Genomic DNA, 72,089 nt, shown 5'->3' with positions numbered 1-72,089 from the left:
TGTGAATTGCCGGGGCGTGCTCGTGCCTAGTTATGGGGCACGGGGCGTCACAGTGTGATTATACATTAGGTGAGACTTTGAGTAAAGGGAAATGCTAAAATCACAAAGGATTTTGACAAAATAAGTTACCAAGTTGATGTGACGGTTGTGGTTTGAAAGTTTGACTAAATCTATGCCGTTGAGAGATGAATATCACAACCTCCACATCAGCTGGGTAACTTCTTTTGTCAAAATTCTTTGTGATTCTAGCACTTCCAGTGAGTAAAACCCTGAACAGTTGTCCCATTTCTCTTTTAAGAATTGTTTGGATGGTATTCAACTATCAATGCAAATTTGTAGTTAGTTGACTCATAAGTTTTAACCACTAGAATAATTGCTAAATAGGCTAGTAAATTTTTTTTCTTCACTACTTTTAAGACAATATAAGAAAAAAGAATCGTTTGATGTTAGTGACGTTACTACTTTAGAGAGATTATGAACACCTCTCATTTTTACTTGGCACTTTACATCTATCTTTATGCAACAATGAAAAGTACTATGAATAATACAAGCTCAATGAATTAAAATTCGAAAAAAATAGACTTAGTATAAATTAGTTGGTAAATTTGAAAAACAAATATTACAACTTAGTTAAATAAATATACTCAATGAGTTAGAGTTACTCGTAAGTCGTATTGATAAAACCATTTAGCACTAATCTTAATTTCAAAGTACCAATTCTTCAAAGAAAATGTGGAGAGTGAATGTGGAAGAACCGGTCCAAATGTAAAAGAGAAAAATCAAGACCAGACAGAGTTAAAGCGAACTCAAACCATGTCTAGAGGAACAACAAACTCAACACCCTAGTGAAATTTGAGACTAATTAATTAAGATGTTAGTGTTGGGCAGACAAGTGTTCCACTAGGTTTTGGTAAGACCCCACTCTTAAAGTAACCCAAGAAGCTAGAACACCTAACTTTTCATTCTTCACTTCTTTCATCTTCTAACTCCTACAATGATTTCTCATCCTCTCATCATAAAATAGTCCAATACTTGCATAAAATAACCCAAGAAGCTAGCATACCTAACTTTTCATTCTTCACTTCTTTCATCTTTAACTCCTTCAATGATTTCTCACCCTCCTATCACACAATGGTCCAAACAATATATATATATATCACGAACACCACTCATTTTTTACTTTGCAGTTTACTTGTATCTTGATTTAATACTGAAAAGTTGTACAGAGAATACAATCTCAATGAAATAAAATCTGAAAAAATGGGCTTAACCAAATTTAGTTGATAAATTTGGAAAACAAATATTACAACTTAATTAAATAAAAATACTCAACAAGAACTTAGTGTTACTCATGTAGATACAAACACCATTAACCAATAATCTTAATTACAAAGTTCCAATTTTTCAACAAAAAATGTGAAGAGTGAGTGTGGAAGACAGAAATCTAGAGAGAAGGTCCAAAGCAAACTCTAAATAAACCCTAGTAAATTGAGACTAGTCAAGAATCAAGATGTTGGAGAATGGTCTACCCGATTACAACAAAATCGCCAGGCCCGCCCATTCCCTTTTCCAAACTCATGAAATATTGCTTAACCGTGGATCCGGGCTTGGCCCTGTATCAGAATCTCCTGTGCTCTGCAAAGCCCGCTAGAGGCCTAATACAAATAGTGTGCATGTATGTGCACTTTAACTGTGCCTTCTCGCAAGAAGGATTATGCAGCTTTGGAACCATGGGAGAGTTGTTTATTTTCTTTCTCCAATTCTAAATCTAAACATTAATGAACATACATAATATTATTTCCTACAAATTTTCCCCGCTAATATAAATTTTGTCTTTTGGTGTGATTAATTATATGGTTCAATTTTATCGCAATTTTTATCATCACAAATTTGCCAATTTGGTATAATTTTTGACGTGGAGAAAAATTTATAATTTATACATATATATATATTTATATTATATAAATATCTTTCCTTTATATTATTTATTGTTGATTACTTTACAAAGTTTAGAAACAAACACCTAAGGAAGAACAAGTCAAATTTCTAAATAGAGTACAATCCCCGAAGGGATCATGAATTACGACATTTAGAGTGGGGCTCTCTTTTACAAATCACTTGTCTAGAAAATTGTTGATTAGATGGGTATGTGTTTTGGGAGGGGTCTACTTAATTTTTTTTTTTTGTTAAGAGAGGGGTCTACTTAATAAGTAATTAAAGAATGGGGATATATTTGTATCTTTCTAGTTTCTAGTGAGTGTCTTCTTGTATGTTACTAATATTCCTAATATTCTACCTACTTTTTGCTACTTCTGTTTTCTCTCACTCTTTTTTTTTTCTTTCTCACATTTTTAGTCTTATTCAAAGAAAATGACATCCACGCTATAATAAGAATTTTTCAGTGAAGTGGCATTATGCAAATTATAGATTTTTAATATTGACATTTTTGTTAGAAAAATAAACATCGAAAATCTGATTTAGAAGAACTATTGAGATTTGTTTGATTTAGAATAGATGTAACATTTTTCTACATGGTCAAAATACTCTCATCATATATTTTTCAAAATTTTAATAACTTAAAATCATATATATTCAGAGTATGCAATTATACATTAAGTAAGACTTCGAATAAAATATAAAACACTAAATAGTCGTCACGTTTTTCTTTTAAGAGTTACGTTGATGGCATTTAACTATTTATGCAAATTTGGAATCAGTTGAATCATGAGTTTTAACCACTAGAATGATTTCAAAATATATTCGGACTTTGTTCCTCTTATTGTTCACTATTTTTTCCATACAAAAAAAAATAAATAAGAAATAAGTGATGTTACTGCTTCAGTGATATCATGGACAACTCTCATTTTTTTACTTAGCACTTTACTCTATCTTCATGCAATAACGAAAAATATTACAAATAATACAATCTCAATGAATTAAAAATATTACAAATATTGAGATTTGTTAGAAAAATAAACATTGAAAATCTGGTTTAGACAAACTATTTCAACATTCGTGATTTAGTCAATAACCATTCGTGGGTTTAGAAGAAATATTTGCAACCTCTCGTTAGAAGAACTATGTCAACATTCGTAATTTGGTTGTTGTGGCATTTTTCTGCCTGGCGAAATAATCTCATCAAATATTTTTTTTCCAAATTTCAATAATTTAAAATCATAAACATTCAAAGAGGGTGGTTATACATTAAGTATGTAAGACTTTGAATAAAGTCCTAAATAGTCATCACATTTTCCTTCAATTCAGACTTGATCAAAAATAAATCTGGCGACAGTGGAATAAATATAACTTCAAATAGATTTGTTGGCATTGCTTCACATGCAACAAGTCTTAAATACATTTCAACAAAAAAAAAAAGAGTTAATTCTTATTTGGCCCCCTACTTTGTGACCAGCTTCCTTTATAACCCCCTCTTTTTCGTAAATTCAAATATGACCCCCCTTTGTTTAACACCGTCAGTCAACTTTTATGGTTAATCTTTTTGTTTCCATTATTACCCTTGTTTATAAAAGAGATTTTGTAAATTCAAATTTGACCCCCTTAAAAAATGAGTTGATTCCCAAAAAGATTATGTCTCATAATCAAGGGTAACAATGGAAATAAAAAGTTGACTGACAGTGTTAAGAAAAAGGGATCATATTTGAATTTACGAAAAAAGGGGTCATAAAAGAAGCTGATCACAAAGTAGGGGTCCAAATAGAAATTAACTCAAAAAAAAAATTTCTTAAATACCAAAAAAACATTTTGAGGTCTGACTTTCCTCGAGCCGACCTCGATAGAATGTTCAGAGATAAATACAAAAATGAGTAAAGAAATGATGGGGTTAATTATGTTTTGGATCCCAATTTGGGATCAACTGGTTATTTTTCGATTGTGTTTGATAATTAATGATAGTTTTTGCTTTTAATTATGTCTCATAGTTTACTTTGACCTCTAACTGTTGTCAAACATATTGATTTTGTTCATATGACATTTTTGTGAGTATCTTTTTTTTTTTATTATATTTTGTCCCATATACTGAACATGTTTCATAGAGAACTAGTTTTGCAAGTTCACGAGAAACGGAATTACAACTTTGATAACAATAAAATAAATTAATCAACTCGATGAGGTCTTCAAAGTGATATGTCCGATAAGTGGGCATAATTACTAAGGAATTAGAGTTCTCGAGTTCCCTCTCTCTCTCTAGGTTAGCCTTCGTCTACAGGAACTCCGACGAAAGGAAACATTCGACGATAAATTATTCGCGGAAAGTTTGGTCAAAATTTTCGCGTCGTAAGAGAATCAACGGCAAAACTAATCCTCGTTGTCAGAAGTATACTTTTAGTGACATCTCGAGAATCCGTCAGAATAACTTATTCTCCTTAAAGAAATAGCCCACCCGTAGGAATTTATCGATGGTTTAGTCATCGAGAATGTGTACTAATTCCAACGGTTTTTACTAAACCGTTGGTAAACCAAACCAATTCCAATACCTATATCCAGTCCTTGCTCAAAGTATCCCGATGACTGTTCGACACTACATGTGGCAAGTACATATTCTTTTTTTTTTTGAAACCATTGAAACCTTTTTCATTCATGAGTGATTAAATCACAAGTTACATGGATATAATTGTTTATTTCTCTCGGTTCAGCAGCATGAGAGTTACATAAGTAAATTCTCAGAATTTTGAATGTAAAGTGCCTCATGAAGTGAGAGAAATTGGACTAGACACTGACGAAAATAAGAAAGAAGAAAGATGAAAGGATCCTAAAGATCACGGATGAAAAGACCCTAAAGGTCAACAAAATAACTGATAATACAAAATAAATAAAATAGTAATTGACATCCCCGTCGCTTTTGCTGGAAAACCTTCATTGTCGTCGGAAAACCGTTGCCGGAAAACCAACATTTTCGCCGCCATTTTCGCCGGAAAGCCGCCATCACCAGATTCTAGTATAAATCTCCTTTTCTGGAACCAAAAGAAATCTTGATAATGTTGTTAAAACCCATCCAAAATCCTCCAATGATGAAACTCAAATAAACCAATTTCTTCAATCCAAACCCTACATACCCAAACTGTTTAAAAAGAATAAAATTCCAAATCCCAATTTCAATTGATAACTCCTCAACTATTGAATTTCTTCTTGATAAAGAGAAGTAGAAATGAGACAAGAAGATGATGAAGAAGAAGGGAATAGGGATGTGATCTCTCCATTGATGATTGGGTGGTGAAAGAAAATAGATTTTCAGTGAAAGGGGACACGAAGATGTGGAAGTAGAAGAGGAAGAAGATGAGAATAAAGGGTGATAATGAACAATTCTCAACATAGAAGTCCCTAGAAACTATTAATGGATAAAAACAAACTACAATGGAAAGAGAAACGGTTCCGGCGAAGGGATGACCCTTCGCCGCCGGAGGAAAAAATCTAAGAACTGAACCTGGTAAAGAAGGGAGAGAGAGAGAGAGACCGTTATCCAGAAGGGAGAGAACCTGGAAAACCCCATTTGGCAAGTACATATTCATAATCCATCTTTTGTCACTTTCTAGCTTTCACATTTTTGACCATGTAACTGAAAAGTTATTTTACCTGTGCCTATCAAAATTTAGGTAAAAAATCAAATAACTTATTAAATGCCCTACCCCACTTCAATTATTACAGGAAGTGGAACTCGACTAAAACCTTCAATCTCACCATGAAAAATTGTGGCCTTCAGGTAGTAGTTAATGAAATCATACATCCTTTCTTAAGTTAGAAAGATTAGGTGGGTATTAAATTGTTGAGTTTGTGGGAATCGGGCGGGTTCAGTCGGGCTCGAAAATGGAATGTCTGATCGGGCTATCAGGCAATTCAGGTCGGACAAATATGAGTATATTTGTTCCCGCAGCCGGTTCTGTCTTAGAGTCCGCTCGACTCTAACTCACTCGGGCTAACAAATATGGGTATGTGTATGACTATACATTAAATAAGACTTCTACTAAAACCCTAAGAAGAAGAAGGAGGAGGAGAATGATAAAAAAAAATTAAGTAGTTTAACTCGCTAGAGATTTTGGCGGATCGCCGACCTTGTTCGGAGAAGATGGTGAGATGGCGAGAAAGAAGAAGAAGAGGAGGAGAGAGGGGAAGATGGGGTGGCTTTACAGTTTTCAGATTTATTTTGAATGAATTCTGTTTTGGATCCTAAGGGTACTTCCGGAAAGAGGAAAAAGTTGAAATCTTTTTAGCCTTTATGGGCCAAATCGAATTGTCAGACCCTTCTGAGAGCTAAAACGGTATGTTGGTCACATGTTAGGGACCAAAACGGAATGAACTCTATTATCAAACCACTATATATATGAAGCATTAGAGATATCATTTTTCATCTCCAGAACTTTCATTCATCTTTTACTCCAACTTCCAATATTTTCCATACCCTCTTCCGAAATGGCAAGTCGACGTACTTCCTTCACCATCCTGTTCAACATAGTGATTCTCATTTTTTTGGTTTTCATGGTCATGGCAGCAATGGGACATGAAAAAACCACAAACCGTCGAGGCCTTAAAGACATGCCGAAATGTTGCGCTTACAATCGCAAGTGTTGCTCTCTTGTGAAACCTTAGAGCTGAAGAGCGTAATTCTCGAAGAATATCCACCCTGCCCATTGAGTATTTCGACTAGCAGTTTATGTGTTTGTTTTCGTTGTTTTTTTTAAGTGTTTTTTTCGTCTAGCAGTTTATGTGTGCTTAGTTTGTGAGTTTGCTTTATGTTTTAACTTCTAAGAAGAGTGCAGGGTGGGGAGAATTAATGTAACAATATCACGGATCAAGCATGGATCACGACATGACCCGAGTCTCATACCCACGGATGACCCACAACCGAGAGCAACACATCATGGTAGACTCGGTCAAGTGATAGTTTGGATTCTCCTAGATATGATTTCATGTAATCTTTGTTGTTATTTATCTTGTTAGCAAACCTATATATACTCATGTACCTAACACTTATGAAATATACAGAGAATACTAATTCTCATTTATCTCTACCTCTCTCTATCTCGACTTCTCTCTTTCTCTATCCCTCTCTGTTAACTCAACTTCATATGGTATTAGAGCATATTTGAATTTTTTTTTCAATGGCTTCTTCAACTGACCTCTCGGGTTCTAACCCTGCTATTGGTTCTCAATCATCTCCATTGTTTGACGTCCACCACTCCGACTCTCCAACCACGATCCTCATCACACCTCTCTTATCAGGTGACAACTATCCCGCATGGTCTCGTGCAATGAAAATGGCTCTTAGAGCCAAAGATAAGTTTGCTTTCGTCGATGGTTCCATTCCTCGACCAACCGACCCATTTGAGTCACACTCTTGGGATCGTTGTAATGATCTTGTAACGAGTTGGTTACTTAACTCGGTTGATCCGGATATTCGTCAATCCATATTATATGACGAAAATGCTGCAGCTATTTGGAAAAATCTTCATGAGCGTTTTTATCAAACTAACGCTCCCAAGATTTTTCAATTGAAGCGAGCCATATCATTGTTGAAACAAGAAGGCTTGGATGTTTCCGCCTACTTTACTCGTCTCAAGTCTATTCAGGATGAGCTTCAATCCCTCACTTCGATTGAACCATGTATTTGTGGCCATGGTAAGTCCGTTTTAGATCGTTATAACCAAGATCGTGCGATGGAGTTCCTTCAAGGCCTCCACGATCGGTTCTCGGCTATTCGTAGCCAGATTTTGCTAATGGACCCGCTTCCGTCTATTCTTCGGATTCATAGCTTGGTGAAGCAAGAAGAGGTTCAACAGAACCTCATGGCTGACTCACCAATAGGTCCCGAAGCTGCTGCCCTAGCCGTTCCTCGTTCGGGTTTCAATCATTCTTCAAGATCCGACAAATATGATCGAACAGAGAACCCACGACCCAAACGGCCTAGGCCCTTTTGTGACTACTGTCGGTCCCATGGTCATCTTCAATCGACCTGTTTTAAGCTTCATGGTTACCCGGCTCGACGTCAAAGTGCCCCATTGACTGCCTCGGTTCAACCATCATCTTCTGTGGCGCCCTTAGCAACATCGATGACACCTGAACAGTACACAAACATTTGTAACTTCCTGGCCCATCAACGCCCAGCAACTTCTTCGGTTTCTGGAGGCACCTCCATGCAATCTCCCACTCCTTCCTCGGCTGAACCAACAGTGAACCTAACAGGTACGTTTTCTACAGGCACCCCCTGGATCATTGATTCGGGGGCTTCTAAAAATATTTGTTCTTCACTTTCGTTGTTCGCTAATTATTTTCCAGCACCTCCCAATTATTTTGTACGTCTACCGGACGATTCAAGAGTTCAAGTTTTACATATTGGATCGATTATTTTTTCTGACTCTCTTTATTTACATGAAGTTCTCCATATCCCATCTTTCAAATTCCATTTATTATCCGTCTCTCAAACTTCTAAATCCCTTAATTGTGATATCTCATTCAATTCTTCTTCGTGTGTCTTTCAGGACCGAGCGACGGGAAAGAAGATTGGACATGGTGACCTTAACGAAGACTTATATTTCCTTCGCACGGATCCTAGAATTTTTTTAATTTCTTCTAGATGTAATTTAAATTCCGATTTGTGGCATTTTCGGTTAGGTCATCCAAGTATTTCCCGTTTGAAGTTTTTAGCTAGTCAATTTCCATGTATTTCTTTTAATTCTATTAATAAAACATCGTGCGAAGTTTGTCCGTTATCTAAACAAACACGTTTAAAATTTCCTATTAGTACGTCATCTACTTCTCGCCCTTTCGAATTACTTCACGCGGATATATGGGGTCCCTTCTCTACCCTATCTACTTCCGGTTGTAGATATTTCCTGACCCTAGTCGATGACTTCTCTCGATGTACATGGGTCTTTCTACTTAGTTGCAAATCGGACACTAAAACATTCTTATCAAATTTTTATAATTATGTTAGAACACAATTTCATACTAACTTAGTTACATTACAATCCGGAAAAGGTGATATTCTTTTTCCACAATTACAAACCTTTCGTTCGGACAACGGTTCCGAATTTATGAACCATGATGTTCAAGCTTGGTTGAAAGACAATGGTATTGTCCACCAACGATCTTGTCCATACACTCCACAACAGAATGGGGTGGCAGAGAGAAAACACCGCCATATTTTGGAAGTTGCGCGTTCTCTCCGACTTCAAGCGAATCTACCACTTTCTTTTTGGGGTGAGTGCGTTCTCACCGCCGTTTATATCATCAATAAATTACCAACTCCATTATTAGATGGAAAATCACCTCATGAAAAGCTTCTTGGTTCGCCTCCTTCTTTTTCACATTTCCGAGTTTTTGGTTGTTTGTGTTTTGCTCGCAATCCACACCCAAAAACTAAACTTGACCCTAGAGCCATTCCGGGTGTATTCATAGGATATCCTCACGGTCAAAAAGGATATAAAATCTTTTGTCTTCACACAAAGAAAATCATTATCTCACGTGACGTTGTGTTTCATGAATCCACGTTTCCAATGCATACAAACACTAACAATTCCATGACTTCTCCAACTCATTCACCATTTATCACTATTACTGATAATGGCTCATTCACTATGCCTCGGTCAGATTTTTTTGACACTCCTGTCCGTTCCGCTACAGGCACCCCCCATCTGGCTTCTCCTTCCGCTCCTCTAGAAATGGCTCGAGGCACTCCCGACGTTGTAAACACACCGGACCCGTCTCAAACAGATTCTGTTCAGCCCACTTCCGAATCTTCTCTATCGGCACCCACAGAGGACTTATTAAGTTCTCCCATTGACGCCAATCCTTCACCTCCTCCTGTTCGTCGTTCTCAACGATCACATCGACCACCCACACATTTGGGTGATTATATATGTTCGGCTTTAAAATAGTCCACTCCTTCCCTTGATAAAAATATTTCTTACCCTCTCACTAATTACATCTCTTTAGACTCATTTTCGCCTTCCCATCGCATATTTTTGGCCTCGGTTTTATCCAATGTCGAACCTCGAAACTATAATGAGGCTATCACTTCTACTCATTGGCAAGATGCCATGACTAAAGAAATTTCCGCGCTAGAATCAAATCATACTTGGTCACTTGTTGACTTACCTCCGGGCAAACACCCAATTGGTTGTAAATGGGTCTACAAGATTAAACATCGATCTGACGGTTCAATTGAGCGATATAAAGCCCGCCTGGTAGCCAAAGGCTACACTCAAATTCAAGGTTTGGATTATACGGACACTTTTGCTCCGGTTGCCAAACTTGTTACAGTTCGCATGCTTCTTTCTATTGCTGCTATTAAAGGATGGTCCCTCCATCAACTCGATGTGAACAATGCTTTCCTTCAAGGAGACCTTGATGAAGAGGTATATATGAAACCACCACCTGGAATTTTCACTAAGGGGGAGACAAGAGTTTGTAAACTTCACAAATCCATCTACGGTCTCAAACAAGCCTCTCGTCAATGGTTCTCCAAATTCTCTTCTGTCTTAATATCTCGAGGTTTTGTTCAGTCACTTTCAGACTATTCTCTATTTTCTTACAATAAAGATTCCCTCTCCATCTATGTCCTAGTCTATGTCGACGACATAATCATCACGGGAACAAACGATATTGCCATCTCCAAGTTAAAACAATTCCTTGATACAACGTTTTCTCTCAAAGACCTTGGCCGACTCCAATATTTCCTTGGAATCGAAGTGTCTCGCTCTTCTAATGGAATCTTTCTATGTCAACGCCGCTACACATTAAATATCCTTGAAGATTCTGGCCTCACAGCTTCTCGTCCTTCTTCATTTCCGATGGACCAAAAACTGCGCCTTAATAATGAGGATGGAACTCTTCTTCCTGATCCGTCCATTTTTCGTCGCCTAATCGGCCGCCTCATCTACCTTACGGTCACTAGACCTGATATTACATACGCTGTTAACAATCTCAATCAGTTCATGCAATCTCCTCGATCGACCCATCTCGATGCTGCTCACCGAGTACTTCGATATCTCAAAGGCTCCATTGGCAATGGAATTTTTTTATCTTCCTCTAGTCCGCTACATATCTCTGGCTACAGTGACTCTGACTGGGCTGGATGCCCCTCCTCACGTCGATCCACAACTGGTTACATAACAATGTTGGGATCCAGTCCTCTATCCTGGAAGTCTAAGAAACAATCTACGATTGCCAGATCTTCAGCTGAAGCTGAATATCGAGCCTTGGCTTCACTCACTTGTGAGCTTCAATGGCTCAAATATCTTCTCCAAGATCTTGGAATTAACCACTCAACTCCCATGTCCGTATATTGTGACAATCGAGCTGCATTACATATTGCTGAAAATCCTGTTTTCCATGAGCGAACAAAACACATCGAAATCGATTGTCATTTGGTTCGTGAAAAGATAAAGTCCAAACTAATTGCTCCTCGCTTTACACCGACCACACAACAGCTTGCCGACATATTTACAAAGCCATTAGGAGCTGACGCTTTTCAACGAATTCTTAGCAAGTTGGGCATTTTTTCTCCTCCTGCTCCAACTTGAGGGGGAGTATCACGGATCAAGCATGGATCACGACATGACCCGAGTCTCATACCCACGGATGACCCACAACCGAGAGCAACACATCATGGTAGACTCGGTCAAGTGATAGTTTGGATTCTCCTAGATATGATTTCATGTAATCTTTGTTGTTATTTATCTTGTTAGCAAACCTATATATACTCATGTACCTAACACTTATGAAATATACAGAGAATACTAATTCTCATTTATCTCTACCTCTCTCTATCTCGATTTCTCTCTTCTCTATCCCTCTCTGTTAACTCAACTTCATAAACAAGAAGGTCCTAATGTGAGTGTCTTTGTGTTAATTTTTTGTTTAGATGAATTAATTTAGCTTTCTTCATTAATGTTCTTCCTTAGGCTATGATGCGATAGAGTAGACCATTTCATCATCTAGATCATGATATAATCATTTGTCGATATCTCCACACAAGCTCTAAGATTTGTAACTAAACAAAATTTGATCGAAAAAGCAATTTTGAACATGCAAAACAACATTTCCTAGACATTTTTCCCACTAAAATAAATTCTTGTGCTCTACTTAATTCTTACCTTATGGTGTGATTTATATGGATTGATTTTATTGCAGATTTTTCTCATCACACATTTAATATAATTTTTCACATGAGGAGAAATTTATAATTTATTCATTTATATATTTTTAATATTGTTTAATATTGTGGGTCTTTCTCTGTTTGTTTATTTTTCGTTTTGGTGGTTTATAGTTTGAATCCAGGTCAGTTAGTAGCATTTTGGTGTCGATTAATATAAGATAATCGACTTATTTTGGTTTCTCTTTCTGTTATGATGAAGGTGGTGTCCTGTTAATGTTGGTTGTCTAGTTTCGTCAAGATTGTACTGCATTGTACGTGGGATACCATGTGGTTTTTTGTTTAGATAAAAGTGATATCATGTTGTTGGATGATAGTAGTAAGATATGGTAATGTGATATGTATTTAGCTTGGTTTTTATTACAGGTTTGTCTTTAGCTTGTTAGTTCTGTTTTTAGGAGATGATAATGGTTATGTTAGTCTACCCTGTTGTTATTAATTCCTTAGCCTAGTTGTGTTTTTTCGTCCTTTTGTTTTTTCCTGCTCTCTTGCTCCCTCTGTTCTTCTCTCTTAGGCCTCTAGGTGGCTTCCGCTGCCTCTTTCCCTCTCCTTCGAGTGGGTTGATTAGACTCAGGACCGGTTATAACTTTGAGGTGGGTGTCATTAGACTTTGGGCCTCATGGAGCATCCGACTATCTTAAGTTGGAATATTAGGGGCACAGCTGCTTTTAAGACTAAAAAGCATTTCCTTAACTTAATTAGACAGCACCATCCCGACCTTATCTTCCTGTCGGAGACCAAAAACAAGTCGACCTCTATACATAAACACATTCCGATATCAAAAGATTATTCGAGCTACATGGTCGAACCAAAGAACAAAGCTGGAGGCCTAGCCATGTATTGGAAGCATCACTTAAAAGTTCAAATAGACTACTCGGACAGCAATATGATCCAGGCCACTATTAGGGACCATAACGATAAAAATCATATCAATATTACCGGTTTTTATGGTTCCCCTTATAGTAAAAATAAAATTAAGCCCTGGAAGATCCTTCGAGACATTAATGCTAACAGAGGCTCCCCTTGGATCGTGATAGGTGACTTGAATTGCATTCTAGACAAGTCGGACAAGGAAGGAGGTAATAATGGGACGACTTCCAATATTGAGAAAGTGAAGGAGATCATTAACGAACTTCACCTTCTAGATATAGGCTTTCAGGGCAATCCTTTCACCTGGAGCAACAAGCAATTTGGGGATGATCTGATCCAAGAGAGACTAGATAGGGCCTTAGCTAACCACTCGTGGCTTCAGAACTACAGCACTTACGGAATTTTACACCTGGACACAGTGGGGTCAGATCATCTTCCTATCCTCTTGGAGAGTAAAACCTCTAAGATCCAAAAACCCAAACCTTTTAAATTTATCCGTACCTGGATGTCGCATCCTGAATGTTTTGACTACATAGAGGATAACTGGAAGAAGATAAAGCACAACAATTGTCATAATAATATCCAGATTAATCTGAGGAAGCTAAGCTCTAAATTGACCACTTGGAATAAAAGAGTGTTCGGCAATATAGAGAATAACATTACCCGTATAGTCAAAGAGCTCCAAAACACTAGAACTAAAGAAGAATTCAACACTCTTAACCAGGAACTCGAGGAATGGTACAGCTATCAAGAAAGTCTGTGGAAGGAAAAATCTAGGGACAAGTTTATTAACCTGGGAGATAAAAATACCAAATTCTTCCATTCTCAGGCTATTCAACGCAATAGAACTAATAGAATCAAGGCGATTAAGAATAGCGAAGGAGAATGGACAGAAGAATTTGTAGAGATACAAGATACATTTACTGCTCATCTTCGCAACATCAACACGTCCATTAATCCTAGAAAAGATACTAGTTTGCATGATATGTTTCAACATTCCATTTCCCAGGAGCAGAATCGGAACCTCATCTCCATCCCTAACCCTGAAGAGATTGAGTGGGCTATCAAGAGCTTGAAGAAGGAGGCGGCTCCTGGCCCAGATGGGTACCCACCTTTCTTCTTTCAATCTAATTGGGAGACAGTTAAGGCAGATATTTATGAGATGGTCAAAAATTTCTTTTCCTCGGGTCAGTTTCCGGCCGGAATCAATCACACCAATATCTGTCTGATCCCGAAAACTGCTACTCCTCAGACCCCGTCTGACTATCGTCCTATCAGCCTTCTTAACACCACTTACAAAGTCATTACTAAAATCCTGGCAGAGAGATTTAAAGCCACTCTGAGTCCTATCATCTCCCCTTTTCAAGCGGCTTTCGTGCCGGGTAGACAAATTGCTGACAACATCATCATAGGCCAAGAGCTGATACACTCGTTTAAAAAGCTGAAAGGTGCTCATAGCTATTTTGGTCTTAAGCTCGATATGTCGAAAGCTTTTGATAGGGTGGAATGGAAGTTTCTGGCAGATGTTATGAGAAGTCTGGGTTATGATGAACAGTGGATTAAGTTAATCACCGCTTGTATCTCTACTTCGTCCATGTCGGTTCTCATCAATGGTAGACCGGGAGTCACCTTCTACCCGACTAGAGGTATCAGACAAGGAGATCCGTTATCTCCCTTTCTGTTTACAATAGTCATGGAAGGGCTTAGTAGAAGACTGAAAGCTCAAGGAGGCCAGAACAGTTTTAAGGGGTTTCCCACGCCTCATTTGGATCAGGAGATTACTCACCTACTCTTCGCTGATGACTGTATTATCTTTGGTCAAAACTCGATAGAGAACATTCACAACCTCAAGGACATTCTCAAAGATTTCAGTGAAACCTCGGGCCAAACTATCAACTTTGACAAATCGAATATCTTCTTCTCAAAAAACTCCCACCCCAAGTTTAAGCGTATCATTATGAAAACCTTGAAAGTTAAACACGTAGCCACTTCGGAGAAATATCTGGGAGCTCAACTTTTCATAGGTGCACAGAAGACTAAAGTGTTCAAAGACATCCTTGATCAAATTAACAACAAGCTGAACAAGTGGAGTCATTCCTTCCTCTCTCAGGCAGGTCGCACTGTGGTCATATCGGCCATAGCTGCTGTCGTACCCCGATATCAGATGCAGTGCTTTGCTATTCCGAAAGGAATTACGAAAGGCATCAAGTCCGTCCAACGGAACTTCTGGTGGGGTAAAGCTAAAGGTATATGCACCATAGCGTGGTCATATATATGTCTCCCAAAAAGTCAAGGAGGCTTAGGTATCCATCTCCCGGAGATAGATAATAGTGCGCTGATAGCTAAAATGGCCTGGCGCCTCAGGACTGAGCCGGATGCGATTTGGGCAAAGCTTATCAAAGCGAAATACTTCCACGACAGGAGTACTCCTGGACCAGCCAAGAGCCATCATTCGTGGAACTGGAAAACCATTAGGAAGTATTACGATATGGTTAAGGAGCTATCTACTTGGGAAGTTAATTCAGGTAAAGATGTTAACATCTGGTATGACAGATGGATCCCAGATCTTAATAATCCCATCACTAATGTCAACAACTCCCCCCTCAATACGGTTGCACAGCTGATAAACAATAATGAATGGAATGATGATATCCTCCGACACACTTTTGACACACATACGCTCAACCTGATCAAAACGTTGCCCATCAATCAGGAAGGAAAGGATCAATTAAAATGGAACCTTACTAAGAATGGAAGATTTACAGTAGCCTCGATGTACAAGTATCTTACCAGCAACAATACTATGAACTTCCCGATTACACGCAACTGGAAATTCATTTGGAACCTCCCAACAATCCCTCGTATAAAAATGTTTATTTGGAAAGTTTGCAATGCGGCTCTCCCAGTGAGAGGCAGAATCGGTAAGTATATAGGTAACATTTATAACTGCCCCAACTGCAATATTACTGAAACTCTTGAGCATGCGCTCTTACATTGTGCCCTAGCTAAAAACATCTGGTTCTATTTCGATATAATCTCGGAGAATATCTCATCCGTTTCGGACTGGATATTCTCTTGGGAGAAGAATAGTAATCTTTGCTACACCAAAGGGAACATACACCTATCTACGGTTCTATGGGTGATTTGGAAAGTAAGGTGTGACCACTGCTTTCAACATGAGATAACTGACACGAATAAAATTATTAAAATGATTGAAAACTACCCGAACTTAAACAAAAAATATAGTAAAACAGATACAAAATTTATTTCTTCAAATGATGAAAAATGGCGCCCGCCGCCGGGAAATATGATAAAAATTAACGTCGACGCCTCTTTCACTGATATTTCTTCTATCATGGGCATTAGCATGGTTGCACATAATGATAAATCTAGATTCATCGGCGCTCAAGTTAAAGCTAGTCGAGCGAGGAACAGTGAAGAAAGTGAAGCCAAGGCTATCCTGCTTGGAATTGAATGGGCCAAGGAGATGAATCTCCAGTCTATAATCATAGAAAGCGATAACATCAATCTCATAAATCATTTGTGTAATAATAAAAATGCAATCCAATGGCAATCTACCCTTCATATACAGAAAATCAAGTCTTACATGCACCAGTTCCACAATATCAAATTTCAGTATACAGGGAGGAAGCTGAATCGCAACGCTGACATTCTCGCAAAATGGGCAAGGAAGAACTGTAGAGATAAAGTGTGGAGGAATGTACCGTGTATTTTAGTTCATAACTATTGTAATAACTGTTTGATTTAATATATGGTTACCTTTAACAAAAAAAAAACACCCAAGGAAGAGATCATGTTACTATAGGACTCTCTCTTAGTAATTTTCAAATAATCCTTGGGAAGAAAATGGAACTCAACTAAGACCTAGGATCCCACCATAAAAAATCATAACACTAATAAGTTTCTTTTTCTAGTATGTGACCTTAAGGTAGTAGTTAATGAATTAATTCATCCTTTCTTACTTTAGAAAGATTATAGGGGATATTAAATTGTTGAGTATATGGGTATGTGTAGATTGGTTTGGAGAACCAAACCTAAGTTTTGGAGGGAGCTTTTTCATTTATAATTAAGGGATGGATATTTGTAGCTTTCATGTGTGATAGTGTCGTTTTGTGTGTTAATGTTTTACCTACTCTTATTTTCTCCCACATTTATAGTCTTACTTAAAGAAAATGACATCCACACTAAAAGAATTTTACACTCAAATGACATTTTGCAAATTTTTGATTTTTAATATTGAGATTTGTTTGAAAAATAAGCATTGAACATCAAGTTTTAAGAAGAACTAATGCAACATTAGTGATTTAATTAGTAGCCATCGAGATATTAGGAGCCACAAAGTTGCATTTCCTAGAGTTTGATTTAGAATCAATGTGACATTTTTCTACATGTCAATGAACTCGAATCAGGGCTGGTCCTGACTTTTTGGTGGCCCGAAGCGAGAACCGAAAAATGTGGCCCCTATACTATACGCAAATCATAATTATATGAGAAAAAATTACATGTACATACATATTTTCATTATAATTATATTCAAAATAAGATATTGATAATTACATTCATTGAAATTTCGGTATTCTTACATTTTTAGATGCAAAATCACTAATAATTATCAAGTAATCGAGATTTTCAGTCATTTGTCTCTCAATTGACAAGATAGCTAACCCACTTAATCTTTCTTGTAACATAGTAGATCGAATATAAGATTTGATCAACTTCAACTTTGTGAAACTTCTTTCGGCGGATGCAACGGTGACGGGTGCCATCTTCCGCACTTTCATCGTTTATGTCTCTATTGTGTCTAATAAATCTATCTAGAGCACCGACTCGGGATTGAACTAGTTCTTCATCTCTTATCTTCTTCTTTTTTTTCTTTTCAGACCCCAGCATGCCTGCTTTCGAACTTTGTTAGGAGGCATAACGGAATCTCCAACTATCTCTAAAAATCAATAAAAAAAAAATTTAATCACATGATAATTGCAAGCATAATAAGAACAATAGTCAATATGTGAATCAAATCTAAGAGACTAAAACTAAGAGATACCACAAAATCTAGAAATTTAATAATCCTATTGATGAAGAAATCTATAATAATAATAAAATCAATAATAGACTAATAGTTTTATAGATTAATTAGATGATTAGAGAAAGAGAAATAGTCGAACAATCTTATTATATAATATCATAATGATAAAAATCATTAATAGGTTAGTTACTTAGTTATTTAGTTAGCGACAGAGAGAGTAAAGATTACCTTGATATCTTGGTGATTTTGTCCAAAACCCCAAATTAGTTGGTGGAAAGGTGTTATGGTGGTTGCCTTAATGCCTTGTTGTCTTGTTGAAATTAAAAATTTGAACAATGAAGTGCCAACGTGGGAATTTGGGATTCGTGAAAACTCGTGGTTGAGTGGAGTTACTGTTGATTGTTGAGACTTGAAGTGGACGGTGGTGGGTTGTGGTAATTTAGGGGTTGCGATTAATTTGGGAAGTAATGAAAAGGGAGGGAAAAAGATTTTGGGGATGGGCAGCCTAGGTAAGATTTATGTTTTAAAAAACGTGGTCTTGAGTTGTGTTTTAAAATGTGGCCCATTAGTTGTTTTAAGAATTTTGGGGGCCCTCAAATTCTACCTAACATGTTATAAGATCTGGGGATGCTTTTAAAATTTTTTATTGAAATGTGGCCCCTATTGTATGGTGGCCCAAAGCGAGGCTTTGCCTGCTTTGGGCCCAGGGCCTGCCCTGACTCGAATCAAATATGTCCGACAAGTATGGGCATAATTGCTAAGGAATTAGAGCTCTCAAGCTCCCTCTCTCTCTCTTTAGGTTAGCCTTAGCCTACATGAACTCCGACGAAAGGAAACATTCTTATTCGCAGAAAATTTGGTTGAAATTTTCGTGTCGTAGGATAATCAACGGCAAAATTAATCATCGTTTTCAGAAGTATACTTTCAGTGACATCTCGGGAATCTTTTAGAATAACTTATTCTCCTTAAAAGAAATATCCCATCCTTAGGGATTTATCGATGGTTTACAAGAAAAGTCATCGAGAAAGTGTACTAATTCCGACGGTTTTTACTAAAACCGTTGGTAAAACAAACCAATTCCAATACACGTCCAGTCCTTGCTCAAAGCAACCTGGGATCCCACCATGAAAAATTGTGGCCGTAAGGTAGTACTTAATGAGATCATTCATCATTTCTTAAGTTAGAAAGATTAGGTGGATATTAAATTTTTGAGTAAGTGGGTACGTATAGATTGGGTTGGAGAACCAAAACTAGTTTGGGAAGTTTTATAAGGCCTCTCCAATTTTGTTAAAAGGCCTCCCCATCAACCATTTTACTTGCTACATTATCACTGAGGGGAGGCCTTTTAACAAAAATGAGGAGGCCCTATAAAATCTCCCAACTAGTTTTGGGAAGGGGGTTTTTCATCAGATAATTATAGGGTATTTGTAGCTCTTCTTTTTTTTTTTGTTGAAGAAGATATTTGTAGCTTGTGACAGTGTCTTTCAGACTATTATTTTCTCCCACATTTACAGATTCCTTCTAAAAATAAACATACTATAAGAATTTTGCACTAAAATGACATTTTTGCAAATTTTTTGATTTTTAATATTGAGATTTGTTTGAAAAATAAACATTGAATATCAAGCTTTAAGAAGAAGAAATTGAACATTAGTGATTTAATTAGTAGCCATTGAGTCATTTAGATATTAGGAGCTATAAAGTTGCATTTCCTAGTGTTTGATTTAAAAATAGTGATGTGACATTTTTTTTACATGTCGAGATGGTCGAATCAAATATTATTTTGTTTGAAATTTCAATAATTTAAAGTCATAGATATTTTAGTGCTTGTCATACATTAGGTGAGACTTTGAGTAAAATCCTGAACAGTTGTCCAATTTCTCTTTTAAGAATTGTTGGGATGGTATTCAACCACTAGAATAATTGCCAAATAGGCTCATAACATTTTTTTTCTTCCTCTCAATTTTTACTTGGCACTTTATGTTGAAAGTATCACCATCAAACTCTCCTTCATCTTCTAGAAGGTTCTTTTTAGAGAATTCTTTCTCTAGAATTATCCTTAACTATAAAATATCTAGTATCTAGATTATTATTTTATTAGTGTATTCTAGAAAACTACTTCTAGAATAATGGTTCTACAACTTTCTAGAGAAGCTTCTAGAAAGTATCTTACATACTCTAGAAATATCCTAGGACTAGTATAAATACCTATGTAACCCTTCTCATTTGATCACCATAAGATCAAGCAACTTGAGAGGTTGTGTATAAGTGAGAGTATATAAAGAGTGAGTGTGAGTGTAGTTAAAAAGAGTGTTTGAGTTGTGAGTCATAAGTCTATAAAGCAAAGTGTTTGTAATTATCTTTGAGAAATAAAATTATACATTTCAAAGATAAAGTTCTCATCCCAAAGACATTATTTTCAACAATCTGGTATCAGAGCTAGACGATCAAGGATCGTTCTTTATCCGTTAAGGCTCGCTAAGTGTTATTCAACATTTGGAGAACAGTCTGGGACTGTGAAGAAAATTGGTCTGGGACCAAGTTTGGTAACTTTGCATCATCAAAGCAATGACGGATCTTGCTAGCTTAACTGGTGGACTCACTAAACTCAACAACAGTAACTACAGATATTGGCAGACACGTATCAAGTCTTACTTGGAAGGACAAGACTTGTGGGAGGTGGTTGGTGGTATCGAAACTACTCCACCAAAAGATAATGTTAATGAACTTAGAAAATGGCGAATCAAAGCTGGAAAAGCATTATATGTGCTGAAGACTACAATCGAGGATGAACTACTTGAGCATATTGAAGACGCGGATACACCAAAGGCAACATGGGACAGGTTTGCATCCCTTTTCTCTAAAACTAACTTAGCTCGTCTCCAACTCTTAGAAAATGAGTTGATGAGTACGACGCAAGGCAAAATGTCGATCAATCAATATTTTCTTAAAATAAAAAATATTTGTCGAGAGATTAATGAGTTAGATCCAAAGGCAAAAATCGACGAAGATCGGATGAAAAGATTGATTGTTCGGGGTTTGAAACCTGAATACAAGCAAACAATCACAGCAGTTCGTGGCTGGGCCACTCAACCATCTCTACTAGAGTTAGAGAACCTATTAGCTGAAGAGGAGACATTTGCCAAACAAGAATTTGGAGCCTCATCAAGGAATGAAGAGGAGACACTCTTCAACAAGAGTAAAGGAAAATATGGAAGGAAAAACTTTACAAAATATGAAAGAAAGACAGAGAAGTCATATGATACGAGTTTAAGATCAAAGGGAACTCAAATTCCCAACGAAAAATATCAGTCTACTAAGGGAGATCAAAGACGCAACAATGAATGTTTCAATTGCGGAAAAAAGGGTCATTTTGCTAGAGACTGTTGGTACAAAAAGAAACCATTCGAAGGCAATGTAGTAACTTCGAGTGGTCAAAAAGATAGTAGTGAAGATGAATGGAACTTCCATGCTACTGTGGCAGTAACTGGGTCCGCCCAAGAATCGAGTGTTGGAGAGAAGATAAATCCAAGTACAAATGAAGAAGAACTAGCAGTAGTTGCAGCATCTGACCCTAAAAGAGTAAATTATGATGAAGATTGGATCGTTGATTCTGGGTGCTCCAATCATATGACCGGTGACAAGAAGAAGTTGTCAAATATGCGTGAGTACACAGGAGGCAGAGTGGTACTTACAACCAGTAACTCAAGATTGCCAATTGCACATGTAGGAAAGTCAATAGTAAGTTCTCGTCTCAGTCCTCAGCAAGTGCAGTTACAAAACGTCTTCCATGTTCCAGGAATGAAGAAGAACTTAGTATCAGTGTCACAAATGACATCATCAGGTAACTATGTATTGTTTGGTCCTGAAGATGTAAAGGTATATCACGACCTTAAAATTTCAGGGACACCAATAATGAAGGGGCAACGACTAGAATCTATTTACGTATTCTCAGCAGAATCAACATACGTAGATAAGACACGAAAGAATGAGACTGCAGACTTATGGCATGCACGATTAGGACATGTGAGCTATCAAAAGCTGAAGATAATGATGGAAAAATCAATGTTGATAGGTCTCCCACAATTAGATATTCGAGGAGATACCGTCTGTGCGGGGTGCCAATATGGTAAAGCACATCAACTACCATACAAAGAATCAAAGTTCATGGCTAAGGAGCCTCTGGAGCTAGTTCATTCAGATGTGTTTGGAAAAGTGAAGCAAGCATCCATTAGTGGGAAACAATACATGGTGACCTTCTGATGGGCCTAAAAAGTTTCCTAAATAGGTCTACACCCGCAAGTACACGGGTGTCAAGTTGTAAAATTCCGGTAAGACCGGTTCGTTCCTCAGAGACAAAGTCGAATTTCAACTCTAATCTTAAAATTATTATGTTTTCAAAAAATGGTTTGATTGATAATATTTTTTAAATAATAAAAAGATAAACAATAATTAAAATTCAAATAATACTAAAGTTGATATTCAGATAAAGGGAACCTAGGGTTTTTCGAATCCATCCATATAATCAATTCTAACGACAATTTAATTTTGATCTAATTAGGGAGTTCCTTATATAACTCAGGTTTTAGTCCATGAATGGTCTAAAAACCCGGAAGATTTTATCGTTAAAATAATAAAAACTTTAATAAATTTATCGAGAATATAATTATTATGACTTCATCTAAAACCCTAGATAGATAAGATTAGTTACTCATAGGCATTATGTAAAAAGAATTGGAAAATAAAGTAAAGGATCGGAGAGAAAACACCTTTTTTCGCTTTTTTTTTCCTTCTGCGCAGCCAAACAGGACCTTAGGGAAAATTCTTTTCTCGTCTTCCCGGAAACGATTTCCAGGTGAGAAAATTCTTTTCCACACTTTTTCTCGTCTTCTCCAACTACTTTCTCTCTCTAACTTTCTGATTTTTTTTCTCTTAACCTCTTTCTCTCACTATAATCTCTATTAATCTCTCTCTCTCACTAAAAGAGATACACAAAAATCAAAAGTATGAAGATAAATTTCTGTTTTTAATTTAAACCAACATCTTTCTGTCTCTCTCTCTCTCTACAATCTCTCTGTTTTCTTTCTCTCTCTCTCTCTGTAATCTTTTCTCTCACTAAAAATATTACAATCAGAAGAAGAAGAAGAAAGATAGATGATGATGATAATCTCGGTTTTCTCTCTCAAACTCTATTTAAACCGTGATGTGATGATGATCTTCTCTGTTTCTGTCCTTCTCTCAATATAAATCTCTCTTCTCACCCTCTCTGTTTCTTTTTCTCACTAAAAGAAACTTAACAAAGCAAGAATAAGAAATTAAAATTGATAATCCGAGATGATGATCCAAAGTACGATCAATGAATATAGCTCTCTGGTTTTTCTCTTGGCCGTGAGCGATCCTCCACTCCAACTCCCTGTTTCTTCTTGTTATAGCCGTGATGATCCTCTTCTCCTTCTTTCCTTCTTTCTATCATCTTTTTTTGTTAAGTTTTTTGAGAGAGAGAAAATATCCCCTCTCTCTAAAAACAGCAACTCTTCTCCTTCTCGGTTTCATCCAATCTTTCTTTCCTTTCTGTACTATCACGTTCCTTCTCTCTCTCTCTTTATTTCTGTTTTTGAAATTAGAAGATAAGAGAGGAAGAGGGAGATACGTACACAGCTGGGTCACGGGTCTTAGCTGGTTGTGGAACGATAAGGTGCTTCGGGTAGTACCTTAAGACGCTGCGACCTGCTTTAAGATAACGCCACGCGTTCGCAGAACAAAACTAACCGCTTGATCTCCGGGCCTATTTTGTTAACCTGCACCGGGTTACACTAAGTCAAGGATTCCTGAAATACTCAAGTGTACCTCACACATCCCGATTATATACCGAAATACTTTCATAACCGTTAGATCGTCTGCCACGTGCCTACTTGGTGATTGGGCCAATTGATTTTAGACTTAAACTTTGACCGGTTCTAGTTTGTTCATCCGGACTCCAATTCGACTTCCGTTTTCACCCACAGGCTCGTCTTGGACTCTACTTTTCACCCGATCATCAATATTGGCCCAAATACTAGAATCTCAAAATGACCAAAATGCCCTCAAGTGTTCTTTCTCCTGATTTTATCTGTTTTTCACACTGAATTCCACAAAAGACACCTGGGGAAAGAAAATCAAATAAATCATCAGAGTAACTGCTCGAACTGGACTAACTAACCCGAGTTAAGAGATTCAGATGGGACATTTTCATGTCTCATCACCTTCATCGACGATTACTCAAGGTATGTATGGGTATATTTCTTAAAAAATAAGTCTGATGTCTTCGGCATATTTAAGGAGTTTCGAGAAAAGATTGAAAACGAAGTAGGAAAGAAAATCAAGTGCTTACGCACAGATAAAGGGGGAGAGTATACCTCCGAAGAGTTCTCAAACTACCTTAAAGAATGCCACATTCGAAGACAACTGACTTGCTCAAATACCCCACAACAAAATGGTGTGGCTGAGAGAAAAAATAGGCATCTTGCAGAAATATGTCGAAGCATGCTACATGCCAAAAATGTTCCTAGTCGTTTTTGGGCAGAGTGCATGAAAACAACTGCAGATATAATAAATAGACTTCCACAAGCAAAGTTAGGGTTTGTATCACCTTATCAGAAGTTGTGGAAAGCTAAGCCTGCAGTAAGTCACTTTAGAGTTTTTGGATGTGTGTGCTACGTGTTTGTACCTGATCATCTACGTAGCAAGTTCGATAAGAAAGCAATACGATGTATCTTCGTAGGATATGATAATGAAAGAAAAGGATGGAAATGTTGCGATCCTACGACCGGTCGTTGTCATATATCAAGAAATGTAGTGTTTGATGAAGCTGCAAGTTGGTGGACGACACAACAGGTGGTGCTCCCAGACTCCGAGAGCTTAGAAGAAAAGCTCCAAGAAAAGTTAGGAGAAGATAAACAAAAAGAAGTACAACTTGAGGAAGAGGAGGAACTAAGTCCTCTAGAAGGAATCAGAGACGCTGAACTTAGTCCAGAAAGATTACATAGTCCACGGAAAACTGGGGTACACTCAGAGACTTCAGAAGAAAGACAAACAAATCAACAAAATAAAGAAGCAGAGACAACACTTAGAAGGTCAACCAGGCAAAGAAAACCTAACCCTAAGTATCATAATGCAAATTTAGCCGAGGACATAGAACCGACGTGTTATGAAGAAGCTTCACAAAGGGTCGAGTGGCAGAAAGCAATGGAAGAAGAAATTTCTGCACTGAACCAAAATCAAACCTGGGAGCTAGTTCCTAAGCCAAAGGATGTGAACCCAATATCTTGCAAATGGGTTTATAAGGTAAAAACTCGTCCTGATGGATCTATTGATAGATATAAGGCTAAACTGGTAGCTCGGGGATTCTCACAACAATATGGACTAGACTATGATGAGACATTTAGTCCAATGTCTAAGATGACAACCATAAGAGTCCTAATAGCACTAGCAGCAAGTAAGTCCTGGAAGATGTGGCAGATGGACGTCAAAAATGCGTTCCTTCACGGAGAATTAGACAAAGAGATATACATGGAGCAACCAAGGGGATTTGAGAGCAAAGCCCAACCAGCCTATGTTTGCAAACTGAAGAAGGCATTATATGGATTGAAACAAGCCCCGAGAGCTTGGTATGGAAAAATAGCAGAGTTCTTAGTTCAAAGTGGATATTCGGTTACACATGCTGATTCAAGCTTGTTCATAAAAGTACGAGAAGGAAGACTAACAATTATACTAGTCTATGTAGATGATTTAATCATCACAGGAGACGACAAAGAAGAAATCCATCAAACAAGAGAAAACTTATCAGTAAGATTTCAGATAAAGGAGCTTGGAGAATTGAAACACTTTCTTGGGCTTGAGGTAGATCGAACTAACCATGGCATATTTGTCTGTCAACACAAGTACGCCAAAGATTTACTACAAAAGTATGGAATGCAAGATTGCAAGCCTATCTCAACACCGATGGAGCCTAATACTAAGTTGTGTGCAAAAGAAAGCAAGGACCTCACTGACACAACAATGTACCGACAATTGGTAGGAAGTTTAATCTACCTGACACTGACACGACCTGATATAGCATTTTTCGTTGGAGTCGCAAGTCGGTTTATGCAGGACCCAAAGAAGCCTCACTTGGAAGCAGTGAAAAGAATTTTGAGATACGTGAAGGGTGCTATTGACTACGGTATTCTATACAAGAAAGGTGAAGCTTGTAAAGTAGTTGGCTATTGCAATGCAGATTATGCAGGAGATCATGACACACGAAGGTCAACTACAGGATATACATTTAGCCTTGGTTCAGGAGCCATATCTTGGTGCAGCAAAAGGCAACCAACTGTATCTTTGTCAACCACAGAGGCAGAATATAGAGCAGCAACTATGGCAGCTCAAGAAAGCACATGGCTGATGCAGCTAATGAGAGATTTACATCAGATTGCAGATTCTGCAGTGACATTATACTGTGATAATCAGTCAGCGGTACGCCTAGCTGAAAATCCAGTATTCCATGCAAGAACTAAACATGTGGAGGTACACTATCATTTTATTAGAGAGAAGGTACTTCAAGGTGAGATAGAGATGAGAGCAATCAATACAGAGAACCAGGTAGCAAATATATTCACGAAAGGACTAGGCGTTGCAAAGCTTGGCGATTTTCGAAAGAAGCTGGGTATGACTTCAAGAGCTGAGCAAAGCCAGGAGAGTTGATGTTGAGGGGGAGTGTTGAAAGTATCACCATCAAACTCTCCTTCATCTTCTAGAAGGTTCTTTCTAGAGAATTCTTTCTTTAGAATTATCCTTAACTATAAAATATCTAGTATCTAGATTATTATTTTATTAGTGTATTCTAGAAAACTACTTCTAGAATAATGGTTCTACAACTTTCTAGAGAAGCTTCTAGAAAGTATCTTACATACTCTAGAAATATCCTTGGACTAGTATAAATACCTATGTAACCCTTCTCATTTGATCACCATAAGATCAAGCAACTTGAGAGGTTGTGTATAAGTGAGAGTATATAAAGAGTGAGTGTGGGTGTAGTTAAAAAGAGTGTTTGAGTTGTGAGTCATAAGTCTATAAAGCAAAGTGTTTGTAATTATCTTTGAGAAATAAAAGTATACATTTCAAAGATAAAGTTCTCATCCCAAAGACATTATTTTCAACACTTTACTTCTAACTTGATGCAACAATAAAATGTACTACGAATAATACAAGCTCAATGAATTAAAATCCGAAAAAAATGGGCTTAGTTTAGTCGGTAAATTAGAAAAACAAATATTACAATCTAAATGGGCTTTGTTTAGCACTAATCATAAAATTACTGTATTAAAAATAAAGAAATTAATACTAATTAGGACAACGAACAAATTAAAGCGAATACTATAATTAACAAATGTAAGAAAAAATGAGGAAAAGAAAAGGACCTGAACTTTTTTCTTTTAGTTAAAAACTTTGAAATTGAATATATATATATATATATATATATCTTTGTGATCAATGTAACAAGAAGTAGTAAGTAGATACCGTGAGTATCTTTGTGGTTAATTTAATGATTAGATGAACTAATTTAGATTTGTTCACTAATGTTCTTTCGTAGGCCATGATATGATATAGTAGAATGACCATTTCATTATCTACATCATATAATCATTTGTGGTATATCTCAACACAAGCTCTGAGATTTGGAACTACACAAAATTTTGTTGAAAATGAAATTCTGTACATACAAAATAAATTTCCAAGACATTTTTCCGGCTAAAATAAATTCGTTTAGGTTAATTAACTCATATCTTATGGTGTGATTTATATGGTTTAATTTTTTTTTGTAGATTTTTATTATCACAAATTAGTATAATTTTCTATTTCTGGAGAAATTTATAATTTATTCATTAATACATACATATATATATATATATATATATATATATATATATATATATATATATATATATATTGATTGCGACATTTAGAGTGGGACTCTCACTACAAGAAAAAATGGTTCTAAGGACAATTTTCTTTGTCGCTTAACAATGTTTTTTTTGTTGCAGAATATTTTTGTCGGCCGAAAACAGTTTGTCGTCACTTGGGCGTAATAGTCCTGTCAAGAAAAGTATTTAGCTTTCTCATCAAAAAAAAAAAGAAAAGTATTTAGCAGCCCAAAACAGTTTGCTTTCTATATTAACTACTTTTCCCACGTATTTCACTCCCTACCCACGCATTTTCAATTTTTGATAATAATTATAATTCCGCTTACTCCATCGAGTTTATATTATATGATTATATATATAGGTGCATCTTCAGTTGATGAAATATTACCAGAGTTGTCTTAGGTTGTGTTTGTTATTTTTGCAGGAGTCTCATTCTTCTCACACAAATGGACCTAAAATCAGTCTAGATCAACAATTCGGATAGGTCAAACCTCATGAGTCAAACAGAAATCATCACTATAAATCTGACTCGAATCAATTAGTCGACCTAGAGTCATATTTGATATTATGATTTAGTAAAAGCACAGACACTACCATAGTCCGTGACACCCTGCTTAGGCGATGTGCGACCCCGTTAAGCAATAACTACATGCATACACAAGTACATTAGAATAATCATTAACATTAAAGAAGCATCTACATGAATTTTTATCTAATAAACTTTGAAATTCAAAGTAAAGTTTAACAAAGAGAACCTTATGTCCGGATCACATGAGATCCTATCTTGCATTTTGTGTTATACACTGAGTGGGTCTCTTCCAAAGTAAACCCTTCAATTCATGTCTGTCCCCAAAAGAAATAAATGTCTATTCATAAGTTAGAACTTGAAAACTCAAAACACATCTTGTTACTATAGATGTTCTAGCGAACGATCGGACATCCATCTACGTTAATACCAGGTGCGGTAGGGCACGTAGCAAGAGGACAATGATCATCCCAATCTAATCCCCACCACTTCACTCCATATATACCTTCCATACCAAGCGTAAACGTTGTTAAAAGGGCCACAAGAGCAGCCCCAACGGAAAGCCCATTACACAAATCGTAGTTGTACTTAGCCCACCAATCTTGGCGTTTCCTATACACAAACCAGTTAAAGATGACAGCAACCGTGAACCAAGACCAGAAATGGATAGCAGTGGCCGGAGGAGAGATTCCTACGCCACCTAAAATAAGAGGAACGTTAACAAGTCTAATCCACTTATTCTCAGGGTACTTATACCCTAGAAACCAAGCTAACACTGTCGCAACCACTCCAACTGCGAAAAAGTAATAAAGATTCTTGTATTGCCCATAAGGCGCAAAAACATGGGCTGGCCCAACTCCACCCCAAATCATGGTGTTGCTAAAAATTCTATGCTCAGCTGGACATGTCCATGGGCTTCCTATTGGAAGTTTGCTTTTGTCGCAAATGTTGTCTACACTGCCCAAAATCCACCATGCTGTACTAATGCTTGTTGAATATGCGAGGAATGAGCCCACAACCTGTATATATCAGAACCATATACAAACTAAATAAGTCCTCATACAAGACATAAAATTAGGTTGCTATCAACATTTTCAAAACAGAAAGAAATTTTGGTCGATCAACTAGTGAGAAGCGACCAAGCCTTTTTACTCTTTTTGCTAATGAGTTGCTTGTTTTTCTAAATCAAGTAGACTAACATCAAATATGTTGATTAATTGACATAGTAAGTTGGTTTAGAATATGTTTTATACATGTCATGGAATATGGGTTAATTCGAATTTGGCCCCCTATTAGTGACCCACTGAAAAATTTGGCCTATGTTTGTTCAGTATTCGAGTTTAGCCCCGCACGCGGCACACCATATTTTGTTAGTCAAACTTAACAGTCAAATATTTTTTACCCTATTTCAAAAGTCCTTGCCTCTTTATTTTTTTCTAACTTGCATAAAAGGGTCGTTACCAACGACCTTCCACATAATGTTTTTTTTTTGAAACTCTCCTTTTTTAAAGTGAATCGAAATTTTCTCAAGCTTCAACAGGTCATACTAAGTGTAGAATACTTTGTTGAGGGTACACCAAGTACATTCCAAACTTAAATACGTTGGTGGATACTTTGTTTACTCTCTTTAATTTAAAATGGATTAGTTGATTTACGCAATGTTAGTTTGCTTACTTGAGCTATGAATAATGACCTTGGAGGAATCTTCATGTAATGACCAATTTTAAGTTCGGGAATGATCGTCATGGTGGTATTCATGGTGCAATAACAATAACTTCTAAAAGTCAAATTTGCAAGAGGGTAGCCTGGATATAGTGAACCCATTATCAACTCCGAAAGCGAATAAATATCAAGGCTTCCCTGCACTCAAATAAGAATACAAACTCTTAGATTTCAAGATAAGTCAATTAGTAGAAACTACTTCACATAAAATGATGATTGTTCTCACTTGGCCTGTGGTAGCAGCAATCACACCTGAAGGAAGAGTTAGAATGAAAGGGAGTAAGTATCCCAATAGAACTCCCCAGTATGGGAGTTGAAAATCTTTGCCGAAGTAGATTGTATTGATTATGGCAAGAGGTATGATGACAACTATGATTATATAAAACCACCATTTCGGAATCGGTTTATAGGACTTCATCAGCCTATTGTGAACATCATTAAATTGGTTTTTGCCTTTCAATGCGTGCTTGAATACATTCCAACTCTCTCTGCATAGAAAGTTCATCCAAGTTAAGTGCTGCATTAAGTAAAGAAAGTTGTGCCACATGGATATTAAGATGTCGAAGTATAGCTTTTCAACTACGAAATATGACTAAAAGGACCAGAAACAAGATATGGGGTTTTGTCCCACTTTAGAAACCCATATCCAAAGCACAACAAGTATGGGTTTTGTTGTTAACAAGCCCACCCCATAGACCCTGACACTTAGTAAGCTTGAGCATACACCAATAGCCCGGGCCACAGACTCTCTCCCAAGCAATCTGGGACTATCACATGCACACTCACATTTTCTTGTCTTAGGTCCTTTAAATACAAAATTTCACAGTATACACACATTACCAATTCAAGCCATGCTACATAGAAAACAAATAATCAAGAAAGAATCATGATGTTGTAATCACCTTGCATAGTGAAGAATGAAGTAAGTGAAAGCAGCTGTTTCAGATGCAAAATTAAATCCATAGGAGAAGATAAGGAAGATACCCATATTGATATTTGAGTAGTTATCATAAGCAATTTTGTTAAGAGTCAAATCTTGATTAACAACTCGGGAGACATTATAACTTTGTCCATTGAAATCAAATAGATCGCTAGAGAACAAAGGGAATTTTTTTGCATCGTATAAATTCGTCCAATATGAGATAGGAACCACTATATATGCGACTATAATGAAACCAACCATTGTATTAACGATCGATGACATAGGAAGAACTAAGGGATTAGATAAGAAGCCACTTATAGTATTCCAGTCTAGTGAAAATGAACCAATCCCAAGACCATGACGACCAGAACCAATTTGTTGGGCAGTGACTGAATTTTTCCATACCAAACAGAGAAGTGAAATAGAACTAATAGAAGGAAAGAAATGGTTTGGAATGATATGGTAGGCAAAACTTAAGACTGCTACTATCATGAAAAATTGTAGTCCTTCTAGTTGTCTTTTCGCCCTTCTAGTGTCCTTTTCGTGTAACAACCTACATAGAGAAAATGTGAGTAAGAAAAATGCTAGGGAACAAGAAAAACTAGGCAGAAATCCTATATCGATTTACGTGATTCGTGTTTTCTATAATTTTAATCTATTAAACAACGAATCATGACAAACCACATAGAAATATTTCTGCCCAGAGTCTGCTTAGAGAGAGAGAGAGACCTATACATAGAGATCACAGGAAGATTATAAGGCCACCACATATGAGGAGAATTGACAAGGAAGTTCGTGAATAGTCCAGCAAACCCATAACCAACCATCTGGGGAAAGAACATGGATAAGCAAAGGAGTTAGTTTACACATTATAGGGCATGCATGTGATAGTCTCCGAAGCTCCCGGAGCCTGGGTTATATGTACGTTCACAAGTTTTGTCAGGAACAAAATCCCATACCGATGGACTTGAGCCTGACATCGAAAGCAAAGACACTATTTATAACGGGTAACCTTTGCGGAGTTATGTGGTAAGCAAAGAAACTTCTACCAACCACAGATGACTCATGCGTGTCAAACATCTATATAACAAAACACAATGTTTTGTGCTGACTGGGACAAGTCGAAAGACAAATCTGGTTGTTCGTTGTGTTTTTCCACAAATCTTGGCCACCAGATTTATTACCTTCCTTAAAAAATGAAAATTTGTTAACCTACTCACCAAATTTGTTATATAACCCCATAATAAATGTGCATCCAATTCTTAGTGTCATAAAAGAAAATAATCAATTGTATATTGATCACCAATTAATAATATATTCTCTATATTGTAACTCCTAAAACTAATGAGATTTTAATCTTAACCGTCGGTTTCGATTTGACACAAGTCATAAAAAAAAAATCAATCAATTATATATTGATGACTAATTAAGTTTATAACCCCACAATTTAACTAATGATATCTCAATCACCATCGGTTTCACAAAACCTATCCTTTAAGTGGATTAGTAATACTCCCTAGACTTTGAGCTCCCCATTTTCCTTATAATTTTATTTTTCAACTATCAAACGATTCTTGTGCTCGTAAAATTATCTTCTCTACAACATCATGGTTGAGTTCTACATTGTTGTATCAAAATCTAAGGATATTGATCTAAGGTTGTAAGTCCTCTGTATTTCTTTTAGATATCTAAATATTCTAATCTCAAGTTGTAAGTCCTCTCTAAATTTTTTTTCTCTAAATATTTTCGGGTAAGCTCTTCGTAAATAGATATTTACTGTTCTCATGAATATGACCATCTTTGTTCCTCTATATATGTTGGAAACTCTTTTCAAGTTTTAAGTTATTGTTTTCTTGACCACTCATGATTTCAATTTTGTGTTTTTCTTTATAGAGTTTCATGTATTTGTTGTGTAAAGGAGTTTCATACTTCATGTGATTGTCTAAATTCCTAAGAATTTTTTTGCTTTGATAAAAGATACTCACAATATCTAAATAGTAGTATGATATAAGAATGTAGACATAGTTCTTATCAATATGACCATCTTTGTTCCTCTATATATGTTGGAAACTCTTCTCAAGCTTTAAGTTATTGTTTTCTTCATCACTCATGATTTCAATTATGTGTTTTTCTATGCAGAGTTTCCTGTATTTGTTGTGCAAAAGAGTTTCACACTTCATGTGATTGTCTGAATGCCTACGAATTTTTTGCTTTAATAAAGGATACTCACAGTATCTAAATAGTAGTATCATATAAGAATGTAGACGTAGTACTTGAATTCATTTCAGCCTTATAAAAAACATCTAATTCAGTTGATTAAGTTGTGTTTTTTATGAATTTTTTTTTCTTGAGAGTGTGTTTTTTATGAATTGACCTCTGAAAACAAATTGACCCAGGTGAAAGCGGGTAATCGTTGTTGAAACTTTTATTCAACTATCGAACGGATTACAGAAAAGAAGGGTATGGATGGCGAAGTTATTACCAATTTCATCGTCATCATTTTTTGTGCATCATCCATAGTCTAGGACGCTGCAAATCAACTTCACTCATGAAATACCATAAAGAAACCAAAGAGAAAGGAGAAGACCTATTTTAGATCAAAGTAGGTTTCTTACATGTAACATTTGTAAGTTCAAAATAACGAAATTTTTTGAGGGTTTATATTTGGGTTCAAAATGGTACGTTGATTTAAATGGTGAAATTCTTTTTTATATGTGACCGTATATAGTTCTATAAAATAAAAATAATAGAATACAATGGTTGCATATTCTTCTAACATCTCTGAACAACGAATATCTCAGCTCACGCTCTCCTAAATAAAATAACGAAATGTGATACTCGATGTAAATTGCAAGATGATGTAGAAGTGTAACCTAGACATGAAAAATCAAGTGATAAGAGAGAGAACACGAAAATATATGGATGCACAGTTGCAACCAGATCTAAACTAGGGATAGGCTATAATTTGATTTGTATGAAAAAAATATAATTTTAAATCGAAATCAGTGAAGAAAGTAATATAATCGTAAAATGTGTAGCAAATTTTAGTTTATCATATATAAATGTCAATTCTATATCCTGCTAACCTATACAAATAATTTTAATTGGGTAAATTAGATTTTTTTTTTTTTTGTACAAGAATTTGTTATGAAGATTTACTTTCTAATCAAAATGGTTGTCTCTGTTTAAAGGAGATCTAATAATTGTGAAGCAAGGATGTCTATTTTTGCAAATGAGGTAGTCAACTATTTTATAATACTCAGCAAAATCGACCGTGCCGGAGGCACGGGTATGCCTAGTACTAAAATAAAAGTCTAGGTTAAATCGGGTATCAATTTCAAAAAGCCTCAAGTGATTAAGAAAATAAACCAAGAAATTCCTAGTCTATTGTATAAAATAGGATGATGAGTGCTGACTGGAACAAACAAAAATCTATACAAATGCAAACAATGAGACAAAATCTAACCGTCCATTTTGGATCAGGTTAGTTAGATTAAATCGTGACCGTTAAACCATAATATATTATAATCCTTAATCTCTCATTAACACATTCCATTTATTTCGATAAAATGTAACATTCCATTTCTTCTTTCCATCAGTTTTTACATTTATGAATTGATAATATGTACCACCATTTATGAATTAATTATCTTCCAAAGAGATTATCATGAATCAAACGACAATGCTATAGGACATTCCCTCTTCTCATTAGTTTTCACAACATTTATGGAAAAGGTAATGAATTTATTTTATTTCAATTACATACATTCTGAGTTTTGTTTTTTGGAGGTTTGTTTCTTGAAATGTACCTATTAAGAAGCACAAACTATTAGTTGGGGAAAATATTTGTTCTTTTTAATCGTGTTATGTTCTTCTCTCTGCAGCCGAGGTGTTTGATAAATTGAGGTGTTCGTTTTAGAAAAACAACGAAATATTCAGTAGCTCCAGGATGCAGGATTTTCAAAATTTGTAATCTCCGTTTTAGGAAAACAGTGAAATATTCAACAACTCCAAGATGTAGGATTTTCAAAAAAAATTAATCTCGATAATGTATATTACGTACTTTTTCGATTCTTTCGTTTAAAACTTTTAACTCCTTAGTTTTCTCTCATTTTTATTCTACGAACTGAATGTTAGATTTTAGTACGGTCGAAGAGGGCTAAACATTTTTTGTCAAAAAGTGTAGCTTTGTTTCTAAACTTACTTCTTATCATCTATCTAATATTTCATTTGTGATTAGTAACATCTAACTATTAATTTTATAAGTTAGTCATAAGTTTTTGTAGTTTTAGTTTTATCTATATTGCAAAGGTTTCCGCTTAATCTATAAGTTCATGTATAAGCTTATGTAATTTTCATGTATATGCATATTAAGATTAACACTGTGCTTTGTTTGCTTTGTATAATGTGTGTCCTTATAATGGATCAATTTCAGTGATTTTAATACTCACGCTTAATTATAATCTTTTCTTTTACCTCTGGCAACCAAGTTCTTGACAAGTTTAGAGAAGACAGATTTGCAGAGAGTAGTGAACTTTCAGTCATCTAAGTATTTAGATTTGTAATATTTTTTATTAAGATCTCTATCTTCCTCTCCATATATATTCAATTTCATAGTTTTTAACTCAAAGAAAAAAGTTCAGGTCCTTTTCTTTTCCTCATTTTTTCTTACATTTGTTAATTATGGTATTCGCTTTAATTTGTTCATTGTCCTAATTAGTATTAACTTTTTAATTTTTAATACAGTAATTTTATCCAGTGAAGTTCATTTGTTCTGAACAAACAACTTGAAACCATTATTTTGCTTAAAAAATCCTGCTATTATTTGTTTATAAAGATCCCATATACTACCAATATTAGTATTTTTCTACAAGTCTGACAATTAATGTGGAAGTCTTTTTTTCCGTATGAAATTTGAAGCAATTGACTAAACTTGTATAACCTTCAACATTGTTCAACATAGAACTTTGGTTTGATAAACAAATAACTATGACATGTTTTGATGTTGCACTTTAGGAGGAGAAATTGAATGAAGTGTGGAGTCATATATAAATTAATGAGACACTCCTATTAATATTTGTGTGTGCCTCTGTAAAAGAGTTATGAAGTATTTTTGATCAATAAAGCTAGCCACACAATGATGCACAAATCAAGAACTATACGAAATTACATTAAATTTTAGTCCATGGCCATAAAAACTAAGAACAAATGAATGATGAATCTTATGCATATTCCCATGGATCATGTCTATCTAATTGTAAAAGAAAAAGTCATTTTATTTCTATTACAAACTCTTAATAATCATAAATCTTAAGAATTTGTTAATAATCCTTGGTTAGAGTGGTTAAGCAATTGTCTAAAAATACTGACTTGAAAAAAAAAATAGAAAGTTGACCTAGAATTCTCAGCCTTTGGATCCTTTTCTTGTGTGGGGGAGGTCTTAAATTTCCAGGCGTCAAATCATTCTCGTTTTTATCAATGTAAATAAATTAAGAAAATGATAGAAAATACTAGAAAATTAGACTTACTCCATACCTAAACAAGAATCAACAGTCCTCCAAGAGATGAAAAAGGTCATGAAGAGAGGAAAATAGTTGACCTTAAAATGAGGGCTATTGATTTTGTATAGGTCTGAAGTAGACTTTTACTCTTAGCTTATTCTAGCATTGTGATTATGTGACTTACCTGAGTGGATTGAACTAACACAAACGACGCCCAAAAACTTATATTTTTGTGGTAGAAGGCTTTGGCTATCTTAATAATGATTAGAGCATAAGGGGTTTGATAGCCTGAAACAGCAAGAGTAGTCAAGACAAAATGCTCTTTGATATTGAAAGGACCTGGATTCATGGAAAATGTCCAATTTGTGATTGGTATTCTAATGGGTTTGGTTGGTAGTACTGCTGCCATTAGTTTTCCAGCTGCTAGGGTAAGGATTGTGAAACATGTTGGATCGATAATGACTGGGGTTTGACGATATCCCAAGAATTGTGTGAAGAAAGCAATGAAAATGCATAGAGATGGACCTAATAGCCATGTTCTAAATGTTAAGACTGGTAATGTTGGATCATCTGTGGTTGGAACTGTTAGTCTAACTTGCTCAATTGGTGAGTCATTCATATCATCATCTGCAAAATAGCAACCATTCAAAGTCACTTATTACTAAGTTAGTTACCTAGTGTGTGTATGTGTGTGTGAGAGAGAGAGAGAGAGAGATGAACCTGCTGGTTTTTCTTTAATCTCCATGAGAAATCTTCTAATGGGTGGTTCTGAGATAGTATCCCATGGTCAAAGCTAGCTAGATATATGTACAAATAACTAATAAGGAAATCTGCTGGGTTTCCTTAATCCCTTACAATATTTATGGGAAGGAGAATATATTTGCACAATTTCCATGCGGGGCTTTTTTAGAGTATAAGGATCGAGATCCGAAGATATCCAAGATCAACCGTCCACGATATATGAAGATGGGACGGATCGACATCAAGAGATCTGACGATCAAGATGAGTCCAAGATATTGGAAGATATGAAAGATATGTTTAGGATATCTCTTGTAACTAGTTAATAGTAATATTGAGTAGAGATTATATTGTTTCCTAGTTTAGTTAGGAGAAACTAGGAAACCCTAAACCCTATAAATAAGAGATGGGTTATAGGAGTTTAAGCATTCGATTACTAACCAATCATTGTAACGAATCTCCACAATTGTCGATAATAAAGTATGTAGCTGTTCTGGCTTTCTCTGTGGATGTAGGTCGTGACCCTCCGACCGAACCACGTAAACTATTGTGTTATTTATTTCAGTTTATGTCTTCTAATCTACCAACTAACATGAATTTTCACATGGTATCTGAGCAGGTTTCGATTTCAGTCTTGCTTCATATTTCGCTTCCGCATTCCACGATTTTTTTTAATCGTTGTAACGGTTCAATCTCTTAGCCGATTATTTTCAAAAATCCAAGATTATCTTGTCCTTCAAGGAGAAGTTTTTTTTCCTAAAACCATTCCTCTCTTTCACTGTTCTCCTCTCTTTCGGTTTCTTATCGTTTCCGATGTGGCATACGACAAAAACAAATATGAAATCATCTTCTTCCCATCATGGTGTTATCCTGTTGAATCAAGTACGACGTTATCCGGTTCAATTTCTGCTTTTTCCCTCAATCTATTGTGATTGAATCGTTACTGTCGTGGACTTGTTTTCTTCAATTTGAGGAAACAATTCCTCAGTTGTCTGATCACGCCCAGGAACTCATCTTTAGTTGGGTATTAATTACTCTTCCTACAAAGTTCAGTTATACATTGTTTTCTTAATTTGTTTTTTTTTTGCAACCGACTTTTTAATATCCCATCTCCAATGGATAGCTCAGGTCGTTCTTGAAAATTTCACTGACTTAGTATCAATTTTATCTCATCCGACGGCACATCAATTAGTTTCTTCTTTTGGTTTTTTATCGGCCATTATTCCCTCTCTTTTCGTCGATCGATTTTGCGCCGTCTCTTTTACCAATCGATAGTTTCCATTCGGTTTGGACAATATTTATTGAACCACCACTGACTTTCTTTCAGTTGGGCGATGAATTAACATTTTTTTCTCTCGGCTTTGGACTTTAGCCGATTACTCACTCTCGGCCATCTCTCTCTCTCCCTCACGGTTTCTCTCACGTGAGTGAAATTCATATGGTATCATTAGATCATATTTCTTCTTGTTTCGTCTACAATGAACATATATTTTATCAAACCGTACCATCCGGTTATAATCAATTCGTTAACATCCGAACGAGTTTGATCTTCTCTTAAAGTCGGTACCTTACGGGTGGGTCAATCCATCCCTCCCCTCAATCAATAATACTTATTCACAATGTTCACTTCCGTCATTCTTTCGTCTTTGTCGATATAAAGAAAGAAAGACAGGAAGGAAAGAAGAAAAGAATGAGATTCAAGCTTACAAAATATAAGAATATTATATAAAGTTTATGTGCGATTACAAGTTCAAGTTGCAGACAAAGAATTCGACATCATTGGCCATTGTTCGACATTAAACAAAAAAAAATCCAGTTCAAGTTCAAGCTTTGAATCCGATCGTATGCGAGCAACATTCATCTTTTTCCAAGTCAATCTTCAAGTTAGATACTTCACAAGTTCCGCATTCCAACTTGAGGGGGAGTTTTAGAGTATAAGGATCGAGATCCGAAGATATCCAAGATCAACCGTCCAAGATATATGAAGATAGGACGGATCGACATCAAGAGATCCGACGATCAAGATGAGTCCAAGATATTGGAAGATATGAAAGATATCGAAGATATATTTAGGATATCTCTTGTAACTAGTTAATAGTAATATTGAGTAGAGATTATATTGTTTCCTAGTTTAGTTAGGAGAAATTAGGAAATCCTAAACCCTATAAATAAGAGATGGGTTCTAGGAGTTTAAGCATTCGATTACTAACTAATCATTGTAACGAATCTCCACAATTGTGGATAATAAAGTATGTAGCCGTTCTGGCTTTCTCCGTGGATGTAGGTCGTGACCCTCCGACCGAACCACGTAAACTATTGTGTTCTTTATTTCAGTTTATGTCTTCTAATCTACCAACTAACATGAATTTTCACAGGCTTATCCATTTTTAAAACAAGAAAGAAAAAACTCATGCATGGCCGGTCCTGAAATTTCGGATGCCCGAAACGAATTTTTAAGAATGTGGCCCACATACATTTTGTAAAAAAAAATTCTTGTATCAGAATACTCTACATTTTCCTTACATTTAATGTGGGATTTAAGCATGAAACTTATGTTCATGACTATGCATTCATGCTCGTACGATCTAATTGAGTGACTGAAAAAATGTCTTAGATTCGGAGAAAGTACTAGTCGGTCCTTAGTCGAATTTCCTGATTCAATGGTTCCACGAGCAAGTGAGAAACTCAGTGAGTTTGACATAGTTAATTAATAGCTCGATTTGTTTTCTTTTTCTTTTAAACAAAAAATAAAATTAGAAATTAGAAAATAAAAAAAAAAAACTAAAAAATAATGATTCTTAAAGAAGATGAAGTGAGAGCAAAAATTTTCAGCCTTCTTCTTTCTTTCATTTGGCGGTGTAGTAGTCAGATGGTGATAATGTTGATTGTCGTATGATGATGTTGGTGGTGATTCTAGAGGTAAATGTGTACTGATAATGTTTATGGTTGTGCGGGGGAAGGTATGGTGGTGTATGTTTAGTAATCGTGACGGTGTAGGTAGTGGCGATTTTAGTGAGGGGGATGGGGTGGGTGATGGTGGTAAGGGAGGTTTGATGGTGGTATAGAAAAAGACAAAACTTTACGTTGAGAAAAATTAAAATTTTAAAAGAAAGTTAAAATTTTGATTTAAATTGAGTCGATAGTATTTGCGTCACTAAACAGGTAAAAGGCTTATTTATACTTTTTCGCCAAACGACACCTAAGTTGTGGCAACTAAAGTGAGATAAGAAAATATAATATAAATAAAAATATGCATTGGGTAGGGATTGAACCTCCATTGTTTGGTTTCCTTCCCAAATCATGTACCAATTAAGCTAAAGTAGACTATGTGTTGTATCTAGGATTTCCATCTAACTATACAGACAAAATCAGAGGCCCATTTATTACAATTTTTGCGTCTTCCAATAGGTCCTTTGACCTTGGGGCCAGAAGCGAAGCTTTGCTCGCTTTGGCCCCAGGGCCGGCCCTGAACTCATGTATGGTAATTGGTAAGGACAAATGCAATATGGCTCAATGCATGAGACTTTTATCATGTACACAAAGAAACTCACCACAATCCAGTGTAATTCAAGAAGGTATGTTTCAACATAAAAAAAGTATGAACCAAATATTTCATATATATTTTGAAGTTTTCAAACTAACTACAAACTGTGAGAATGAATTCAGAATTGGGATTTAATGAGCTCAAACTCAGAGGTAAGTACGAGCGTGAGCCTATGGTTGTTGGATTTCTCAAGATCTTTCCAAGATAAAATATATATCCAGTTGTTTTCTCCTTAAACCAGAGAAGTTAACCCATCCGTAGCAGTTTAACTACAAGGCCACCAAAAACAAAAGTTCCCATCCATAGCAGTTGGTTATTTTGGCAGAACGGAAGTAAAAGTCGGTTGATTTATGGATCATCAGATAATATAAATTACTTTTCAGATAATATAAAGAAAGAAAGCATAACCAGTAGTGGAAGTTAGTCTGGGGTTCTCTCTCCCCAAATTTCTCGTTCTTTCAATCTTTCTTCATCAATTCATCAATGGAGATCTGGTCGTTAAGTTGAGAGAAAGCAATGTTATAGTTGTTGAAAAGGGCTTTGGGATTTAATTAGTTATGAAATTCTTTTTGTAATGGTTTTTAGCTCATTAGTTACTATTAAACATGTCCAACAATAGAATTCATTATTTGCTTACTGTGAATGTTCATTTTTGTTGATAGGACAGAAGATATAAACTAAAGTAAAGAACACAATAGTTTACGTGGTTCGGTCGGAAGATCACGACCTACATCTACGGAGAAAGGCATTAATGGTTGTATTATATTATCTCCACAATCGTGAGATTGATTGGTTACAACTCGGTAGACTCATGACTCAATGCAACTAAATATGATAAAATACATAGAGGACACTAGTATATATAGATTGAGTTGGATATCTTAGTTTCCTAGGACTCTATCTAGGATAAATACAAGATAACTAAATAATATCTTCCAAATCTTCAAATATCTTGCACGATTAATATTTGATATCTTCAGATCTCGATCATCTCGACCCTAATACTCCCCCTCAAGTTGGAATGCGGAACTTAAGAATTATCCAACTTGAAGATTGTTAGAGGGTCAACTCCACTCGGTCACAACCGAGTGGGTCGGTCTCCATTACTAGTCCTAATCCTAATTCTATTAAGATTACACAAGATAAGGATTGAATATATTTAGATAAAGATAGAGTTTAGTGTTTAGATTTTATGAGACTCCTAAGTTGTAAACCTATAAATATGTATCTCCATAGGAAATGTAATAACCAAGTTGTAAGTTAATAACAAAAGGTTTTCACCTATCTCTCTCCCACTCGATTATCATCATCATCACTCGGTTTCCATCTGAGTTTCCATTACAACAATCACTCGGGACATCAACCGAGTTCTTCATCATCAAATCTCGGCCTTTACCGAGAACCACACTTCACACTCTCGGTCATAACCGAGAGGTGCTGTGATTACTCTCGGCTATACCGAGAGCACAACGATCCCACTCGGTTTCACCGAAGTGCTAAGCTTATCCCTCTCGGCTTCATCACATCCGTCTTCCTCGAGTTTCATCGAGTTGATTACTTCAAGGTTTAATCCTTTTGGGGAGAATGTCTTTTAACCGCCGTCTATCTCATAAATAAATTACCCACACCAATTCTTGATGGGAAATCTCCTCATGAAATTCTCATGGGTGCTCCTCCGAATCTTTCACACTTACGTGTATTCGGATGCTTTTGCTATGCCCGTATCCCTTTGGTAAAAACCAAGATGGACGCCCGGTCCTCCGCCGACATCTTTCTTGGCTATCCAAGTGGACAGAAGGGTTACCGTATCTACGATATCTCTACTCAACGTATTTTTATTTCGCGAGATGTGTCGTTCTTCGAGAACCGCTTTCCGATGGCCTCTCCGCCTCCGGCACAACCTCCTCTCACCAATCCTTCCCCGTCCCTCTCTATCAATGACGACGGTACTTTTAATTTCCCGGTGATTAACGAGTCTCCTCCCAACTCACTGTCCGACAGCAGCAGGTTCACCGATGAACCTGCTGTTCCTGTCGTCCCTGTTACCGACTCTGTTCCAGGGGTGCCTCCAGACACCCCTGCTGACCCGCCTTCGGAAGCCCAGCTTCTTGATTCACCTTCGGGGGTGCCGACAGAAGATTCTGACGGACTCCCCAGTTCAGGGGTGCCGTCAGAACCTCCTGTCATCCATCCCAGCTCGGTCCCTTCGCTGCCGCTGCCCGCGACCGACGTTCCCGCTTCCGACTCTTTCGTCGTTGATTCCGGCAGACCGGTTCGGTCTCGTCATCCACCTAGTCACCTCAAAGACTATGTTTGCTCCAACACCACTACCGTCAAGTACCCACTTGAAAACTACTTTTCCATCAACTCCTTTTCCACTTCTCATCAACAATTTCTTTCTTCGGTCTTGTCATCAACCGAACCCACTTCTTTCACCCATGCAATGAAATCTTCTCATTGGAAGGATGCGATGGCCAAGGAAATTTCTGCCTTGGAAGAAAACAAAACATGGACTCTTACTAACTTACCACCCAGCAAGAAGCCTATCGGTTGTAAATGGGTGTATAAAATAAAATTCAAGCCCGATGGCTCCATAGAGCGCTATAAAACTCGCTTAGTGGCTAAAGGCTACACCCAAATAGAAGGGTTAGATTACAATGACACCTTTGCTCCGGTTGCTAAACTAGTAACCGTTCGAGTTCTTCTTTCTCTCGCCGCCATTAAAGGCTGGTCTCTCCATCAGTTGGATGTTAATAATGCCTTCCTCTAAGGCGACCTACATGAGGAGGTTTACATGAAACTTCCGCCCGGATTTTCGCCTCAGGGGGAGTCTAAAGTATGCCGCCTTCATAAATCTCTTTATGGTCTCAAACAGGCCTCCCGTCAGTGGTTTTCCAAATTTTCCTCCGTTCTAGTCGAACGTGGTTTCTCTCAATCTAAGAGCGACTATTCGCTTTTTACTTTTCGTTCCCACTCCACTCAGATTTATGTTCTAGTCTATGTGGATGATATCATTATCACAGGAAATAATGATCATGCTATTTCCCAGTTAAAATCATTCCTAAATAATGTTTTCTCACTAAAAGATTTAGGACGTCTCCAGTACTTTCTTGGTATTGAAGTATCTCGTTCTTCACAAGGCATTTTTCTATGTCAACGAAAATATGCACTTGACATTCTAAAAGATTCTGCACTGACCGCTGCACGTCCTTCGGAGTTTCCTATGGAACAAAAACTCCGTCTTCGTCCCACTGACGGTACACCATTGGCTGATCCGTCAGTTTACCGTCGCCTTATTGGCCGACTTCTCTATTTAACAGTTACACGGCCATATATCACCTTTGCTGTGAATAACCTTAGTCAATTCATGCAAACACCTAGTCAGGTACACCTAGATGCCGCTTATCGCGTACTACGATACTTGAAAGGTACCCTTGATAAAGGAGTATTTTTATCCGCAAACAGCTCCCTCCATATTACAAGTTACTGTGATCCAGACTGGGCTGGTTGTCCTTCGACCCGTAGATCAACTACAGGATATTTTACAATGTTAGGATCTAGCCCACTTTCATGGAAATCAAAGAAGCAACCCACAGTTGCCAAATCTTCGGCAGAAGCAGAATATCGAGCTTTAGCCATCCTCACATGCGAATTACAATGGCTCAAGTATTTATTACTTGATTTTGGAATCGATCACTCTGATCCGATGACAGTTTACTGCGACAACAAAGCCGCTCTCCACATTGTTGATAATCTCGTCTTTCGCGAACGTACAAAACACATTGAGATAGATTGCCACATCGTTCGTGAGAAGATCAAAGATAACGTCATTGCCACGCGCTTTACAAGTTCAGATAATCAGCTAGCAGATATCTTCACAAAACCACTCGGGGCAGAACCGTTCAAAAACATTATTGGCAAGTTAGGCGTTACTTCCATTCCCGCTCTAACTTGAGGGGGAGTGTTAGAGGGTCAACTCCACTCGGTCACAACCGAGTGGGTCGGTCTCCATTACTAGTCCTAATCCTAATTCTATTAGGATTACACAAGACAAGGATTGAATATATTTAGATAAAGATAGAGTTTAGTGTTTAGATTTTATGAGACTCCTAAGTTGTAAACCTATAAATATGTATCTCCATAGGCAATGTAATAATCAAGTTGTAAGTTAATAACAAAAGGTTTTCACCTATCTCTCTCCCACTCGATTATCATCATCATCACTCGGTTTCCATCTGAGTTGCCATTACAACAATCACTCGGGACATCAACCGAGTTCTTCATCATCAAATCTCGGCCTTTACCGAGAACCACACTTCACACTCTCGGTCATAACCGAGAGGTGCTGTGATTACTCTCGGCTATACCGAGAGCACAACGATCCCACTCGGTTTCACCGAAGTGCTAAGCTTATCCCTCTCAGCTTCATCACATCCGTCTTCCTCGAGTTTCATCGAGTTGATTACTTCAAGGTTTAATCCTTTTCACAAAGATTGAACTTGGAAAAGATGAATGCTGCTCGCATACGATCGGATTCAAGACATAAACTAGGAACTTGAACTTGATTTTTTTTTTGTCTGATGTCGAACATTGGCAATGGTGGCGAATACTTTGTCTGGAACTCCACTTTATAGGTAACTTTAGCTCGGTTATTTGAAGAGGCCTCGATTAATAATGCTTGAATGATAGTACCACGTTGATTAATCAAAAGAAGAAACTTGAACATGTAATTGCATCTTATTTTATTCTTCCTTTCTGGAGCTTGAATAACATTTTGTGTTGTTTTGTTTTGCTTTCTTTCTTTCTTTCTTCTTTTCTTTCTTTCGAAAAAGATGGGAAAATAATGGAATCGAGCATAAAAATCATTGATTGAGATTGTTCATCCTCCACTAATATCCATAGTGTTTTCAGTGAGGAGGTGGTGATGGAGTAGTGTAACCTGACTGGTAAAAGAGAAGGCCAAAAAATCGATCGACGAAAGAGATGGGAACGATCGCTCGTAGACTAATTGATGTGTCACCGAGTGAGACGTAAATAGATGAAAAAATGACAGGAGCTATCCATTGGTGAGAGGGGGGATAGCTTTAAATTTATCATCAAACTAAGGAGGAAACAATATCATTTGTAGTTGATGATAGAAAAGGGGAACCGGTAAACATGGTGGATTCATCTTGAGGATCCATGAAAAGGACGATGAAGACATGGTGTGACAAAAAGAAGAGAAAGGTGACAGAAAAATTGTGTCACAACTAGAAATAGTTGGATATAAGCGACAATAGTAGTCTGTCACAAAAGAAAATTTCGAACAGGTTAGTACTCTGGTAAAAAATCTTGTCACGAAATGTCTCGTCACGAAAGTGAAAGCTTTAGAAGAGGTCGGGATAATCACCCGAATTAGGGTTTCTGTCAAAAACCAAAAACTATGATTTGATTACTCGGAAATTAAATTTAGGTAGTGGAAAAACTCAAATCGATGGAGGGAAATGGAAAATCTCATCGATTTAACCAAAATACGGTCGATTTGAGCAAAACAAACCGACGATTGTTATGTATTTCTAGAGAGAGAAAAATCTGGTCGTCGGTCTAAGAACCGAGGAAAAACTACCGATTCTCCATCAACTCGAAAGAAAAATGGGTTTGTGATATAGTAGATGATGGTCCAAACGATGAAAGCAACCGATTTGAACGAAAATCTTGCCAAAAAATTGAGCAAAGCAAACCTCTAGGGTTTCTATCGCCAGGAAGAAGAAGAAATGGGTCAGGTTAGATCGATTTCAGATCTGATATTTCAGAATATGGCTCTACACATGTTGAATAAAAAAGTGAGATTTTATATTCATTAAAACTAAGACTAGCATGATTGAACTCATGACTTCTGGTGATTAAATCATGATCATCAATAGACATGAAAACAATATAATGAAGATTGGAAAAAAGAATCACAAGATGAACTTGGAGTTCAAAAAAATAGACCAAGTGATTTGATTGATTATATAATCACAACGAAAATTTTGGAATAGATTGAAGGAGAAAGATTTGTTGAAGTTAGAGAGAGAAGGTAGAGAGAGGGAAAAAACGTCCCAACCAAGAGGTTTTCAATCAGAACTCTTAACTGGATCTTTAATAAGTACATTTATACGTTTTACAATTTGATAGAAAGGGCCACATTTTCAGACTTCGCTTCGGGCCACCAGAAAGTCAGGACCGACCCTGATTTGGTTGATAGCATTTAATTATTTATGCAAATTTGGAGTTAGTTGAATCATGAGTTTTGACCACTAGAATGATTGTTAAATAGGTTCCTACTTTGTTTCTCTTATTGTTCACAATTTTTTCATACACACAAAAGAATAAGAAAAGAATCATATGATGTTAGTGATTTAGTTCTCTGGAGATATCATGAACAACTCTCATTTTTTTTTAAAGAAAATGGGCTTAACCAAATTTAGTTGGTAAATTTGAAAAGCGAATTTTTAACTTAATTAAATAAAAATACTCAATATAAATTTAGAGGTACTCGTGTTGGCCCGAAATCCGCCCGCGACCGTTCGATTCCGAAAGGTCCGTGACCGCCCGATTCACTCGTTACCCGACCACCCGAAAGAACTTAAGAGGACAGACGCGGACATAGGTCGTTACGCGATGATCCGTCCGTCCGAACCCGCTTATATAGTCGGCAGAATTAAAGATAAAGCCCAAAAAGAATGGGCAAATAAACTCAATAACTTTGTTTTTCCCAATGATAAACCAGTAGCTACAAGTGTAGAAATGGAGAAAAGCACAATTAAGCACAAAAACCTATTAGCTGGACCAATTGCCTACAAAAGGAAAATCGCGATAACAATCCCAACTATACAAGAAAACAAAACATGAGCTAATATAGAATTCATCAATGGAAACAACTGAATTATAGAACCAATACCTGATACACAGGCAACAATCAAAGAAAAACTCAATGAGGCATAAATTACGGCAACCAATATACCCATCCAACTTCCTAATGCATTTGTTTCAAGACCAGTAAAACTCAATAATGCATTAAGGTTGATAAAAGTGACCCCGATTTGATAGTTGGTAAGGTACTAAGGTAACCCTAGCATTCTAGGTCCAACAACAATACTTATTATCAAAACTAAACCGTTTGCCTGCTTATTAAACGGTCACAGACGGACATTTTGTTGGAGAAAAAATCGAAATGTCAGTTCGTTTTGTCCAGATGTTCGAGTGGACACTTAAGACTTGTGTTCGTTTCGCCCGGATTGCGGTTGAGTTTGTGTATGTTTTCCGTCCGTCTGGACCGATTCTCACCTCTCTCTAGACACAAACCATATACCACTGATCCAAATTACATAGTGTCAAATCTTAAAAAAAAAAATGTGAAGACTGAGAGGGGAAGAAAGGGTATGTGATTTGGGAGGGGTAATTAAAGGATGGATATATTTGTATCTTTTTTTTTTTTAGTGAAAGTGGTATATTTGTAGCTTTCTAGTAAAAGTGTGATTCTACCTGCTTTTTGCTACTTCTGATTTCTCTTACTTTTGTTTTGTCTTCCTTCTCACATTTTTGGTCGTCACCACCTCCTATACAAATTTTTAATATTGAGATTTGTTAGAAAAATAAACATTAAAAATCTTATTTACAAAACTATAGCAACATTCATGATTTAGTTAGTAGCCATTCATGGTTTAGAAGAAATATTGCAACCCAGGGGCGGCCTAGGCCCAAAGCCACCAAAGCGGTGGCTTAGGGCCCCCAGCTCTGGATGACAACAGGAGGGCCCCCAACCAACGGATATTAACTAGCTGAACGTGATATAATCATAAGTATGCATGTAGCTCAGTTGGCAAAGCTTTCTAAGATAACCCTAGAGGTCATGGGTTCAATGCCTATTGTCTACATAATTTTGCTCCTTTTCTGTCACAACTCATTTATTTAATTATCATCCTATTTAATTGTTTATTTTAATAAATTCTTTTGATCTTGTTTTTTTTGTTGAAATCTTGATTATCAATACAAATCAAATTGAGTTTTACTTTTAGTAAGTAGTTTTGTTATTTATATGTTATTTTTTACATGTTCTTTTCAATCTAATTTTAAAAAGTTGTTATATCAATCAAACTAAAGTAATGTAATGATCTCTCGTTTTTTTTATTAGAAACAAAGTGGTAAATAAGATATATAATTTCTACAGCATTTGAAATTAGTATGCATTTCATATTAAAGTGTGGTCTCTCGTTTTTTATTAGAAGCAAAGTGGAAGTAAGATATATAATTTCTACAAGTATTTAAAATTAGTATGCATTCCATATTAAAATTGACATTAAATTTATATTGTATTGAATAAAATATTATTTTTAAGTTGTTCGAAATTTTCTGTAAAAATTTATTCATAAATCCGAACAATGTAACCTAACAATAAGTACACCTTTTTAATAAGAATAAGGTAACAAAATTATATAAAATTTTCTTTTAAATTTTTTAAAGGGCCTCACTTTCCGGTTTCGCTTTAGGCCCACCACGACCTAGGGCCGCCCCTGTTGCAACCTCTCGTTTAGAAAAACTATTGTGACATTCGTGATTTAGTTGTTGTGACATTTTTATGCATAGACAAATAAACTCATCAAATATTTTTGTTACAAATTTCAATAATTTAAAATCATAAACAGTCAAAGTGTGTGGTTATACATTATGTATGTAGGACTCTCAATAAAATCTTGCATACTTTGTTTTCTTATTGTTCATTATATTAAAGAGTTAAAATATGACACAATTGCTTCAATGAATCAAAAATCACGGTGCATGGTGCGATTCGAAGAGGAAGGGCCAAAGAGAGGGTAAAAGCGAGAGACGAGAGCGAAAGAGAGAGGATCGAAGAAAGAAGAATCATGGTTGAGAGGAAAATATTTGAAGAAGAAAAAGAAGAATTTTTTTCAATGATCGGCCGTGGACAGGTGCAGGGTTGTGGTTTAGAATAGGGTCCGTGTGCCAAACTTTACGGGAGGCCCTATTGTAAGTTAACATTAGTTTAATTAAAAAAAATACTTTGCATACCAATAAATAAGAAAAATTTAAAAGTCTTCAATGATACAAAATATATTAAATTGTGTCCTAGGCCACGGACAGTTGTATCAAATGTGACGAAGTTTTATTGTTATATTCTAGATACCCTCATTTTTTTGTATTATTTTTTTTGTTTCATTTTCCTCAAATTAATTATTATTTTATTGAGAGGGAGATTTTAATTTCTTTTTTTAACTCTTGAAATTTATTTTGTTTCTTTTTTCTTAAATTAGTTATTTTATTTGCTAGGGTATATCCCGTGCCCTAGGGCACGGACACTTGTATCAATCAAATGTTACGAAATTATATTTTATTGAGAGAGATTTTTATTAGTAATTAATTTTTTGTAAAATTTTTTTTTTTTTTGTTATCTCTTAAGTTAGTTATTATTTTATTGAAAGAGGGAGAGATTTTAATTTTTTTTTTGACCCTTGAAATTTATTTTGTTTTTTTTTTCTTAAATTAGTTACTTTATTTCTAAGAAGGAAAAGATTATCGTTTTTTAAATAGGTTATGCTATTTCTACGAAGGACTATATCTTAAATTTTGGAAGGGCTTCTAGACAATATCCTTTGTTAAAAAAGGATGTTTGTACCAGTTATCGTTTTCCCTTCTGTTTTATTATATAGATATTTTATTGAGAGAGAGAGATTTATATTAGTTATTATTTTTCTATATTACTTTTTTGTTTCTTTTCTCTTAAATTAGTTATTATTCTATTGAGAGAGAGAGAGAGAGAGGTTTCAATTTCTTTTTTTAACCCTTGACATTTATTTTGTTTCTATATTTCTTAAATTAGTTAATTTATTTCTAAGAAGGAAACGATTATTGTTTTTTGAATAGGTAACTTTATTTCTACGAAGGACTATATTTTAAATTTTGAGAGGGGCTTCTAGACAATATCCTTTATTAAGAAATTTATTGTTATATTTTATTGAGAGAGAGATTTTTATTAGTTATTATTTTTTTGTATTATTTTTTTTTTGTATCTTTTCTCTTAAATTAGTTATTATTTTATTGAGAGAGAGAGACTTTAATTTTTTTTTAACCCTTGAAAATTATTTTGTTTCTTTTTTTCTTAAATTAGTTATTTTATTTCTAAGAAGGAAACGATTATTGTTTTTTAAATAGGTAACTTTATTTCTACGAAGGACTATATTTTAAATTTCTAGAAGGGCTTCTAGACAATATGCTTTATTAAAAAAGGATGTTTGTCCCAGTCATCGTTTTCCCTTCTGTTTTATATAAAAGACTAGGGTATATCCCGTGCCCTAGGGCACGAACACTTATATCAATCAAATGTTACGAAATTTATTTTATATTTTATTGAGAGAGAGAGAGAGAGATTTTTGTTAGTTATTATTTTTTTGTTTCTTTTCTCTTAAATTAGTTATTATTTTATTGAGAGAGAGAGATTTCAATTTCTTTCTTTAACCTTTGAAATTTATTTTGTTTCTTTTTTTCTTAAATTAGTTATTTTATTTCTAAGAAGGAAAGGATTATTGTTTTTTAAATAGGTAACTTTATTTCTACGAAGGACTATATTTTAAATTTTGAGAAGGGCTTCTAGACAATATGCATAATTAAATAAGGATGTTTGTCCCAGTCATTGTTCTCCCTTCTGTTTTATATAATAGATTTTCTTAAATTAGTTATTTTATTTAAGGGTATATCCCGTGCCCTAGGGCACAGACACTTGTATCAATCAAGAGTTACGAAATTTATTGTTATATTTTATTGAGAGAGAGATTTTTATTAGTTATTATTTTTTTGTTTCTTTTATCTTAAATTAGTTATTATTTTATTGAGAGAGAGATTTTAATTTCTTTTTTTAACCCTTGAGATTTATTTTGTTACTTTTTTTCTTAAATTAGTTATTTTATTTCTAAGGTATATCCCGTGCCCTAGGGCACGGACATTTGTATCAATCAAATGTTACGAAATTTATTGTTATATTTTATTGAGAGAGAGAGATTTTTATTAGTTATTATTTTTTTGTTTACTTTCTCTTAAATTAGTCATTATTTTATTGAGAGAGAGAGAGATATTTATTTCTAGGGTATATCCCGTGCCCTAGGGCACGGACACTTGAGAGAGATTTTAGTTATTATTTTATTGAGAGAGAGAGATATTTTTATTAGTTATTACTTTTTGTATTATTTTTTTGTTTATTTTCTCTTAAATTAGTTATTATTTTATTGAGAGAGAGAGAGATTTTTATTTCTTTTTTTAACCCTTGAAATTTATTTTGTTTCTTTTTTTCTTACATCAGAATTTTTATTTCTAAGAAGGATAAGATTATTATTTTTTAAATAGGTAACTTTATCTCTACGAAGGACTATATTTTAAATTTTGAGAAGGGCCTCTAGACAATATGCATAATTAAAAAAGGGTGTTTGTCCCAGTCATCGTTTTCCCTTCTGTTTTATATAATAGATTGTGGACAAAACCAAACTCGTCGTATGGAGTTTCTAAATGATCAATTCAATTATTTTTCAAGTAAAGTTTTGTGGTATGCAAGCAGTACAGCAACTAAGTAATTAGAGTCTTAGATGATAAAAAAAAATGTAATGAATGTTAGAGATCCTAGTCGAAACAGCTAAAACTAAGATTTCACCTCAAAATAGGCTAACATAAATTAATAAATATGTGAATTAAGTTCTATCTCGTGAATTTGTGTTCTTAAGAAATCATCTAATACATTATTTTATTTTCTAATACATAATTTTATTTTCTTCTTCAATCGCAGACGGTTAGAAAGATATGATTTAGAAATCAATTCTAACATTATGACAATTATTACAGAGTTATTAATCTTGATAACTTATTCTCGCCTCGACTCCACACGTTCTTCTTCTTACACTCCTTAAATTTTGGACCCCAATTTGTGATAAACTGGTTACTTTTCAATTGCGTTTGGTGGTTAATTTTTTTTTCTATGTGTCTGATAGTTTTTGTTGTTAATTGTGTCTGATAGTTTATTTGGACCTTTAACTGTTGTAAACATATTGATTTTATTCTTATGGCATTTTTGTAAGTATCTTTTTTGCTTTTTGTTTTTTATTTTTTTATTAGTTCTGTTTTTTTCAATAGAAACTTCACTTGATATTAATTTAAATCATTCGCAACATAAGAGACTACATTATCGGGGATGTTATTATTGTCCCATATACCGAACATGTTTCCATAGAGAACCAGTTTTGCAAGTTCCCAAGACGCGGAATTACAATTTCGAGAAAAGAATGTTGTAGGAAAAAAAAATATAACTTTTTTGATGCATTAATCGGTAGATGCATTTGGGATCGAGCCATAATCTGTTCAACCACAAATCTTCTGTAATTACAATTTCAAAAAAAAAAAATGCTTTAGAAAAAAAGATATAAATTTGTTGATGTATTAATAGATGGATGCATTTGGCATCGAGCCCTAATCTGTTGAACCACAAATCTTCTGTTCAACCCTAATAGCAAGGTCACCAGTGAGAATGTTGATAATATGGGGATGATATTGAATTTTAGAAGTCTTAAAAGCAACATTGTCTTATAGCTATTGATGCCCTTTTTATGGGTAGCAAGGGTATCAAGAGCAATAGCACCAAGTGCTTTCAAAATTTCCTAGAAAAAAAAAAAAAAAAAAATTAATTTTCACGTCTGAATACTTTCTCCAAATACTTTGTGACCTAACAAATGGATCCTTATTTTAAAAGAGCAAAACCTCAAAAAATGTACTAGTAATTTTAAAATCACTTACATGAAGAAAATGGAACTCAACTAAAAAAAAAACCTAGGATCCCACTATGAAATATTATGGCAGTAATTAATTGTTTTCTAGTGAGAGACCTAAATGTAGTAGATGATGAATTCATTGATGGTTTCTTAAGTTAGAAAAAGTTAGAAAGATTAGGTGGGTTTGGGTATTGATTTGTTGAGTAGGTGGGTATCACCCACATTATAATTTAACTTCAATTTGTATAGGAGGTGGAAAACACCCACATTATAATCAGACAACCACTATATATATAGGAACAAGTATCCATATCATTTCCTATCTTCTAAACTCCTTTTCATCTTATTAGTACTCTCCAAGTTCTTCTAACTTCAATGGCAAATCAACGTACCGCCTTAACTGTTCTCTTATTCCAGATGCTCATTCTCATTTTGGTATTCATGGTCATGGTGGCAATGGGTCAGGATAAGTTCATTGGCCGTCGAGGTCTTATGGATAGACCAGAATGTTGTCGTTACGACCAAACTTGTTGCAAAGGTGATCCTTAAAACTGCATAATTCAACCACCCAGCCCATTGAGTACTCCGTCTACTAATCTATGTGTTTTTTCCATTGTTATGTATGTGGTTTTTGTTTTGTTATGTGTGGTTGATGTTATCGAAGTTTGTGTGTTTGTTTTATGTTTTAATTTCCAACAAGAGTGTTGGGTGGGGAGAATTATGTGTGCCTTTTCTACTAATTTTATGATTAGATGAATTTTAATTTAGTTTTCTTTATTATTGGTCTTTCCTTTATATTATTTATTGTTGTTAAGAAACAAACACCTAAGGAAGAACAAGTCAAATTTCTAACAGAGTACAATCTCCAAAGAGATCATGAATCACTCACCTAGAAGACTAAAATCCCACCATGAAAAATATTAATTACTCCCACTAGCTTTTTCTTTTCTAGTATGTGAACTATTAGGGCCTGTTTGTTATGTGGGAAAATAAAATAAACCTGGGAAAGTCACTTTCACGAGAAAGTTGAATTTTTGTTGTTTGATAGGATAAAAAAGTGAGAAAATTTACTTTCTTTGAGAAAAAAAAAAATATGAAAATGAGATGATTTATTTTACCACCAAAAAGGTGGTAAAATGGTTTTCTCACTCTTTTCCCCAAAACAGACGCATTTATCGTCCTCATCTCGTCCCTGACCAAACAAATCTCAACTTGCTTGTGATGGGTTTCCTTACTTTTGAAAGCTCTAAACCAAACAATAGGGTTTAATTTCTTTAAAGTTCTGATAACCTCACTTTCATTAAGCTTCAGACCTTCATCTTCATAACACCCAACAAAGGAAGATCACCATCAAGTTGGTGAATTACCCAATTTCTTTTTTAATCACAATTGACCAAGAAGAATGGGTATGTGTTTTGGGAGGGGTCTTTTCAATCAAGTAATTAAAGGATAGATGACAGTGTCTTTTTGTATGTTAATATTCTACCTACTTTTTGCTACTCCTGTTTTCTCACATTTTTTTTTGTTTTCCTTCTCACATTTGTAGTCTTATTATTCAAAGAAAATGGCATCCACTCTATAATTAGAAATTGATTTTTATTGAAGTGGCATTATGCAAATTATAGATTTTTAATATTGATATTTGTTAGAAAAATGAACATTGAAAATCTGGTTTAGAAAAACCATAGCAACATTTTTTATTTAGTTAGTACTTAGTAGCCGCAGTTCGTGGTTTAGAAGAAATATTGCAACCTCTCATTTAGACGAACTATTTCGACATTCGTGATTTAGTTGTTGTGACATTTTTCTGCATAGCCAAATAATCTCGTAATATATTTTATTGAAATTTCAATAATTTAAAATCATTAACGTTCAAAGTGTGTGGTTACACATTATGTATATAAGACTTTCACTAAAATCCTAACTAGTTGTCACATTTTTCTTGTAACAGTTGCTTTGAGGATATTTAACCATTAATCCAAATTTCGAAGCACTTGAATCATAATTTTTAACCACCAGAATAGTTGTTAAATATGTTCAGACTTTGTGTTTTTTTTTGAATTGTATGTTCAGACTTTGTTACTTTTATTGTTCGCTATTTTTTCATACATACGACGCATATTAGCTTTGATCGAAAGACATAGTAAGAAAAAGAATCCTAGGTCGTTAATAATGTTATTGCTTCATAAGATCATGAACACCTCTCATTTTTTTGTACTTAGCACTTTACTTCTATCTTGATGCAATGATGAAAACTACTACAAATAACACAATCTCAATGAACTAAGATCCAAAAATATGGGCTAACCCAAATTTAGTTGGTAACTTTGAAACACAAATATTACAATTTAATTAAATAAAGAAATACTCAACAAAAAATCTAGAGAGAAGGTCCAAAGAGAACTCTAAACACTAGTGGAATTTGAGACTAGTCAAGATATTTGTGTTGACTGGGTCAGACAAATGATCAAGGCTCCACTCTTGTGACAAATCCTTTATCCTTGCACAAAATAACCCAAGAAAGTTAACATACTTTTTTTTTTTTTTTGATGAAATTAACATACCTAACCTCTCTCATTCTTCACTTCCTTCAACTCTTATCCTTTCCAAACCCTAGGGGTTACGGCAAAGCCAGTGTGAGGTTCGGGCTCCTAATTTTGGGAGCCCCTGAATTTTGGGAGCCCTGGGGCTTTGTCTCAATTCCAATGTGGGGGTTCCCAAATCCAAAAAATGTGCATGTGTGGTGTACGCGTGTGAGATTTGTGTTTGAATTTTCACCCATTACATTATTATAATTAAAATCATTAAAATTTAATAAATAATTAAAATTCATACATAATTAAAATTCATACATAATTAAAAGGATCTAATTATTAAAAGGATCTAATTATTTAAAGGATCTAATTAGAATAACTAAAAGGGTCCATGGGCTTTAAGTTCAAAATAAAGTTCAAAAAGCGTTTAAGGTCCAATCTTCTCAGAAATTAGTCCTTTTCCGTTTTGAAGAAACATTGTTGATACATAATGTGTTATGTATGACACATATAAAAAAAAATGAAATAAAGTATGAAAAAATGAAATAAAGTATGAAACTTTAACAATAAATAACAGGTAATTTATGAAACAAAACAAGAATCGATAAACAGAAAAACACTGTAACCTTGACATATAAACATACTTTAACTAAGTTGGACTAAATATCCATTATAATTATTATTTTGGATTAAAATCCTATATTAATATTAGGGGGTGGACTAAATGTGTGTTTAGGGGTAGATTTTTGGACTAGAAACCCAAAATTTATAACTAAAATGCACCCCCATTCTCCTTTTGCCAATTTGAGATCAACATCCTATGAAGAGCAAGTTGTTCGGGAGTCATGTTCGAAGTATCTTTGCCCACCAAGTCTATCCCCATTTGCATCACTTTAGCGTTTAATTTTCTTTCTTCCATGACTAATTCTTTTTCTTTCATTTCTAATTGTTTGTTTTGAAGTAGTCGACTTTCTTTTTTCGAATTAATGATGTCATTGAGAAGTTTATCTCTAGTCTCTTGATTCGCATTTCTCTCTTTCGAAAACTCAATCGTTGTAGAAGTTTCAGTACTTCTGGATTTATCTCTAGCCTCCTTGCTTGCTTTTCTTCCAAGTGGTCTTTGTTGGATTGTGGAGGGAGATCCTTCGTCTTGGTCCAAAGAAGTTTTTCTTTTGTTTGACGAAGCTTGAGATAAGTTCGATGACCATTTGGGATGGTCTTTCAAAATTTTATAACAATGTTCGAACTTAAAATCTTTGTTCCCATTGTTTTGTTTAAACAATAGTTTTGCGGAGTTTAACTGCAAAAATAAAAATAAAAATTTCAACTTTGTGTAAAAAAAAAATCTTAATGTTGTCAAAATGTAATAATAGTAATTACCCGATCATCATCATTTTCTCCGCTTTTTGGGTTCCTTTGCAACAATGACAAATACCCACAAAACTTCGCGCATTGCTTGTTAATTTCGCTCCAACGACATTTAAGACCCTTTGCTACACGATCTTGTTTTGTACGCTCGTTGAAGTGTTCGGTAATCTTGTTCCAAAAAGTACCCGCTCTTTTATCATTGCCAATAATCGCATCGGTGACAATATGTAAATAAGCATTAACGAGCACACTATCATCTATTTGAGTATAACGCTTTACCGACGACGTTGACATTTCATTACAATCAAAATTTTCTTCGACCACATCATTCGATAAATTAACTTCATCATAATTGAAATCGGAGTTTAACATTTCTACATAACCATAATTATTGAAATTGGGATTTGGACTATCCATTGAAGAAATTGAGAGAGAAAGATTAAAAATTGGAGTTTAACTTGGAAGAAATTGAGAGAGAAAGATGAAAAAATGAGAGAGAAAGAAGAAAACATGAGAGAAAGAGGTGGGATTTAGTATTGGGGTGGATCCCCTTTAATAGGGGATCCACCCCAATACAGCCGTTGGGGATTCCCAACGGTAAACTTTTGGGTCTGGGAGCCCGGAAGCCTGGGGCTCCCAGCCCCACCGGGAGCCCAACCTGGGAGCTAGGGGATCCACCCCAATACAGCCGTTGGGGATTCCCAACGGTAAACTTTTGGGTCTGGGAGCCCGGAAGCCTGGGGCTCCCAGCCCCACCGGGAGCCCAGCCCCGGGGCTCCCGGGTTGGGCAGCCAACGGGCTGGGCTGGGGCTCCCAAAATTCAAATTGGGAGCCCCAGCCCTCCCACGTTGGCTTTGCCCATAGAGAATGGTCCACCCGGTTACACCGGGTCGCCTAGCCCACCCACTTCCTCGTCCAAACCCAAGAAATATTGCTTGTCCATGGACCCAGGCTTGGCCCAGTCTCGGAACCTCCTGTGTTCTACAAGACCCGTTAAGGAGCTTTGGAACCATAAAAGGGCTCTTTGTTTTCTTTCCCCAAGTCTAAATCTAAATCTTCAAATCATTCATCCATGACTTCACGAATTTGCAGGATAAAAATATGAGTAGTTTTCTTTATTCCCCAAAACCGTGGCCTAAATATAATATGGTGTTGGTCAAATGTCAGTCCTCGTAAACCAAGAGTTCGTAATTTTCTAAAGCCAAGTTAAAATATGGGTTTGTAAAGGCCAGCGCTTTGGGGAAAGCTATATAGTTTTCGGGGTGTGAAGTTTTGGGTGGAAACAAAAAAAATAGATTTTTCTATTTCCCCCAAACAACTAAATCCTTTTCAGCTTCTTCTTCTTTTCTCCGACGACTCCACCATCTCCGACGACTCCATCATCTCCGGCGACAAATTATTATTTTTTTTTTTTGTTCTCCTCTCCATCTCCGACGAAGGGGAGGAACCCCTTCGCCGGAGGTCTGGTTTCCAGACGAAACCAGACCAGATCTGGTTTGTTGTTCAAACCAGATCCCGAGAAGAGAGGGAGAAGAGAGAAAAAGAGAAGAGAGAGAAAGAGAAGAGAGGGAGAAGAGAGAGAAAGAGAAGAGTGGGAGAAGAGAAGATGGTGGAGTCGCCCGGCAACATCCGGCCGGCGACTTTTTCCGGCGACATTAAAGGGGTGGTTGGTTTAATTTTTTTTGTTTTCCACCGTCTTCCCCGGAAACTTTATTGCTTTCCCCAAACCAGTGGCATTTGTAAATTGATTTAGGTTTTAATTTTGTTAGTGGAATTTATAGATAGTCATTTTAGGATATTTCAAACAATGAATTCATAATTCCGACATATTAATGTCACAAACATATGAGCTCAAAATCAGACCGAATCCGCTAGTCAGCCGAGTTACAAAAAACAAACATTCTGAAATCAACCCGAATCAAACCATTCAGACAAAACTTAGTACCAAAACAATATAATCAACATTAGAGAAAACAATTTAGCCAATTAATCATAAACCTAGATTCCTTCATCTACTTGGTGGTGCTGATGGTGATTGGTAAAAGAACACTGTCAAGTTTTCTGTATTTCTAATCAGGTAATCGAAAAGCACCATGACAATAAATTCTACTCTGCAAATATTATGAGGAAGATTTTACCGGTAAAAGAGAGTACTAACTACTAAGAAGCCACTGTTCTAACTTGAAATAAACTGAGATGCCTATACAAAGAATTCATTAGTTCAATATATGGAAAGGGAACACCTTTGCCTCAAGAATTAGGGCTACAGATAATTTCTATGACAAAGTAAGAGTCTACCTGAGTTTATTCTATTTCGCTGCCTCCAGTTCTCGAACAAGCCAGATTCATCCTGTTGAAGCTGTAGATACTCGTCCATGTCGAACCGTGATTCCCTTTGTTTGGTATTAGCTTTTGAGTTTCTGCTGCTTGTTATATCTCTAGATATAACGTAAGGGCTGTCAACTGCCGGACTCCAACTACCACGGCCACTGATTAAAGAATTGCTCTCATTGACGCTCATTTCCTGAACAATCAAAGAAAAATGAGCTTTCATGGGATTAGGTTAGGGAGTAGTCATTTTTTAGTCATGAGCTTTCATGGAATTAGGTTAGGGAGTAGTCATTTTTTTCGACCTGCATACTGTGGTATAGATATCACCAACTACTCCTAACTAGTTTTTGTAAGACTATATGGTTTAGAAAGGAGAGAGTGAGAGTCGGGCCTCTCTTCGTGAAGGAAGAGAGGGAGCCGGCTGGGCCCCCTCTCCTCTCCCATTTCTCTTTCTGTCTTCTCAAAAAAGAACATTAATTATGATAACCAAGCGGATGAGTTGGTCACAATATGGGGCCAAATGAACCCAAAAGAATTCCCGAGAAGACATTTCTTTTATCATGCCAGCAGCAAATATATGAGTGAATATGCACGAGTCCAAGAAAAAAACTAGAGAATAAAATGAAATTGGTTCGTGTTTGTTACCTGAGCTGTACCAGGTAAGGTGTTTTCTGGGGTCAACGGCACCTTCTGTGTAGGCTTGCATATACTGGTTTCCCATTCCAACCAAGGCAAAACAACACCATCCATCTCACTGTTGACTGAAGTAGACTTTATTGGAGTTTCAAAGTTTTCTGTTGATTCAAATCGCATTTTAACTGGTTCAAGTAACTTTTTCCTTCCTCCGAGCTTAGAACTTGCATCGCTTCTTTCTCCATCAAGTGAAGAAATATCAGTATCTTCAACATTTGAAAGGAAGTCTTCGAAATACTTTTCCGCCTCCTCTGACAAGCACTTAGACATCCTACTTCGGTCATTGCTCCTCTGATAAAATTATGAAAGATAAAACCAAACTTCAATTGAACTCCTTGTGCCTTCACTACCTTACTAATCTTACGAAACACATATATAGGCAAGCATATCAACACGTAGAAATATAAGATTTAATTATGGACAAGTTCTACCTTTCTAGCACGAACTGGTTTCTGTGGAACATCAGTACTCTTCGGATCAGGTAGCAAGTCTTTAACAATCATAGAGAGCTCTCTTCCACGTTGCTCTTCAACTACGATCTCTGCTAAAAGATCCTGTTTACGTTTCGCTGACTGAAACATTTGAAAAAGTAACAACCGTGAGGCAAAGCAAAACATCATCTTAATAAGATAAATGCAGTGATCAACTGTTCCGAGTTCCCTTCCATGTTGGGAAGTAACGTTGCCTGACAAGCTAATTTAGTGATTTTAGTTGTTTTCTGGTGTTTCAGGAAAGTGGACTGGGGCTTTATCCTAGTCCCACTTTTCCCAATCATTTGTACATTCTTTTTCTTCCTTTGTAGATCGTTGCTTCTTTCATTTGGTCAAGATATTCATCCACCATTTGGGAAAAATAAAAGATTTTTCCTCTGAAGGCAAACCCAATTATTATAAGGGTTCACCTAAGGTACCCTTGGGTGGAAACTCACATTGGTGGATTCCACCATGTATGAACCCATTGGTCAACTAGATGTTTCCCATATGCAAAATGAAGTACAAAAATCACACTGGGTAGCTCAAGCTATAAGGATGCTATACAAAGAAGGGCTCACCTAAGGAACCCTTGGGTGGAAACTCAAATTGGTGGATTCCACCATGTATGAACCCATTGGTCAACTACATGTTTCCCATATGCAAAATGAAGTACAAAAATCACACTGGGTAGCTCAGGCTATAAGGATGCTATACAAAGAAGCATACTACTTCAAGAACTTACTATAACATACTGAGATTATAGATAATACCTGCTCCAATTGGGTAGCATAATTCTCTCTGATCAACGAAACAGCTTGAAGAACTTTAGAGTCTTTTGTTTGAAGATCACTATTGGCTAAATCAGATGTTTTTGTTGGCACCATTACCTGCAGTAGCACGCTAACCTTCAGCTAAAAACTAAGGGACATAACTTCATCTTTCACTCTGAAGTTAATATAGAACCACACAGAAAAGCAGGTTTAGAAACCATAAATGCTATATACTTGTTCAAGTTCTGTCCTGATCTCGTGAACAGCATATCTAAGTTCTTTGCGCATGACCTCATATAAACCACTCTCCGCCTCATCTCCTGTAGGATGTTCGGTCTGAAATTGCAGCATGCAACAATGAACAGTCAGTAGAAAACTCGGATTTTTTTTTCAGTGAAATCAAATACTCAAATTACAAGTTCGCTTAGCTCCATTCCCAATTTACTAAAAAGAGAATCATAAAAGATTCTTAGCAGTTAACGTTTAATTTCAAGAAAAAGAAAAAAAAAAACCTTTTTCTGTGCATAAACCGCTCGTATTGTCCTCTCAGTCTCATTCTTACTGGAACGTGCATCCCGTGATTCATCATCAGTTAGTGCAGAAGATTGGCTCTGAAAGGTTCGAGTAAGTCCTTTAGCTCAATTCAAGTTTATAGATAAGTATTTTCAAATAGAGATCTCAAAAGACAGAAAGAACAAACATAAAACTGAAAACGAGGTTAACAGCTAGTGGAATAGTGTTTGGCAGTTTTTCTTTTAATCGTCTCAATTTCCTTCTTATTATAGAAAAGAAGTAGACTGTTTTCCAGACTCTCATTATGTCAACTTCTAGTTTCTTCATAATAATTACCAAACACAATTTTTTAATAAGAAAAAACAAATCAAACATTACTAACTATATATAATGCAAAACTCTTACCGAGTAACCATCACGTGACCTCGTAAAATCTCTCTGACTGATTGACCTTCTTAACACGGGCTGGGGGTTAGTAGCTGCTGGCTTATGGATTGAAGATCTCTGGTCATTCACACTTCTGAAACTTTTCCAGTTATCATGATTCTTGGACTTAATAGAATGATCACTCTGCAGGCAGGTTATAAGAGCAAACTGGTAAATGACCGCAGAAATATATGTTTCATTAATGAAACAAGAAACCGATCAGACAGAGTATATAATTCAAATCTTAAGTATTTTAGTTAATATAACTAAATTTTTTGAAGTTAACTACTCAAGTTACTATCCTACGCACATTTGCAAAATAAATTGGGTAGACTAAAGCTAACACTTTTGGTAGCAAATTTAGCATGTTAGGACTAGTAAGCAAGGGGTACTAGAGGTTCCAGTAGCAATGGTTGAGAAAATATTGGCTGACCTTGTGCTATGTTTTGAGTTGCATAATGTAACTTTGACAGTTTCACTTAAGTAAAAAAATGCTACGATGGGAGGCTCTTGATTACCCTAATTTAAGGATAGTAAGTCAACAAGTCGGACCCTCCTGGTGCATTTGATTCGGAGGAAAATTTGGTAGTAAAGGTTTCCTTTTATCTTTAGGGTGATATAAAGCGAGAATTCTCACTCAGAAATCAGGATATCTTCATAGCTCATAGAAAGGGTTGTATTCCTATAACAATACATATAATTACGATGTTTTTGAAGTGATGTGGAATCCATGGAGCACCTATTTCTATAACATCAGTTGTTTTCCCCCGAAATGTCAGTGTTGTTCCGAGATCAATGTGCATACTTAAGCTTTTAGCATTTACCCCTTCTCGATTTGTTCTAAATTCTAGAGCATTTATTATGCTCATCTTCTCCTATTCAATTCCCAACTACCCAAGATAGCATAAACCCTAGCCTAACCATTCAAATCTTCATATAATCTCACTAACTAATGATAATTGATAAGACAACAAATGAAAATCAATTGATAAGAGAAATTAAAACCCATTGAAAATATACCTCTGAATCACTAATTTGATACTTGGCAACAGAGAGAGAACGCCTTCTCCTAGAATTATCAATTCCCCTATTATCTATACTGTTTCTTCCAATCCTATTTTGATTACCTATTTGGGTATTTTGCCTAGAAACTGATCTTCCTCGCCGTGAAGAATCAAAGCTTTTGTTTCCTAAATTACTATCTTGAAGGTTTTTCCTATCACCCGTTGAGGCATGTGGTCTGGAAACTGATCTTCCCCTTCTGGTTATACTAGTTTCAGCCATTGAAGGACCAATACTAGAGCTTCGTCTAGCTGACCTACCTCTAGAATCAATAATTTCTCTCTCATCAGAATCTTTGAAAGGAAAGAACTCATTCACAAGATCATCAAGACTCATTTCAGGAAACCCCGATCCTCTCTCTGTGTTCACAAACCTACCTCTAGGTACCGGAACATCATCGGAATCAGTAAAACGACCGGAAAATCTATTGAGACTTCTGGAACGACGGTGAGATGAATTAGCTCGATTAATTGAACTGGAATCATCATTTCTGGTGGTGGTGGGGGTAGAAGGAGAAGTAATTGAAGATCTTTTAGTTGTTGATTTGAAAGCTGAAGTAGCCATTTCTCTAATTAGAGTGAAGAATTGAAAAACAGAAAATTCAATTTGACATTTTTGTTAGGGTTTGTGAGAGAAATTTGAAAAGGGGTTTTTCCAAGAAGAAGAAGAAGAAGAGAGGTGTCAGAGAAGTGATAAAACGTTTAAGAGAGAGAAAGAGAGTTTTAGAGAGAGAGAGAGAGAGAGTTATGAATGAGTTTGGCGGAGAAAATCAAATTTAATTTTCCGTGATTTCTTTCTCTTTTTTCTTGGTAACGGGTGTTACTATTATGAGGTTGGACCGTTGGACGATAAGTTTGGCTAGGGAAAAATAGCAACGCCACCATATGGTCCATATCTATCAATGATAGCCTGGTTAGATACTTCAGCGAACCAAAATGGGTCGCGAACTTCTACTATATGTTTCGTCGGATGAAAATTGCTTCAACATCTCTCGTGATGTATGACGATTTTATTTTAGTGAATAATTTTGTTACGGTTTTCGTTAGTATCTTGACCTCTATTAATGGGGATCATGCTCGAAGAGTTAGACGAGACGGCCTAAGAGAACGGAAGATGTTGGTGTGGTTATGACTTAGTGAGTATAAACGTGAGAATTGGGTCATGCGGGGTTGGGTTGGGAAAGAGAATATGTGCCCGGCCTAATGATTTGTCAGACTATAGAGCTATCTATATTTTATAACTTTAGCCCTTGTGTCGTGTCTCAACCTACAAATTATTTGGGTCCGATCGAAAACTAACAGTTTTCGAATGGAAGCGTTGGGATAAACTTAAATATCTTCAATCTTCACTGGTCCACATTTATAGCGCCAGCTTTCGTGTCGCGCATGGCCCATAATTCTTTGGTCCTTTCAAATGGAAGGGTTGGGTAAACTCAAATATCTTCATTATTCACATATTCTAAAAAATCATCCTATTGAATAGAAGTTTTGAGTTTGTGGAAATCTAGAAATCTTGAGGGATTGTGAAGATCTTCAAAAGATCACACAAATTGAAAATCCAAAGGTATGAAGAAGTAAAAATCTAAAAAGATTACAGAAGATCCAAAGTCTCTGTCTCTAAAAGAAATTCTTTTGCTAATTATATGTGTGATCTTTAAAGCTGGAATAACTCATGCTAGTAACGGGCCTCTGAGCAAATGTGAAACTCAACTCCGACCCGTCACATTTTAAGCTTTAGGTGTCCATTGGCTCCTTCAGACTCAGCCAGCCAGGTTTATTTATCGGGCCACCCTCCCACTGTTAACTACATCGCTTTATTGTATATGTCTCATAAACCGTTCTTTGAAATAAGAAAATGTAACACGAAAGATTTGTATATACATATATCACAGTACGCGTGCGAATTGCATATAAATTTGTGAAGTAGTCTATTTATCTGCAGTCTTTCTAGTTATTTTTTTATTGAAAATTAGTGTGAACCTCGTGGTTTAAGTATAAGCAGAAGAACCGATTCGTTTAGAGTGATTGAATTAAAAATATATTGAAGACACTAGTTTTGTTTGTAGGTAAGATATTGCCAGTAAAGAGTTTTCAAATTCCACAAGAATATCAAACGTGATTTTTATTTATAATATGTAATTTAGTGTGAATAATTGATAGTTAGGTTGTGCCAACTAAGGTAGAATGTGCTCCAACTATAGCAATAAATTCTAACAAATTCAATTAAGCTATTTTATTATTTATTATTTTTTTCTTTAAATAATAAGATTATTCATTTGTTAAGTTTGTCGAATTTATATAACACTGGGCCAGCAGATTGTGAGTATTATTTTTTTTTGAGAATTCGACTACGATATACGTTAGTTGTTACAAGACATTGATACATCATGAAGATGTTTAAGCACGATAACCGCCTACCTTAAACCATGAATGAAAGACTAAATCCCAACTATAAAGAGGCCTAAGAGCATCTCCAATGCAACACAAAAAAAACTCAACATTTACTTTAGATTTACTTTTGATTCTTATTTTAATATATAAAATGTTGATGTAGACCAATTGAGATACAACAATAAATGTTGAAATACTCAAAAGAAAACTCAACAATCGAGTTTTCTTTTGAGTATCTCAATATTTATTGTTGCCACATCATATTGAGACTCTAGTTGAGTGTTGCATTGAAGAGTGTTTTTTGTCAAAAACTCAAGTAGTCCTATGTGTCAAATTGAGTTTTGTAAGTTGAGTGTTGCATTTGAGATGCTCTAATGCCCGACAAATTATTACATTATTTACTTTATTTATAGTCTAAATTACATGAGATAATTCTTGATGACAAACTGCTTCGACCAAGACTCGATCCCACGACCTTATAGACTTAAGAGGGGTGTCCAACCACTGCAACCAAAAGCTGGTGGATTATTTGTGAGCATATTAGCCGTCTTCAATAAGACTCAACCACGATTGTCACTGCAAAACCTGAAACTACTTGAACCGCTCTAGAAGAACTAGATGGGCAAAGAAATTCAACACCTAAGAAAAATCTTCTAATCTTTTACAAGTGGAACTAAAAGATTCTAGAATAACCTCTTAATCATTCTCTCGATAGAGAAATCATGTCTTACCACAATCAAACATATCGTAACTGGACTCTTGGTAAACAGAGTTGTTGACCAAGAGGGAGCTAAAGAACGATCATAAAACCCAATTAGAGAACGCAGACAAACTCTAATAGGTGAGAAGTGAGACAGAGAACCAGAACTAATGAAAAGTAAGGGCAAGGCGGAGACCATATTAGCAAACTTAACCAAAATATAACATGGCCATTTTTTTTTTCAAATGAACCCAATTTGATTTTCTGGATCAAAATGTCTGTCCAAAAGAAATAAGAACCAGGCCCGCGTAACTCTTTCGGGTCGAAAGGAGTACCCACATGACGCAGCGGAAAACTAATAAAAGAGTCTTAAATCTTCGTCTAAAGACTATAGAACTGAAATTGATCACAAGAATAATAAAATACTGAATTTTACTGATTGAATGAATGACTGAAACAACTTCTAAGCCCTCTTTATATAGACTTAGGGTTTCCTAATCTTGGTCAAACTCCAATAGAAACACCTAATAAAATAAAACACTAGAATAGTAATAATCCTAAACTGGTAACAATTCCCAAAAATAGAAAAAACCTAGTAAAAGTCCGTTTTGAGGCCCTAAACAACGGAATTTGCCCCTCAAAGTGGGTCCGTTGTGGCGAAGCGACGACGAATGACCGGAACGCTATTTTGCACCATCCCTCAAAATTTCGTCCAATTTCGACACCCGTATCGATTTTGGCTGTTCTAGTCTGTCACCCTTGTATTTGGCCGCTTCTATTTCATCCATGTATTTCTCGGCCAATTCCTCTACATCACCACATAGTGATATAACATTTCCCAACAGTCTGAACAGTAACTGGACTATTGGGTAATTTAGCTCGCAAGAAAAAGTGGTCCAAAAGTGCGAATAGTAGACTGTTGAAGACCCATAAGAAGACCCTTGTCGATCTTGAAGTGAAAATTCATTCAACATATAAGATCTGTAAGGTCGCTAGTAAGTATAAAGACAATACGTGCCACTCAAATAGAAAAACAACTGAACAAAGTATTTTCCGTCTACTGACCTGGGGTCAGCAACCACACAGAGGCCGCATCCGGAAGGATGCGTGGCTGAAATATAAAAAGGTAATCTGGATGACAACAAATTTTGGTCTAGATGTCTAAATTCTAAGGTTCGAATCATTAGTATCCAGTTTCTTACTATTTTCTAGGCTAAAACTTTTAGATTCAAAAGATGAAATCAAAATGGAGGTCTAGATGTCTAAATTAAATGAACTTCTTTAGATTGTATTCATTGAAATAACGAGGAATTCTACTATAATTCACTACAAGTAAGATGAAATGGAAACATATGACAATAAAAACAAAAGGAAAGCGAAAATTGTTGTCTTGGACAAGGCAATTACTTAAGGCCTAACTCCATTTTCTTGCTATCCACATTATCACTAGCTTCTTCAACTAATACCATGGGACTAGTGGGAACCCTAGAGAGGGCTGTCCAATGTCTAATTTGGTGGCCTCTAAGAGCCTGACCAGTCGAGAACGTCTCATCGCAGAATTCACATTGGTGTGTCTCGACATTGTTTTCAACATCGACGCGTTCAAACCCTTTAGGATTATATCTCTTCGATGTTTTCACATAAAACTTCTGAAATCTTGAAGCTGAATCCATCTTCTTTACCCATTATACCCATATCTTGAATTCTCATTTTCATATCAATTTTGAGTTTCTCGCATTGAATTGAATCTCAAACTCCCATTTTTCTATCCTTTTGTAAGTTTGAACTTTTTAAATTTTCTTCTTTGATTCTTTTGCGGATCGAAAATAGACATTCAAGTACTACTAGATCATCGTCTACTAGGTTAATCCTTCCTCTTCTGCATTTAGTACCCCATCCTTTCAAACACTGTAAAAAGCAAGAATCTAATCTCCAAGAACTAGAAAGAGAAATCTGTTTTTGATAATCAATCTTACTAACCATTTGAGAAACAAGAGAAGGAGGTTTAATACCTCTCCATGATCTTTCAGGATGTGTTCTCATATGACCAGATAAAGATTTCAAAGAATGAAAGAACTTACCACAAACCCTACAACTAGTTTTCTCGTATTCAATCTTCAGACCTCCATTAATGGATTTTTCAACTTTTTCCTTCATTAATGACTTTGGGGGTTGATTCTTGAGCTTTAGTTCAAAACCCTTGACCTTCTTATAGCTATGGGTTTTAAACTTGATTCTTGATGATGGGTAGTTCATTATCAGATTCCCACAGTAAGAAACTTCTTCAAATGGCTTATTTTCTTTCTGAAACTGGTATAAATGATTGCCCAAATCCTCCATGAATGATGAAAGAGAAACAGAGGTACCCAGAGTAATGAAAAAGGGTTTTTATGAAACAGAATAGAAGAAGATCAAAAGAGGGAGAGGAACTGAAGAAGAAAGTGATGGATGAATATTGACTGTCACGTTCTACTGTTTTTCCGATTCTGTTGGCCCCATTAATGTTCTTTTCCTAATTTGTTCCGTTCTTGTAGGTACCAGTCTCCTACTATTGAGTGAGAGACGGCCGGGTCAGGGTGGGTTCAGTGCTAAATGTCCCGAAAGTTGGGGTCGACTACAATAGGGGCAACTGTGAGTCCGGATCGGCTATAGGTGTATGCTTAAGCTTAGTAATTACTAAGGTCTTTTGGGGGAGGGGGCTTGTGGTGTCTTCGCTAAGATGAAAACCCCGTACCCGTGTGAGGTGGTAAAAGTGGGGACAATATCGGCAACTGGTAAGGTTTGGGGCGTTACACCTGACTAATTGGAGTCAACTACATCACCATTCAACTTGTAAACGGGGATGTGGCTTATCTGATCGATCAATAGGAGGTCGTCTATTGTCGTATGAGTCGGTGACAAGAGTAGCAACCTCATTGTCGATGATGGTGGAGTTGATTAAGCTTTGTTACACTTCTTCTTGCTTAACAAGAGAATGAACACGAAGAATGGAGGGAAAATGGTCCAGTAGTAAGATTTGGCTTCGAATAGCTGAAAACCAGTCGTCAAGACTTTGAAGAAATTCAATTGCTCTATCTTGATTAGTACGATCAAGAAGAGACCTTCCATGCCCGTAAATACATGGTTCTGTAATCATAAGAGAATTTAATTCGTCTTGGAGAGCCTTGAGATTAGTAAAATAATTGGAGACGTCAGAACCATCTTGCTTAAGAAATAGCTCGTTTGAGTTGAAAAACCTTCGGAGCATTAGTTTGATAGAATTGGTCATGAAGGTTTTTCCAGACATCACATGCATTATTATCATAAAGAATTGATGAACGAAGAAAAGGATCCGCTGAGTTGATAAGCCAACTAGATACTAAGTCGTTACAACGACCCCATAGATGCATCTCATTAGGATCAGTAGGTTTGGAGATTGTTCCATCGACAAAATCTAATTTATCCTTAGCTCGAAGAGCCTTGATCATTCCTCGAGACCATGAAGAGTAGTTATCGTCAGTTAGAAGCGACGTGATCAAAATAGTGGTGGGAGAATCCGAAAGATGAACATCGAATGGACCACAAAGATTAGTAAGAGAATTAGTAACAGTTTCAAAAGAAAACTCGTGAGAAGTCATAGCTTAAAAAAAATATTTGGCTCTGATACCATGTGAAGAGGGATGAACCTCTTGATAATAAAACGGGTTATTTCCCTAATGGCCCCCAACTTTGTGACCAGCTTCCTGCCTGACCCCCTAAATTAGCAAAAATACCCATATGGCCCCCTTTTTCCGTTATCTTTAACTGTCCGTTACTCTCACTCCTCCACCTCATTTCCTCTATCTGCCAAGTCACCTACAATGCCACATCATCATCTTCTCCAGTTGGGGTCGCCGGGCGGCCAAATTCCCGGTCGGCGACCTTCAAATATTAAAAAAAAAAAATAATTATTTTCTCTCTCCTCTCTCTCTCTCTAGAATTTTTTTTTCCTCACTCTCTAAAATTCCGGCGAAGGGGTTTCCCTTCGCCGGAGCAAGACCTAGTAAGGTATGTTCAACGAACAGACCTAGATCTGCTCACGAACAGACCTAGATCTGCTCACGAACAGACCTTGCAAGGTCTGTTCTGCTGACGAACAGACCTAGCTCCGGCGAAGGGAAACCCCTCCGGCGAAGGGAAACCCCTCCGGCGAAGGGAAACCCCTCCGCCGGAGTTTTAGAGAGAGAGAGTGAGGAAAAAAAATTTCTAGAGAGAGAGAGAGGAGAGGAGAGAGAAAATAAAACAATTTTTTTTTTTTTTAATATTTGAAGGTCGCCGGCCAGAAATTTGGCCGGCCGGCGACCGATGCCGGAGAAGATGATGATGTGGCCGTGATAGGTGACTTGGCAGAGAGAGAAAATGAGATGGAGGAGAGAGAGAGTAACGGACAGTTAAAGATAACGGAAAAAGGGGGCCATATGGGTATTTTTGCTAATTTATGGGGCCAGGTGCGAAGCTGGTCACAAAGTTGGGGGCCAGGTGCGAAGCTGGTCACAAAGTTGGGGGCCATTAGGGAAATAACCCTAAAAAAAATATAGAGAGAATAAGTGAGACCGAGAGATAGAGAGGGAGATCGAGAGAGGGAGAGAGAGATAGTAGAGACAGTTGTTAAATTAGTTCTCTCTATATTGATGATTAAGGCCTCGTTTGGTTCCGCTTAAAAAAACTAAAAGCCAGCTTTTAGCATATTTTAAGAGCTTATTGAAAACTTTACGCGTTTGGTTCAAAAAGGTTGTAGCTTATTTTAAGCTAGAAAAACTCATTTTCTCTAAAAAGCAGAAGCCACAATTTTGTGGCTTTTTTATAGCTGCTTATTAAAAGCTAGCTATGAAAATAAAATAAAATATTTTTTTTGTTTTGTTAGCATCAATAAACATCCACCACCATCACAACCACCCCACCACCTCTACCACCACAATCACTCCACCACCTCAAACCATCACCCCACCACCTATGCCACCATTCCACCACTTCCATACCACCTCCGGCGCAACTCCATCACCACCACTCCACCACTTTCGCCGCAACTCCACCACCATCACAACTAT

General features: G+C 36.1%; 3 protein-coding genes across 3 annotated transcripts; 1 reads left to right on the top strand and 2 right to left on the bottom strand.

The window, feature by feature from the left end:
* The first annotated feature begins 6,992 nt into the window (after positions 1 to 6,992).
* Positions 6,993 to 8,741, top strand: LOC147536434 (uncharacterized). Its single transcript, XM_086642414.1, has 2 exons — positions 6,993 to 8,193; positions 8,490 to 8,741. The coding sequence occupies exons 1-2, from the start codon at positions 7,113 to 7,115 to the stop codon at positions 8,522 to 8,524; spliced, it is 1,116 nt and encodes a 371-aa protein (XP_086498540.1). The 5' UTR covers positions 6,993 to 7,112; the 3' UTR covers positions 8,525 to 8,741.
* Positions 8,742 to 28,945: 20,204 nt separating this feature from the next.
* LOC147536433 (oligopeptide transporter 5-like) lies at positions 28,946 to 58,082 on the bottom strand. The gene is made up of 8 exons (XM_086640344.1): positions 57,785 to 58,082; positions 57,081 to 57,269; positions 36,880 to 37,322; positions 31,924 to 32,021; positions 31,175 to 31,747; positions 30,499 to 30,760; positions 30,225 to 30,410; positions 28,946 to 29,569 (listed from the first exon to the last, which is right to left on the bottom strand). Exons 1-8 carry the CDS (start codon positions 58,080 to 58,082, stop codon positions 28,946 to 28,948), a joined length of 2,673 nt encoding a protein of 890 aa, XP_086496470.1.
* A 1,677-nt stretch (positions 58,083 to 59,759) lies between these two features.
* Positions 59,760 to 64,817, bottom strand: LOC147536432 (uncharacterized). Its single transcript, XM_086643647.1, has 8 exons — positions 63,892 to 64,817; positions 62,851 to 63,015; positions 62,445 to 62,543; positions 62,167 to 62,268; positions 61,933 to 62,049; positions 61,121 to 61,261; positions 60,642 to 60,980; positions 59,760 to 60,189 (listed from the first exon to the last, which is right to left on the bottom strand). Exons 1-8 carry the CDS (start codon positions 64,495 to 64,497, stop codon positions 59,929 to 59,931), a joined length of 1,830 nt encoding a protein of 609 aa, XP_086499773.1. The 5' UTR covers positions 64,498 to 64,817; the 3' UTR covers positions 59,760 to 59,928.
* Positions 64,818 to 72,089: the final 7,272 nt, after the last annotated feature.

This window comes from Eschscholzia californica, unplaced genomic scaffold (genome assembly GCF_041429995.1).
Source record: "Eschscholzia californica isolate CP2 unplaced genomic scaffold, dmEscCali1.0.p SCAF_5, whole genome shotgun sequence".
Lineage (NCBI taxonomy): Eukaryota > Viridiplantae > Streptophyta > Magnoliopsida > Ranunculales > Papaveraceae > Eschscholzia > Eschscholzia californica.
The sequence above is the reverse complement of the archived record's forward strand: the minus strand, read 5'-3'. Positions and strand labels throughout refer to the sequence as shown.

Coding starts and splice junctions, on each gene's coding strand:
- LOC147536433 (XM_086640344.1), bottom strand. CDS start 58,082: ATGGATAGTCCAAATCCCAATTTCAATAATTATGGTTATGTAGAAATG. Junction 32,022..36,879: donor TGTTAGTTCAATCCACTCAG/GTAAGTCACATA, acceptor TTCTTTCCCCAG/ATGGTTGGTTATGGGTTTGC. Junction 30,411..30,498: donor TTGCTGCTACCACAGGCCAA/GTGAGAACAATC, acceptor ATTTGAGTGCAG/GGAAGCCTTGATATTTATTC.
- LOC147536432 (XM_086643647.1), bottom strand. CDS start 64,497: ATGGCTACTTCAGCTTTCAAATCAACAACTAAAAGATCTTCAATTACT. Junction 63,016..63,891: donor ATCAAATTAGTGATTCAGAG/GTATATTTTCAA, acceptor ACCTGCCTGCAG/AGTGATCATTCTATTAAGTC. Junction 60,981..61,120: donor AACCAGTTCGTGCTAGAAAG/GTAGAACTTGTC, acceptor TAATTTTATCAG/AGGAGCAATGACCGAAGTAG.
- LOC147536434 (XM_086642414.1), top strand. CDS start 7,113: ATGGCTTCTTCAACTGACCTCTCGGGTTCTAACCCTGCTATTGGTTCT. Junction 8,194..8,489: donor ACCAACAGTGAACCTAACAG/GTACGTTTTCTA, acceptor TGTGTCTTTCAG/GACCGAGCGACGGGAAAGAA.